This window comes from Thermobia domestica, chromosome 7 (assembly GCF_964235325.1).
Source record: "Thermobia domestica chromosome 7, izTheDome1.hap1.1, whole genome shotgun sequence".
NCBI lineage: Eukaryota > Metazoa > Arthropoda > Insecta > Zygentoma > Lepismatidae > Thermobia > Thermobia domestica.
Genome location: NC_137460.1, coordinates 267,417,873 through 267,489,961, shown reverse-complemented (window position 1 = coordinate 267,489,961; position 72,089 = coordinate 267,417,873). Strand labels below are relative to the sequence as shown.

Genomic DNA, 72,089 nt, shown 5'->3' with positions numbered 1-72,089 from the left:
TAATCAATAAATTGGCTATAATCAAATTCAAAATATCTGATCAGACATTCCATCAGGAGTTCCGAGTAATAAAAGATTTTCCGTATCAGATGCTAATAGGGAATGATTTCTTAAAAACACAAAATTGTCAGATAGACTATGGGAACAGTAAGATTTTAGTTCAAAGGCTCGGGAGACCGACAAGAAGTTGTGAAAATGATCAGGAACCAAGATCAGTTTCTGATAATATTGCGGTAAGTGTAAAAACTAGTTTAAAACCAAAGTGGGTTTTAGGACATAGAGTTAGACTGTTACCAAGGACTGGAACGACTGTAGAAGTCAATCTAGTAAATTCTTGGGCAAGTAACGAGTATCTTTTATAACCTGATAGGTTATTAGAGAAACAGTATAATGTATTTATACCAAGAGCGATATTATCGAAAGAAAATCAGAAATTAGAGATCATTAACCCATCAAACAAAACGGTAAAGTTAACAAGAAATTTGAAAATTGGCGATGCGGAGGAATGTGTAAGTGAGAAGGAGTTAAGACAGGAAGGTCTAACGGAAGACGAAATTGAGGAAGTTTTAGAAGCACGTAGAAATTTTGATAAAGCGAGATTAAAATTCGGCGACAAAACTAAACCTGAAATTAAGAAGAAATTAGAAAAACTTTGTTACGATTATGCGGACGTGTTCGCATGGAGAGACAATGATTTAGGCAGAGTAAAAGGTGTTGAGCACAAAATAGAATTGGAAACAGAAGTTCCTTTTAGGAGGCAACAATATCCAATTCCAATTGCGATGAAAGAGAAGGTTAAGGAGCAAATAAACATCCTGCTCGAACAGAACATTATTGAGGAGAGTAACAGCTCTTATAATTCCCCAATGCTGTTCGTTAAAAAGCCTTCTGGAGCAATCAGAGCAGTACTCGACTGTCGTACCCTTAATAAGCACGTAAAATTCCATTCCGTGGCGTTGCCGAACATACATCAAATCCTAACATGTATGGGAGGTCATAAATTCTTCAGTGTTCTAGACATTAAAAGTGCCTATCACACTGTGTCTATCTCAAAGGATTCTAGAAAGTACACGGCGTTCAACATTCCTGGCGTCGGTGCTTATCAATATTCTAAACTCCATATAGGTTATATCCAATCGCCTGCTGTATACACTAAGATCATGGCTATGACATTAGCTAACGTTAATCCGGAAGCGGTGTCATATTACATGGATGATGTGTTCGTTTACGTTAATAATCAAGAAAAATGGTGTCAGTTTTGCATTCTATCTTTCAAAGACTGCGGAAATATGTTTTGAAATTGTCAGTTGAAAAATGCCACTTTATGGAAGAAAAAGTTTTAGCGTTAGGTCACATTGTAAGTGAGGCCGGATACGAGATTAGTCCAAAAGTGATTCAAGCCATAAAAGCATGTAAACCACCAAAATCCGCAAAAGAACTCAAATCGTTCCTTGGTTTAACAAATTACGTACGAAAATTCTGCAAAGATTATGCAGAAATCTCAGCAATTTTTCAACTATTGCTAAGAAAAAATCATAAGTTCGTATGGACTGAGGAACATCAGAAAAGCTTTGAGAGATTAAAAGATGCATTGTTGAATGCACCGTTGCTAGCTCCGTTCCGTGAAAATCTGGACACAAGAGTATATACTGATGCGTCGACCAAATCCATAGGAGCAGTTCTCATGCAGAAACAAGTAAACGAAGAATGGACCCCAATCGCATATTACAGTAGGGTATTGCGACCTCAAGAAGCTAGAAGACACATAGTGGAGTTGGAAATTTTGGCAGTTGTAAGTGCGTTTAAAGCATTCAATTATTATCTGTACAACAAAGAGTTCGAACTGTATACGGATTGTAGATGTATTAAATACTTGCAAACAACTCCAAAATTGGCACCAAAGTTATTGAGATATAGTTTAGAGATAGCGCAATATCAGTATGCACCTGTTCATTGTCCGGGTGAGAAGAACCCGAGCGATGTGCTTTCGAGGAATACTGATATTCAAAATACGGCAGAGGATATTGATTTGGACGCATTACCAGTTAATACCGAAGATTTGGAAGTTAACATCACCTTTGATGATAACGTAGATGTAGCCGAACTGCAAAGAAAAGATTCTTTCTTTGGACCCATTATGAATGCGATTGAACATCCGGAAGTAGCTGATGAGAAGGCTGAGAGGCAAGCACGTTGGTATGTGGTGAAAGATGGAAAACTTTTTAGGACACAGAGGATGGCAAGTGGAAAGAAGTTTCTCTTGTGCATTTCTTTTTCGGTAAGGGAGCAAGTGTTTAAAAACTTGTACTGTTCAATTTATGGTGGAGGTCATTACTCCTACACCAAATGCTACAATCGGGCATTAAAATCGATTTATTTCCCTAACATGAAAAAGTTTTTTCAGGGGAAGGTCAGCCAATGTGCAAGCTGCCAGATTCAAAAACGTAAGGCAGGTAGGACACCATTGCATCCACAGACGTACCCAAGTTATATGCCATTTCAGCATGTAACAATGGACGAGAGTGGGCCTTTTAAACGCTCGAAGAACCATCGAAACAAATATGTAATTGTGTTTGTGGATAGTGCTACAAGATATGTAATTGCTAAGGCAGTTCCAGGCAATAACATCTGAGATTATAGCGGAAGTGATTTTCGAAGAACTAATCACTAAACACGGCATTTCCGAGATTCTAGCGATGGATAGGCATAGCACCCACCGAAGCAAAGTGATGGAGGAAATGGCAGAACGTTTTGGAATGAAGTTAAACTTCGCCAACACTGATGCGCATTATAATATAGAAACATCGGAAAGGGCCACAGGATCCACACAGCAAGTCATGAAACACTACATAGACCGAGAATTTACAAATTGGGATGAAATTCTACCTTGTATACTATTCACCATGAATACTCAAGTACATGATGGAACAAAACATTCGCCGTATTATTTGCTGACAGGACGTGAACCCAGAACGTTCTTGGAACAAGATCTGGACATTCGTTGTGAGTATGTGGAGAATGATGAGCGAATCAGAGCCGTCAAAGAAGCAAGGAAGGTGGCATACCAAAATTTGCAAAAGCGTTTTAAGTCACAGAAGAAGCAGATTGAGAAGAAGTTTTCTCAACCTAACTTTGACATCGGTCAAAAGGTATGGATAAGAGAGATGCCAAGAGCAGGTATTCCCGCTTGTTTTGGGAAAAGATTTAATACCCCTGGTGTTATAGTGGAAAAAATGAATAAAAATTCCTATAAAGTAAAGTACGAGACAAAGAAAGGTTAAGAAAAAGTGGACACGATTGACATTCGGCGTTTAAAACCGTTTATTGGAGCAAATGAGGAAGAGTCTGATAAACAAGAGGAAGATTCGGATTTAGACAGTGATGTTTAAGAAAAAACGAAACAACGCGTGGAAATAAACCAAGAGGTTTAGTGACTCAAATACCACATCATAAAAAGTTAAAGATTCTTGCGACGAAAACAAAAATAAATTAAGTTTATAAGTTTGATTTTTTTAATAGGGGATCTGTAAGCAAAATGTGTTTGGCAGTGGACGGCGAGTTGGACCGCCGTTTATCAACCAAAGTCCGAGTCCGAAGCCGAAGGAAATTTCGGTTTCCATCTGAAAAACCCTGAACTGGTAAACATGTTTTGTTTACAGAATTTAGAGTTATTAGGAAAATAGAGGTTTTTTTAAATTAGAGATATTTCGTAATTTTGTTCGTATATTAAACTATCCAAGGTACGCATACAACGTAAGTAAATGAAAACATGATAAAATAAAATAAATAAATAAACATAAGTATTAACTAAATAAAAGAATTAAAATTTATTAAAATAAATTCAATAAGTAATTTTAAGTTTCAATTATTTACAGTCAACACCATGTTGAAGATTATAATTTTGGAATTGCTAATGATGAGCATGGCATAGCAGATGAACAGCAGCAGATTACGTTACCGGAGATTGGGTTAGCTTTAATGCAGAACGCATATGCCGTGCATGCAACAAACATGGTGTGTACAACTGTAAAGTTACACTTAAATTTTCAAGAATCTGTGCCAGTACATGACAAGTGTACTGATGCATATGACATTCTTAATGATTATGGTATGAAAGAAAAAGAATTTAGACGAAATATTGTGAATTTGTTACCCTGCCATTTCGTTTATGAAAATGGCAAGATTAGCTGTAGTAATAATCATAAGAATAAAAGGTTTATGTTTTCATGATTATTGGGATTATCTTCTATTGGTATATCGACATATAATTTAGTACATAATCAGCAATTGTCTCATTCAATTGATAAATTATCTAAACACGAGAACTTGTTAACAAATGAAATTAAAAGTCTAAAGGCATCATTTAATAATGAAATTTCTTTAGTCCATGGAATTGTAGTTAAAGTGCAACACGTATTGCAAGGTTTTAAAAGTAAAATTCAAGAACTATATTGTTTTTTACACCAATCGCAACGCAAGATAATTGCAAATTTGTTTGCTCATCTTGTGCATGAAAGGGTAAATAAAATAATAAACAGTATATTAAATAATCAATTAACATATTATATATTGTCTAATGCAGATGTAAAAAGATTAATAAGTCTTCATGATGTTTTGAAGAATACTATTTATAGGTCAGATATTGGGATGTTTTACCAAATGTCTAGCGTATATTTAGTAAAATATCATTATGAGGAAAATAACGTTGATTTAATATTAAAAACTCCAATCATATATGACACTAGTATCTCAATCATGTATGATATAATATCTATGGGCTACTTAATAAATAATACCAGAATATTTTACGATTTACCGGAAGCAGTTTACTTGGCGGAAGGTAAATATCATTCATTAGATAAAAATAAATGTGAATTTAAAAGTTTCTTGTACTTTTGTGAAAGTATAAAAATGGATAATGAATCTAAATGCTTAAATAATATTGTTTTAAATAATTCTTTAGAAGGATGCCAGCAAAATTCTGAGAAATTTTTGGGGAATGTAATATTCAGATATACACACGCAGGAGTTATGTACTCTTCTGTTGAAAAGGAGGCGTACATGACGAAAATGGCTGTATATCAAGAGTTTACTTCCACAAAATTGGATCAAACTGAATGTAAATCATGTTTCATAAATTATGATAAATTTGACAATATAATAATAAGAGAACTGGTAATTCCAACTAAGCAAATAGTGCAAGTTCAGAATAAACATATTAAATTAATTGGTAATTGGACGGAGAGACAAGTTAATTTTTCTTTACATTCGCAGGAGTTAAATGGATTAGCAGAAAAGTTGTTGAAATTAAAAGTCGATACATCAATCCCTGAGTTGCATTTAAAAACAGATTATATTATGTATGTAATACTTGGAATCATCATAGCGTTAATATCAACAACGTCATTGCTATTAGTATTGTATTGTAGGCTTTATAAATCAATTCGGCAGTATAAAATTCAAAATCAAGAATAATAATAATAATAATAATAATAATAATAATAACAATAATAATAACAATAATCATAATAATCATCAATAAGTATTAATGAGGTAAAGCGTATTATGAAAATCCATGTTGTATGTGCCTTGGGTTGAAAAAAAAAGTTTTACATTTTGGGATATGAAGAAGAATATTATTTTTGAAAAAAAGAAATTCTATGTCGGAACGAAAACCTGAAAAGAATTATTTTATTAGTATATTAAACAATTGGTAAACATGTAGAAATACTTACCAAGAGCATGTGGTAGTCACGAGTCGAGAAGCCTAGGTAATGTTGTCCTAGACAAACTAGGAGTAGACTATTCAATTGGTGAAACCGGATAAGGTTTTTGAACGAGAATGATTACGCGGTAATAGTACAGCAAAACTCAGTATTTTGGTAAAGTAAGAAAACCAGTAAACAATAAGCATAGTAATAGGATATCATAGATAAAAATAGATAAGAGCATGCAAATAGATAATGACTAAGTTATATAACATTCTAATAACAGTGAGCTCAATAGATCAAAGCTATGTAAAACATCGAAAATTAGAAAGGAATGTCTATTAATAGAAGCTAGATAAATAGATAAATAGAGAATATTATAGATACTAGTAACATAAAACTAGAAAAGTAAGCTTACGAATGAAGTATATAAGTCGCAAAAAGTATGCAAAAAGTTTTTAAAAGAAATGAACATCGAGAAGAGAAAAGTAAAAATTTTAGATAAAATAATAGATAATAGATGTAAAATAGTCAAAAAAGAATACAGTCGTAGTGCATTATGTCTAAAAATTGTCGTAAGTAGTATGTAAACAAGTTATTCTGAGCTAAATTCATTTTCTAAATTCAAGTTTATTTTAAAAGAGAGAGTGAAAATAATTGATACATAATATTTATATAAAAATCAATTGGCATATCGATAATTATTATAATGATTGAAGTATTCAGTTCATTAGTTATTGGAATATACATGTGTAGAGAATTAACCAAGTTACGGCAATTCCGTTTTGCTGTACTATTCACGAGAATGGATGCGTTTGAAAGCATCTCGCTTTCTGTGGCGAGAGGAATTCGTATCTAAAAGGCGGAGTCAGTCAGTCAACATGGCCGCTCCGTAGCAACAAGCCACTCCTACACATGAGTAGTAACTCTGTTTTACGAGAATTTGATGCAATACGAATGGATTCACAATAAATAAAGCTTTGTAATGCTAGAGAAAGGTGGAATAAACATTAATAAAATTATTAGTGCCTACATATAGCAGTAAAAGCAGTAGTAAAGTATATTTAAACACGTAAATATGCGTGAAAATGTAGGATTGTTACGACTTTGAAAAAAAGTAAGAATACGACGAAAAACGAATTAAAATGTAACAAGAGTAGGATTTTAGTACTCAAATGGTTACATAAGTGTTAGAACATTATTCATTGTTAAGGGATATGCATTTTATAGGGAACAATGGACAAATAAAGAACATTAAAAGTAGGCCTATGGTAAGAGAACGTAATATTTTAGTAACCATAAAAAAGATGTAGTAATATAAGACCCTAAAATAGACAAAAACTGAATCTCACAACTAGTCATTTATATTTGCAGGAGCTATGGAACAGAAGACTATGATTTTTAGTATAGTGTTAACGAGTTTAGTCGTATTTGTATTAGGGACGTTGATAATTATATTATATTTAGTGTGTAAATTACGTAAATTTAATGAGCAGAGAGAACAGATAGGTAAAGTTGAAAATAAAAATAGGATATATGAAGATGTTACACACACAAAACACTACTCTTGCACGTCAATATATTCACTTGTGAATAAAAATAACACTAGAAAACACATTAATAACACCGAAAATAACTCAGATCACTGTCGTGAGCAGATAGAATTATCACAAAATAACTCAAGCATAGAGGATACACAAAAAGCACTGCAAGACACCAAAATCCAGAGTGATGCACACGAAATCACGGATTTGCCGAATTCCGAGATCGGAAAAACGGACGAATATTTTTCTACGAACTTGAAAAGTGAAAAAGTATATTTCCATCCATGTGAAGTTGAAGTTTTGTGAACACTTTCCAAATTTTTAACGAAAATGGTACAGACACGATTTTGACGGTCAATTGCAATTAGTGACGCGACGCAACTAAAGTATACGACGTGGAAGATTTTCAATATCATTATCAAAAATCTGCTGAATAATCAGTCTATGGCATGGATGCTACGCATAGTTGCTAACTGTAGGAACAAAAATGATACTAGCAGTGAAGTGATTTTATATTTTTCAAATTATTAATCGTTTGTTAAAATCAGACAACGAAATGGGACGTTGTGACCAAGTATATAAATATATTATTAGGAGGTGAAGAGTGTCTAATAAAGTGTATATCTGTTTAAAATAAATCAGTGGTGAAAACACTGACATTTGTGATACAAGTACAGTGGTAAGAAACATTGTGTCGAACTTTGATACCGAATGCAATGGAAAATTACAGGAACGAGGGATTAAAAAGTACATATATGTGCGTTTGAGAGCGCAGGAAGTAACATATAGTTACATGTAAAATATAACAGATGGCAGGAGCCGACATTTTTTACAAAGACTCTTGTCAAGATTTTTTTTAAAGATGAAATAAAAAGAATTGATGTAAATAAATAATATTTGACAGAATTTGTATTTATGATAAATGGTTGTAGGAAAATATTAACGTGATATGCATATATATAGAGGTGTTGGAAGAATATGTTCAATTATTTTTGTTTGTATTTTTATACTAAATGTTTGTCAATTTCTATCCCGAAATTTAAACGTAAACGCAGTTCTCTCGTTTTGAAGGGGGGGGGGCATGTAGAGATATAAGGTTTTGGTCATATTATTTTGGTGATAGAAAATCACAGTTATTCAAAGTTGTATTAAAATACTGAATTATAGTAATGAAATGTTGTTATGTTGTATAAAAACGTGCGTGTGTTCATTTGTTGACTTATGTCAATAATTTGTAAATGTGTTTAATGTAATTGTTGTGTTATGGCTAGACGCTAAGTCGTCAGTTTATGTGTTTATTATGATTTGCAATGTTGTATATAAAAATATTGAAATGTCATCAATGTGAAATCCTGTACGTAACAGTGACACACTTTGACTGTGGCATAACCTTCAGACTTGCAGAAAATTGTTGGTCTGGGAATTTGGTCACGATGTAATTCGGGTGAAACCAATGTTTTACCAATAGCTGAGATAGACAAAAGATCAACGAAGGGGATTTCAGGATATCTAGAAAGGAGAATAAAAACCTCTGGTCAGAGAGGATTTAGATCAGAAGTGGAGGATCGTTAGAGAGAACCACTTGAGAGCTCATCGCAGTTGAGTAGTCAACTGCAAGTCCAATTCAGCGGAATAGATCAAGGAAGATCTATTATTTCCATTTTAACCATTAACTTCGAGTATGGTTGGGTTATAGTCGGACTCTACAGTTCGCCGACTATCTGCAGTAAGAGAGATCCTGTATCGTAGAAACATCAACATCCAGTCCAGGCAGTCATCAGACATTAAGGTATGTGTATCTCAGCTATGTACGAATTATTCGTGACGGAATTCTTAGATGCTGTCGATATGTGATCTGACGTGTTATACTCACTCACTGACTTGTTATACATTCACACTTGATATTTTGAATAATACAGTTATTTAAATGAAAGCTCAATTTGTGTGGTTTTTCTCTGCTCCCACTTCAATCCTACTCATTTCAGATGGTGAGTAGTAGCAATCTCCAAGCGTCAATAATAACGTCATCCCCATGCAAATTAGGCACGACGTGAGGAGGTTGTTAATATGTAAACACAGTAAGAGCAGACAATTTTGCCAAAAGTGCTGTAAGTGGATTTGCCTAAGGATTTGCCCATAAAATAGTCACATTGTTATCGAGCTTATTATAGCAAGAAATATATTGCTTCAATGAAATAAATGTACAGTTTCGCTTAAAGTGTATCCACTGTCTGGTGTTTGTATTTAATATTGCAAATATAATAAAAATTTAAATTATAGTACACATCTTATCTTCACATCAGGCAAAACTGTTTCTGGGTCCAGGAGGCAAAATGTTACCATTCATGAAATTTTTCTTCACATTACCACTGTAGGGTTAAGAACGATGAATCTCACGAGGGTAAAGTGTACTGACAGAGCGTAAACATTAGGGACAAGGGGTATGCTGATAGCGATTTGGTTTGGGGTCTAAAGTGAGATACTAAATACTGCATGAATAAAGGATGCTGAGTTTGGAAGCTTTTTTTGATATAGGTGAGATTTAGTTTTTCGATATAGTACTGTAAATTGGGGAAAGTTATGCGTTGGTATAGCTCCAGAGTGATACTAGGTAATCGGACAAGGAAACCTATGTGGAAAACTTATGGTTAGAGGATCAAAAGTTTTTGATATATTTTGGATGATGAGGTTATCCACACCGTAAATCAGTATGTTAAGTTTGGAACTAAGAAAACTTTGAATTTATTTAGGATCGTCTATGAATAAAGTTCATAAAGATGGCATCAAACTGTAGAAAAGTTCAAGTTCGTGCTCCTGTTTCGGGAAAAATATTTTTGGCTTCTCTGTGCTTTATCATTTCCTTTGTGAACCCAGTAGTAAGCTTACGGCTAGAGTCTGCGTTTGACAGTATCTGCAGCTGGAAATGGAGTGAAATACCGTTATCTCTTATTGCTACATAACACTCAAGTAATATAATTTACAATGTTCTACACATATGGCAAGAAAAGAGTGAGAGTGACTTGGACAACGTGATTCTACGCTAGAGAAGTGTGTCAGATCAGGTGCTCCATATTCTCTGTTTAATGTGGTGATGTACAGAAGAAAGCTGATCAATAATGCAGTGAACAGAAAAAACACATTTAAGGTATAGTACCAAAATACACAAAGCATTAAAAACAATTTTACGGACTGTGCTATGAATATTCGTTTGTTGCCGGAATATGACTGTTTAGTGGTGAGTGAAACATGTTTGAAAGAATCGGTAATGAACAGCGGAATGCCGTTTCTGAACCAATTCTCTACATAGATAAACGACCGCAAAACCATAGGGTCGGATTGTTTGTAGTATTAAAATAAATGAGGCAGCAGAACACAGAATCATCTCGTACGTGAGTGTGAAATTATTTGAGATGAGGTAAGTCTGTCCAAAAACAAACTTCGTCGGGTGTTTCTGCAGACCATATGGAAGCAGTCCTCAAAGTTTACTTGAAGCATGCCACGAATCACTTCCAGTTGCCATTGCAAGGTGACAATCGTAAAAACTGAACGTCTCATCTCGATTCTCGAAAGAGTATATGCCACTCTTTAGGTAACAATTGCTCTGTAGACTGAATCTTATATATTATTTTTTTACTTTGTATTTCAGAGCCCACTGAATTATGGTCTGTGTATATATTTTTGTCACAAAGCTTATATAATTACATCTGCAAACTTCACATGTTAGTTTATTATATCCTTTAGTGTTAAATTATATTCAGTTGTTTTTATTACAGTTCTTTTCCTGAAAACGTACAATTGAATATTTTCTACAGGAAACTTTAGCGGAAAGCTTTCGATTAAATTTGAGTAGCTGCAGAAATATCTCAGGGAGGTACAGAACCCCTACCCCGAAACCCCTACGTTTAACTAAGTTTTGCCAAATTTTAAGGCAACTTTAAAACTTTTAATACCATTATTATTATTTCTATTATTATTATTATTATTATTATTATTATTATTATTATTATTACTGAAGTGTTGTAAATTTTATGGTTCAACCTGTTTCACCCACCTCCCGCCTTGTGAGTATTGTGCTGAACAAATAACGTGTGTATAGATTTGCTCCGTGTTCCGCTTCCTCCCACTTTCTTTATTCGAATATTTCTTACATTCTCAGCTTAGCCGCCAGTAGCTTAGCCGGAATAACCATTACTTAGAAACAAATTTTCCTACGGCTCTTGTGTATTCAGAGTACCTACTTTCTACACGAAATTTGTCTCGAAACTTTCCGTTATAACATTTAGCTAGTTGTATGGACGTATGGAGAGGGTATGTCTTGTTGGTCCTGACACTTCTCTCCAATCCCGACTATTTTGTAACTTCTGGCTAACGCTACGAACGATTTTACAGGCTTTAATACAATGTGTCCTCGTACGGAATTTCTTATCTATATTATTATTATTATTATTTACTGAATATTTGATACCTCAATATTACGTCCTACTGCAATGCAAATAAGCATACTGAAATTACGAAAATGAAAATAAATTCTTTGGACCCTCTATAAGGAGGAATTGAGCTATAAGAGATATTTTGCAAAGAGAGGAAAAATGTGTCAGCTACTGGACAATATGAAATTCGAGACTTAGGAAGCCTTAACAGGATTTAAGTACGATTTGTCTTCATGACGATACCCTTTCTAAGTAACATCCTTTATTTGGGTAAAAGACGTTGGATTATGGATGCGTTATATTGAAATATCAGCAAAATATACAAATGAAATTGTTACAATTTATCGATTTTTCTTGAACGAATATATGGTACGTGTTGAAAATGGAGAAGGAAAACATTAATATTGTTTCTAGTAAGAGTAGAACAGTTATTAACAATTCAGGCAATTTTATGACTCATAGGCATGAAGGATGACCCATTTGTATTCATGAATTGTTTCTAGAACAAGCGAAGTTTTCAGACAGTAGGAATCGAGATTGTGACGTCATGTAATTAGTTTTCCCTGTGAAAGAAGTCGTTTCAACTCTAACTTGTAAGAACAAGAGAAATTGACAATTCTTCATTTTATTATACATCAGAAATATTAACATTCTAAATTATAATTTTTTTCTCAATATCCTCGGAGAGAATCGAACCGCGGACTCCTAACACACAAAGCCAATGCTCAAGCCTCTACCCTAAGACCGCTCTTTTAAGTAAGAGTTGCGAATTGCTCTTTTATGTAAGAGTTGCTATGTAAAGAATTGCAGGCATTTACGATTCCAATATTTTATTAACAATGAATCACTGATTTTGGTCAAGATAACATAGTGTAGTCCAGAGAATTCAAGATTAAATTTAAGAAAAACCCAAAGTATCTCGGTAATTTATCTCTATTATATTCGGTTATTCTTGTTTTAGAGGCGTTTCCAATAACCTTGAACGACAGGGACACGAACACAGACACATCAATATTTAAAAGGCTTTCCCATCGAGAATCGAAAGTGAGACCCCGCCTAATAATCAATCTGATGTGTGGGGTGCCTGGTTTGTTCCCAACGCAAGTAAGGTTTACACGGACATCGTGTTCGTGGGTTTTCACGGGATACTCCCACTTTCTCATTCCACCAATTCGTCCATCATTATTCACTTGCTTTAATCATAGTCTTCCTTAACCTAACAGGCATAATCGTTGGAAATTAAAGGATTTCATTTTCAAGCTGTTAACCCAAACCAATCCGAATCGAAAAAGTTATATTCTCTATTGGTCATTAACGTTTTATCACGAAAAAATATGTAGAAAAAGTCACGGCGAATCGTAATTCTATTCAAAAATAAAACTGCAGACTAGTAATACCTTAACCTAAAATGTAGCCATTACATATCCTTTGCAACTTTTCCAAAAATCTGTACGGATATTCCGGAAAGTGCCACAGTTCGAGTTGTTCATTGAATCGGTGGGTCAGTCGGTCGTGGGTCAACAGCATATGATCCACTGCGACCCACCACCACCATGACACACTACGACCCACCACTCACCATGAACCACTGCGATCATGACACAGAAGTATAATTCTTCTGCACACGAAACTATAGATATGAAAGATTTAATTCTTATAAGCTGCATTTGTTTCAAAGCAGTCGCCATTACCTGGTCAAAGACTTAAGTCCGTCGCGATATATACCATATCAGAGTTATCCTCGTACATAACAAAATACTTACTTTTTGCTATGTGGAATAAGCATTACATTATTATAAGTGAAAATAGAGACCCGTTCTCCCTAACATTAATTATATATCATTAATTAATGTATCAGAAAATTTAAAAATCGGAAGAACTTTTTGCAATTGCAGCTACAAAAAACTGTGACTATGATTACAGAGAAACAAAGGGACGATATAACAACTTTTAAGATTTTGCACAAGATACGTGATTTCCTTAAGTATACCAATTTCTAACTGCGATTTTATATAGTTTGATACCTTGAGATAGTAAAATTTTGCGTATATTGATATGTAGCTACGTAGTTACATCTGATACATTTTTATTAAATAAATACTTTTGAGAAGCATAGAGTTTTCAATTGTAATTTTTATCCACTTATTTCAAATGCATGATACAGCCATTCCAGAATTCCACTTTAACGTAATGTGGACAACCATTAAAACCTTCGTTACTCTTAGATTATTCTAGTGCTTTTATGTTTGTGCTCTAAATATAGAATTTAAATTGATCATAACCCGGTGTAATGTCATTCGCAGAAATCGAAATATATACTGGGTTTGGAATTCTGCTATTACAAGGCTTTTGCAAACAATGCCCCTCGTGTGTTATTAGCATCGTGAAACACTCTAGCCGTTATTGTTTTTCACGTTGAAAGTAAATAGGGCGTGCGAAGATAAATGCTACACTCTGAATACCTAAAAATTGAAGAAATATCTTATGCATCACATTATAAAATACAGTGAGCTGAACTATTTGAAATAAATAATTGAATATGTTAAGCGTCTACATTTAAGTGGCATTTTATTACCTTACGTTCATTCAAATGGGTATCAAAAAGACGAGAAAAGGATTAAATTCGTACGTCAACTGTTATAATCTAAGTGCTCTTTCCTGTTAGAGAAAGGACAGTTGGCACAATAGCTTTTTTACTTTTAAAAAGGTGTCGCGTGCAGCAGTGTTTTCGGTATTATAACATTCAAGAGTGAGAAGACGAACAATCTGCATATTATACCTCAGTACAAAAAAATTTACATCAACCTAATCTGGTATTAACTAGAGAAATGGCTGAATCGATTGAAATTATATTTTACATGTCTGCAATAAGCCAGACATGTATGATGTATCTCATTTTGAAAACTTTTTTTTTATTTTACGTTACTGTCTCTAGTATCAACATCCTACGAGTAAGAGAAAAACTATAAATCTTACTCTAAAAGCAGAGTACCTGATAAGTGGATTATGCTTGGGAGGTGAAATTTGTCATGAAACATCTTTACTCTATACCAGCGAGCACGTTATCTACGACTTACGAGATAAAAACGGGCAATTTTGCCCAGATTTCGTAATACATAAATTTACCATATGATATAAAATGAATATGCAATGTACAGAAATTCATCACGCATTGTCTGATGCACTCAAGTGATCAGAATGTTGCTAGCATAGAAAATGTAGAAAAACTACGTTTTCAGACGTTCTTGTGACATTAACCTGTAAACTTCAAATCAACTTATAGACTTCTTTAGATGTTTTAACAAGAGCAACCTCAAAAACAGCAAAAGGGCTTGTAGTATACGACTTTAAAAAAAAATACTGCGAAACAAAGTATTTTTATCATTTCTCTTTCAAACAACGCCTTTATCATTTCCGAACGTTCTTCTTTACTTATTTGGAGCAATTTACTTATATGGAGAAGTATATCTACGTACTTCTTGGGAAAAATATCGAAGAATCACTATTTCTTCCTCGATAATTCACATTAATATTTCCTGTTTCATTCCCGCGTTACTACATTACAATACTCAGGGAAGAACATTTACGGACACTCTTCACTAAGTATATCTACGTACCTTTAACGACAACATACATAATATACCTTCTTTAAACACACACTTGGAGGAATAGAAATACGTAATACTCTATAACTAATGTTGTAACGAACACTGAACATTTAGAAACACTTACAACGTAAAAACTACAAAATAATAATAATAATAATTAACATTTAAAATATATTTGCAAGAAAATCTTTTCCCGACTTTACCATCGCATTTCGAAGAAAGTGTACATTTTATTTATACTATTTCAGTCAAAATATGTTTTTTTCGCATAAATGCGTCTTGAAACTACACCACGCCTCATTAAAGTACGAGGTAAGATCAAGTTCCTGCACAAATCCTGAAGCAGGGACAATAAGCATAAGCTTGGTACCGGTTGTATTTACTGTACTATCTGTGAAATTTCAAAGTTTAAGATAAGCATTGGTTTCCTGCACACTTTGTTGCAGAGGTAGCACCCTCGTGATCAGATTTTTGTTTTGCTGGTTACAAGAAAGTACAACATACTGAATATACGTTCGCGATATTGTGAATGAAGGCCGAAAGAGTAACTTAATTGCGAGAAACGTGACCTTCATTTGAAATTTTCATAGTAATTTTCAATGTGTAATTTTAGCAGTAATAGCTTAAAAAATAAAATATATGTTTCACTTTAAATTTTGGTATACATTCAAGAATATACGAAACTCATTCACCCAGTGATTAACCAAATCTCAAGTCCCACACCTCATACATTTAATTTCTCGACTGGGTATCATCCTACACTAAACCATGCCAACTTGGATTATTATAGCCCATTCTTAGAATATCGTATTGTATCATATTATCTTACTGTTTTTGACACACCAACCTTTCACAAAAGTTTTGCAGTTCACAAGCATACTAGTAACGCCAGCGACGTGACACGCCTATCGTACACATATCGATTTCATTATTTGTGTAAAAATGTGATGTCTTCTTACTGTAAATGGTAAATGAATATATAGCACGTAAAATTTCTTTTCGTTCATATCACGCTAAGTAAGTTTTTCAAAATTAAATGTCTTTTTCCTGATTGTTAAAAACCATGTTTAACCCTTTCAGCCCTGACCTACACAATTGTGCAGGTAGGTACAATCACCAACATATAGAATGCCGGCCGAACATTATGTTTACACTAAGGTAACTATAATGAACAAGTTCAAAAAGTTACAAAATTCGTAAAATATCTGCGTTTATGAACAACTGATACGGTGTTAGCGGAAACTGTGAAATAACCAACGTAAATGTCGGAACGGTAAAATCTAATAGTTTTTAAAACATACATCATTTGCTCGGAAACGAACAAATAACAGCATTCCTAGTACTAAAATAATATTTCAACTCATGATAAAGTTTAAAATTTATGGCAGTAAAAAAGAAAGTGTGAAGGCGGCACATTTTTATTAACCATTCACATAACTTCTGCCAAATATCTGTTCCATAGCTACAACTTTTTTATGCATCGCTAAAACTATCAACCTGGTGGGGTTTATTAAACATTTTATACAAAACCCAAATTAAACAAGTGAATATAGTTTTTCAGTCGACTTCCAAACTATGCAAATTCAATACTCAAACATGAGGTAGTACATCTGTAACAATACGTTCCCATATAGTAAGAAGATCAAAGAAGGAATCTGTTCCTTGGACGCTGGATCTATCTCAAATATCTGTCACTAGTTACACGTTACTCTTTCACTTCTATAAAGATAAATGTTGAAAAAACTTGTTAATTTGAAACACTTCTAATTTGAATAGAAAGTTAAGGAAAAAGACAGAACGTATTGTTCGGACGCTGACCCGATCGCAGAAGAGCTGGTCGACAGCTTATACAGTTTTTCTCTATGAAAATCAGATAACAGGATTACTAATCACTTACAAAACAACAGCTGGTACATACCTGTTACCATTTTCGTTTTATAGCGATAAATGTTGAAACCGTAGACAGATAATTATAATTTTAACCACGTCCAGTTTGAATTGAATTTCAACGGAAAAAATGAACATAGTATTTGAATGCAGAATCGATTAAAAGAAACTGCAACGTGATAGATTTTAGCACTCTTCCTCTAAGAAAATAAGGAATGAAATTGAATGTAATAGTGAATTTGAACTACTTCCGTATTTGAGATGTATACAGGTAAAAAAAAAAATAGTCGTGGTATTACGCCAGATTCGACACCAGTTTTGGAATGCCTGTTCTAGAATAGTGTTAAAATGTGTTCGTGTCTAAATAAAACGGTTTGTCCGTTTAACTTACTGTGCAGAGAGGCGAAATTGAATCAAGATATACAAAAATTCCGTACTTTACATAGCATAACATCATAAAAACAACGTTTCGGCTACCACTACTTGAGGCTCATTTTTTGGATTTTAAGAGAAATAGGACAATGTTAATTTTAAAATTTATTAACCAATTCTCGTATTTGAAGGAGCAATCTTGAACCACTTTTCATCAGTTTCGTATTTTGTACATTTGTGTTAGTAAGCCTAACTCCGATTTTATGGCCATATATGCTCAAGAAGCAGGGACAGTGATCACGTGAGTACTGCATTTCTGTTGACTGTTTCCTAATATCTCACTTTCGGGACAATCACTTTCCACCTACGCACTGTTATAACTTAAAGCTAATAGGACGATTATTCCGGTTCCGATGCTAGGAGTGAAAATCGGGTTTTTACCGGCTGACATTATACAAGCTTTGGTTTGCTAAAAGAAGCTTCAGTGCTTTGCACGAAAGCCTGGCCGTCGCTCGGAAGGTTACCCACGAAGGCGAGTGGGTGCATTGTTCTAAAGTAAGCACACGTTATGCTCTTATGAGTGCTCCCCTTGTACGGATTGAGCTTCGCAAGGCAAATCCGCCGTTTGCATGCGCGGGAGCCAATTTTTTTACTTTATCATCAGTGATTGTACGATATTTTCATACGCCTTCGTGTAAAATATTTTTTCTAATATTGTGCAGAAATCAGCAGTGAAGTGACTAGTACAAATGTGTTAGCATCTTAACATTCGTTTGTAATTTTAGTTTTGTGTGACAAACTCTGGCTCCAAATGATTGAAAAGGAAGGAATAATTGTTCCGCCGTGGACGATCGCTTATTATTATCAGCAGAGGACTCCAGATGACCCTTGGGATTATTAGACGTGGAACGTCTGAGATCGTTATAACTGCAATGCCCGTGAAGGAGTTGAGCGGTCGAAGATAATTGTAAGTGAAATATTAATTTATCAATTGTGCCAAACGGCTACCTGTATTCAAAGAAAATAAAATAAGATAAAGAGGGAAATAAAAGAAGTTAAAACGGTCGTAAACATATACAGTAAAAGCTATAGCAAAAGTAACCTTTTGATGTTCTTTTAATTTGTATGAATTACATTCAGTATTATTAGATTTTCTATACAGTTTAACCAGTTTTGTGATTTGCACCGCAAGATAATTTTAGTTTTTTAATATCTGAGCTTAATTTCATCAATGGCTCACTTTTCCATTTTTACGATATCTACGCTTTGTCTACCGTTCTCCCCAGCTTCAATTTATGATAAAACGTAGGTACGGAAGAAATCTTCATTTGCCGTAGCAAAGCTGGGATAAACGCAATAAACAAGTGACAGAGAGAAGAGGGATATGTAAACTTTTGGGAAAAAGGTGAAAATCAATGTAAACGTTACGATTATATTTACAAGAATCTAACATCGACAAAAAACACGGTCTCAAGGCCACAGGAATAACCCATGCAGTCAAAAGAAAGAAATAGAAGTATAAAAGCATTTGACCAAATCTTGCCTCCACTAATCACTGGCCAATAAAATTTAAGATATCTACAAGATATGCAGAAAACAAATTATTAATAACAAAACAATGTGTTTTGAGAGTAAAATATAGCTTGTATCAAGCGATATTTGAACGCAGATTATTTCAGAAAATAACACGACATAGTTCCGATGTATTTCTGCGAGAGCTTGCACATATGATTTTGCAAGTTTTATTTACACTGCACGAACATTATCTTACAAAGCTACGAAATGTCATTCTCGCATGGATTATTGGTGAGGACACCCCCTTCAAGAGGTAGAACTGGCTTCGTAGATTTATGAAATCAACTTTCTAATCATTCTCAAGGAAGTAGTGTAAATATCGTAAATTTGGAAGATCACTATTTAAATCATCGGTTCCTTCCTGTTCCCCCCAATCATAGGTAGGTGGGCAACATGGAAATTATGAAATTTTTCTCTACCATGGAAGATCAGTTTTAAAACTTGATAACTTCTCTTCATTTTAACTGTCAACATACTATATTCTTAGTCTTCGTTTTCCTGGTATTCCTTTTGCATTTCCCGCCATCAGGATGGTGATAAAATCGGAGTGCGGAATAAGATGGCCAAGCATGCTTTTTTGTCCCCTATTATTTTCATAATTGTTGTTTTTCACTAGCGTCCCTTAGTTCTTGTTTATTTTTTTTCGGTCCATGTTATACGCAACATTGTAAGCCAATACCAAATTTGAAGTGCTTCTATCTTGGATATTTTAGCTTTTCTCAATGCAGATCCTCGATTAATCCTACATATATATAGACGGAACAGTAATTTCTGAAGATTGTGGATTAACTTTTGCCTGACCTTGATTTACAGATCCAAGGATTTTTTCTGAAGCCACATGTTTAGCCATAGACATCTAAAAACCATAAATAAAATAAAAAATTGAAATGGAACCGCGGGCAATTATATGGCAGTTTGCTGTTATATGGCTGTTTTGAGCATACACCTTAGATTGTGCCCGTATTTGGATAGCGTGTGAGACTCATTCTAAATATTCTCCGTTTGATTCGCCTACAGTTTGTTTTTCAATGAATTAAGCACTATAGATTATGTTCGCTATTGATACTAAAAGCGATTTATTCCATAAGGGAAGAGAAAAACCCAAGCAGAAAGTTGGGGCAGGAGGGAAATCCAGACTGTCCATGCTTAAGGGTTAAAACTTCGTTGTTCTGTCCATCTTCCTCTGTCTCAGCATAATGCACATTATTATATTCATTTTGTTCGCAATAATTTTCATCTCTTAGAACTCAACGTGAATCAAATTTATCCTATCTATCTAGTGCTTCTCTAAGTGATGCCGAAATATGCATTCTTTCTTGCTCCAATTGGAGAAATATCCTGGCGTGTCATGTTCGGTGTCCAGCTATAAGACATACACTGAAACAATTAACCTGGATGAAGGAGCTACTATATCTTAGAACGCCAACCTATTTAAATGTTAGTGGTTAGCTGACTAGGACAAGTAATAAAAAAAGATTAAAAAGAAATAAGTGAACATTTAAGAAATCATTGTAAAAATTCCGACTAGTAATGTAGCTAAACGCAATCATCAAAAGAAAATGCATAACATGTTGAAAATTAACCACAAAAGGAAAAATTGGAATAATACATTCCGACTATTAAAATTAGGAATGGGGAAAGAGACTATAGAAATTGTTACAGGTCATGGTTCCTGTAATTTTTATACTAGAAGATTAAATATCAAATATGATTAAACATATTACTGCATGGTAGACCAAACGCCGGACTAACCTATCGGCCATGGATTTACGCTCCCTACAAACAACGGTTTTGGGTCAAATATAGTGAAATGCCACATGATCGTTTCAGATATAAAACAATCAATCTATGTGATTACCCTATCTTTGAATTATACTATATTCAACTTTTCAATTTGGAATTTATGCTAAAATTTGTACATGTTTAAATATTTGATTCTGTAGCTACCCCATTAGCAAGGCGCCGGCGGATAGCTGGCGGACCTCAAGCGACATCAAGCCACGAAATGGCGGACCGCTGGCGGCTACCGTTAGCGGATCGTCAACGAAATTACAGTTATACCGCCAGCGAATCGCTGGCGGTTTTAGGGCTGACCTCGTCATAGTTCCGCTTTGAGTTCGCGCTTATCCCGCCAATGCTCTCTCTCTCTCCATATATATATATATATATATATATATATATATATATATATAGGGACGGTGGAAAAAAAAGGAGGCTCCGGATCTGGTGAAGGTTCCCTTTTACCCTTTCCTTTATATATATATATATATATATATATATATATATATATATATAGAGAGAGAGAGAGAGAGAGAGAGAGAGAGAGAGAGCCCACACAGCAATGAAATATTTTCAAAACGTTTCTAAAACGTGCCATCATTTTCCTTCAGAAAATGTATCTTACTTCCCTTAAGGAAATATATTCCATATGTTGTTGAAAACATTTTCCACATAATACTGAAAATATTCTCTAAATACACTCAAAAACGTTGTAGAAATATTTTATACGCCGTTAGAAAAGTTTTCCTAAAAATGTTTCCTGTACGATTTCCAAACATTACTGAAAAAGTATTTGAAACGTTTTATACAGTGTTAACGGAATGGTTTTTAAAATGTTTCTCATGGAATATTTTAAAATTATTTACCAATAACGCAGACAATATTTTCCTACATATGCCAAAATATTTTCTTTACATGACAAAATATATTTAGTGAATATTTTTTGTACATCACAGAAAGTATTTAAAGAATAGTTTCTGTGCATGACAAAATATTTAGGGAATATTTTCTGTACATGACAAAATATTTACAGAATATTTTCTGTACATGATAGAACCCAAAGCCCAGAGGCCAATTCGGTTACTACTGCAGATACGAAAACAAGGTAAGATACAGAAAGAAATTTTTAAAATGCAGCAAGTTTTTTTTTTATATTAGTATACCGCCCAATAGTAACGAAAAGTACAACGCTGCCACTGTTGGACAACAACGAATGAAAGAAAGTGTGGTTTGAAATTATTTGGACCAAAGGGAACGGAAAGACACAATGAAAAATATAGTGCAAGACCCAATTTCGCGTCATTCGTATCTGCCACCCCCCCCCCCCAACACCGTGGTTGCTACGCCTCTGGCGTGGATGTTGCATTTGCATGTTTATCCTTCACTGTGTCTCCTTTCAATTCTTCTCGGTGTAGCTAATTTCAAACCACACATTCTTTCATTCGTGTAGCCCGACATGATGTATGGTAACGCATTTTCTTTATTGAGCGGTACACTAGTACAAAAAAAAAGTGTTGCTGGAATTTAAAGGAGTCCTTACATATCTTACCGTGTTTCCATACCTGCAATAGTAACCGAGTTGGCCTATGGGCTCCGGACTTTTGCGTCACTCTGCATATACGGTATAACGGCTTCTTGCTGGGAACAAATAGTGGGTTGAAAACAAGGCGGCCAGGCTGTGACATAGCAGCTGGAAGAAAACATAAGATTCTTCTGTACAATTTTACCTGCTTAGTCGTCTTTGCCTCACTCTGTCTTCATGACGAGGAACCATTGCGGCCCACAGACTCAGACCAAAAAAATAAATAAATAGATAAATAACTAAAAACACAATAAAAATAAAATACCACTACTACTACTACTAATAATAATAATAATAATTATAATAATAAACAGTGTAAATTATAACTACATAATGTTAACTTGCTCTCATAATTTTAAGCATTTTTTTTAAAACTCAAAATCTTATTTACACACAAAATGTTTCTGGGTGTTTCACTGGTACTACTGGTATGTGGGCACGCCGTGCATATATGTTGGGGTGTCTTATGTGACTTACGACATTCAAACTGCACATCAGTGTGTTCACAATCGTCGCCTGCCAGTTTTGAAAGCGGCTGTATTGGATTTTTTTTTTTAATACGAAAAGGATTGAAGTTTAGACATCAATTTCAAGAAACAATTGTTGGCAATCCTTTTCCTATCTTAAAAATAATAAATCCAATATAGCCGCTTTGTAAATTGGCACGCGATGATTGTGAAGGCTCTAATTTGCAGTCTGAACCTCGCAACAACACATATGACACCCCAACATACATAGACGGCGTGGCCACATACCAGTAGTAGAAGTGGAACATCCTGAAGCATTCTGTGTGTAAATAAGATTTTGAGTTAATAATAATAATAATAATAATAATAAAAGCAGCTTAAAATTATGAGAGCAAGCTAACATTATGTAGTTATAATTTACACTGTACACTATAATAAATATACATCTATATAAGTTTATATCGGTTAGTAGTTAAATAAAAATATAAATGTACACTATTCTGGCATTATTTATTTAAATACTCTTCAGCAGCATCTTCATACTGCTCGTATTATTTGTTTCTATACATTAAGAACAATCTTCTCAAATATCAGAAATTCACATTTCAACTTGTAAACACTTGTTCTAGAAAATTATGTCACTGACACTAATTAAAAAAAAATCAACAGCAATATTTATGTATCTTGCTGAAAATATGTTCTACGAATCTACGGCGCATGGGGAATAGATCTTTTCACGAAATGTCACTTTTTTGCAACTTTCAAGAAATATCACATTGTTGAATAACCAGAAAACGTATTTGCTTCTTTATAATGTCACTTTTGATTACCACAACTAACTATAAATTCGACGCTGCGAATTGTCAGTTAAAGTTCTGTGGAACTGCAGCTGAATTCTTAACTGATCTTCTTGTTCGTCTCTGTATGACATGTTGAAGCCAAATCCCAATAATCCACGCGATCTCATCGTTAGTTACGTTTCTCTTGTGTTACACAGTTTCTGAAAATAAAAATAATAGGCAGCGTTTAATAACATAATAACAGCAGGGAATGATTAAAGATCAATTATTACATCTTAAACTTACAAAAATATTTAAAATGTTTGTGTAGGACCTACAGCAGCTTGTGAAGACAATATTGTGTTACAAAAGTAACATCCTGAAGAAAATGTAAATGGCAAGGAAGACAACAGCTACAGCTGAAAGTGACATACCTTAGACTGTAGCTTAATTACGGACGTTGTAACATGTTGAAGCGGTCACACATTTATTTTTAAAAAGTATAGCATCTTATAAATATTAAACCTAATATTAAAAAAAAAATAATAATAATTTGAAAACATGTGGCAGCATTTGAGTTGATGAAGAACTAGCGTCTCATTCCGAATACTCTGATCTCAAATCTGGACCCGATCATCCTTTTTCTCTCAGTCGTACCAGGTGAATGCCGAGGTGGTTACTAAGGCCTTGATGACCGCTACCTTGCTTGATTTCTTTCCCCACGGAGCAGGCCATGCATATTATTTTGCCTTATAGAAATGAATAATTTTGATAACGTTGCATTGCAAAGAATACAAAAAATCGCGAATATAGGAATGAATCATGAAATGCTCAAGAAAACTACCAACATGACAGAACAATTCAGTAAAAGGATGAAATGAAAGGTAAGGGGAAAAAACAAGGAATGTTCATGTGTGTGCTTTATTGGGTACTTTGTCCTATGTGATGGTGACTTTTGGTACTATTTGCCTGTATATATATATGCATCCGTAGATGTACAAATATCTATGTAAAAACACGCAAAAGATTTAAGCCTATGCCTTTTTACGAGGTTTTCAATATTAAAACACCGTTTTCTCAAAAATACAATTTTGTGACATTCCTTCTATTTTCCCCTTACCCTTCAAATATACTCTATACATGTTCAACTCTCTCTTCCACGGACACTTAAATGGAACGTGTCACTTGAAGATGGGAAAATTGCGCATTTTGCTAAAATAAGGATTTTCAAAGTGTTTTAAATGTTATAACAGCGCTTGTAGTACATGCTTTTGGGAAATAAAGTTTACAGGAAGATGATTCTGAGAAGTATTCATGGCACAATAGTATGTATTTAAAGCGAAGAAAAAATAAAAAGGGCGCCAGAAAGGTTTTTTTTTTTTTTACAAGAATTTAAACATAGTGTATCCCTCTTCAAATGACAACTTCTATGATTCTTTCCACTCTGAATCTAAGGTACGGCTTTTTTAATGCATTCAGTGCATTCAGAACTTTATAAAGTCTTACGTTGAAAAAAATGGAATCTTTAAGTTTAACGTCCCACGGTTATGCGGTTAGGCTAAAGGAGATGGTGATAATGAGAAATGAGTGAAATGGTGGAATGAAGAAAGTGGGAGGAAACGGGAGAACCCCGAGAAAACCCACGAGCACGGTATTTGCCACCACAAAGTCACACGGCGCGAGCTGGGATCGAACCAGGGACCCCAAGCACTGGAGGTGAACGCTCTACCACTGAGCCACCGCGCCCCCGGGTCTTACGTTGAATGTTGTATATCTTAGCGCGAAAGCAACTAATTCGCCCAAGGAAAGTCCAAAATCTAATAAGAACCACTTCCAATCACTTGATCACCTTCAATAATATACCAACGAAAAGCTCAAAAACCCAGGTGGGTTTTTCCGGGCTGGGCCCAATTGGGCAAACCTTGAACACAATACAATACACACACACACACACACACACATATATATATATATATATATATATATATATATATATATATATATATATACGCAAATCGCAAAAGAATAATTGTAATCTTTCGGCAAATCTAGTCTGATGGCCCCATTTAATTTTATATATGCCAGGTGAAATATTTACATGTCGCCTGCCGCAAACCATTTAAGAGAAAATAAGAAAATTAGCGAAAGAATTATAATTTTTCAACAATTATTTCGAGCGGCACGCCAATAGTAAACCTGCAGGCAGAATTAGGTAATACTCAAGCAGACTGTTTTACCAAATTTTGACGCATTTCTTGCATCTTCCGGTTTCTTTTTGCAAAACATGCACTAAACGAAAAGAAATCCTTAAGTTTAATATCCCACGGTCATGTCGGTTAGGCTAAAGGAGACGGTGATAATGAGAAATGAAGAAAGTGGGAGGAAACGGGAGAACCCCGAGAAAAACCACGAGAAAGTCCACACGGCAAGAGCTGGGATCGAACCAGGGACCCCAAGCACCGGAGGTGAACGCTCTATCACTGAGCAACCGCGCCCCCTTATGTACTAAATGAGGAGCTCTAAAAGAAAAAGCGAAACAACTTCTCTTAGGTGGCCAGTAAAAAAGCACGCATGCTATCTGAGTCAGGGCAGAAGCACAGCAGGGGGGCCCGAGCGACAGCGTAGCGAGCAGGCACGTCAGCGACAAGGCAGGCATAAACGAGGATGGTGCAAAAACATTTACAACAGGGTGTCTACTGGAATACCAGAAAGTAAATTCATGACTTTTTCATGACTTTTCATGACCTTTTTGTTCAAATTTTCATGACCATGGCGATAAAAATTTACCATTAGTAATAATAAACCCCTACCATCAGTGGTGCATCAGAACTATGCGGGTTGCTAGTCGTAAATATCACTTATTGTGAATCTTAAAGAAAGAATCTAAAATTCTGCCGCCTTGTGCTCGAGCACAGAATAGCACTTACCTAAATACGGGCCTGCTCTTACCAGTTAATCACTCTATACTGTATTTGAAGTTTTAATTCTGAGTATAATTATCCATCTAGCAGAATTTGTCTAAAATTAAGCACTCAGAGAACTGCCCAAAGACAAAACCAATTATAAAGGAAATTCGTTTTAAAAAAATAGATCATCAAATTTAAAATCTGCAAACTCAAACGAATAATATTATTTGCATAAGTCTAAAGGCCCGAAAATAGACAATTTACATGTCTTAGAAGTAAAGAAATAGCAGATCACAAAGTTGGACAGTAAAAAGTTGTTACTATATTACAGAGACTAGAAGATGAAATGGGAGCAGCTAGGAAGACAATAAAGTATCAGTTAGCCAGCACTAACTGGTGGGGGAAATTCTCACAATTACTGACCTGATACAACTGTTTCAGTACATGCAGTATGAGGTATAAAAGTATGAAGTATAAAAATATACTCTGAGATTTCAGATTTTCATGACCAGTTGGGTAAATAAAGGACTTTTTCATGACTTTCATGACCACTAAGCAAAATATATGACTTTTTCATGACTTTCATGACCAGTAGACACCCTGTACAATATTTGTAATTATTCTTATCTTCAAAAACACTTAATTTCGATCCTAAAAAAAAAAATACTCTTCACAGCTAATACACGAGTGTTACACCGCCTTTCTTTCTTACCTTTACGACAGATAATAGTGTTTGTAGGGCTATTGCCTCTGTTCTGAATTTTTCTTCTTGAATAAATCTTTTCCACACTTTGCGCAGTTGATTTTGCGCGCTTCACCATACCATGACTCTGTCCTTCTCTCTTTATTACACAATTCTTAAAAAAAAAAAAAAAAGTTTACATTACGGCCATTGCAGATGTTCACAACTGACGTATGAACCGGAAATTCCCGCCGCTTACTTCTACCCTATTTGCATTCAAAATCCATTTCAATAAGCTGTGCAATGATAGAAATAACTTACATTAACACTCTCATTCCTTCACGAAAAATATTTCACATCATATTTTATCTATAAATTTTGTTCTCGGCGTAAACGTCTGCTCGAGAGAACCCAAGAATTATTATAACCCACTGGTGTATTTAAGAGGGGCTTCCGGGCTTAAGCCCCTTGAAATTGTACTTACTATATTAAAGTAAATGAATTATCTTGGAGAACAAAGTTAGCCAAGCCCTTCTCCCGTGAAAAAAAATCGTAAATACGTCATTAAAATGGTAATATACGCGCAATAATCCCGTCACCAAAATAGAAATGTACGTGCCTACTCCCTTCGGAAGCATCCCCTCGGCCCCCCCCCCCCCGCCTTCACCCTCCCTGACTCGGTTAGATGGCATTCGGGCTTTTTAGTAGCCCCGTAACACAGATTGGTTTGTATTTTTTGGGCTTCTTATCCACACATCAGGAATCAGTATAAATACGCAAATCGTAAAAGAATTGTAATTTTTCGACAATTAATTCTGACGGTCGCCTTGAATTTATAAGTGAAAAACTTAAAAATTTATACGTCGCTTAGCGAAAATCATTAAATAGACAACAAGAAGGAAAATAGCGAAAGAATTATATTTCACTAAGTATTTCGAGCAGTGCTTCTTCCAGACTTGTCGTTGGGAGGGCAGTGGCTCCCCGGAGCAGACCAAAATAATACGTTTATAATAATAACTAGAATAGCACGAGCAATGCCCCCAGAACATTACTTTTGAAAGAAACACTGCTTTCGAGTGGCACACCAGAAGTAAAACTGCACGCAGAATTATTATAACCTGTCATAAAAATGGTAATGTACGCATCTTTTTAAACTCTTTACTTTGAACAAGGCAGTGATATTATGTCAGTACATAGTATTGCCGAATGAGCATTAGCGAGTGAAGGCGGGTTAGAGCCCCGCAGGGCACGTTGTTTTCTCTTTCCTTCTTGGGAACTGTAACTGCAGAAACCGGTTCAGATCAATTGGTCATTGTCACTGCCTTGACTAAAGTAAAGACTTGCCCGCATATTTTCCTTTTGGAAGCATCCCCTTGCTCCTGCTGACCTCCAACTTCGCAATGCTCTGACTCAGACAGTATTGGTGCGTGAAGCTTCTAAAACACAGGTCCCCATATAGGTTAATAGATGTTTCTTTTCTGTATCAAAGTAAAATATTTAATTCACATAGTATTGCCGAGCGAGCGTTAGCAAGTGAAGTCTGGTTAGAGCCCCGCAGGGCACGGTGATTTCTGTCTTTATTACAGATAAATGGGAAGAGGAACCTGTGTTCTACATCCCTGCCTATTGGTGCTTTTTAGTGGCCACGTAGTACAGGCTGATTTATATTTTTTGCACTGTAGTTTTTACGTCATACATCCGGCAACGTATATATATACGCCAATCATAAAAGAATAACTATACTTTTTCGACAATTACTTCTGACGCTCCTTTTGAATTTTATCTATTCCATGTGACGTATTTCAAATCGCCTAGCGCAAATCTTTAGGAGACAATAAGGCTTGTGTATAGCCCGCTCCCCCCAGTTCTTTGTCACCGGAACTGGAAGAGTCAGTACTACTACTACTTATATCGAGAACAGAACAAAACCAACCCCTGCGGGGCTTGTAACCCGTTCCTACTACTATTGCTACTAACTACCACCACTACTACTACTATTGCTACTAACTACTACTACTACTGCTACTATTACTACTACCGCTACTAAAGCTACTACTACTACTTATACTAAACCTTCCTTACCGCAAGATTTACATCTTAAATCTTTATAACATGCGATTCCGATTCATTATGAACTAGTATGAATCGTTAGAATTACTATGATTCGTTAAAAATCACTGGGGGGAGCGGGCTATACTCAATCCGACAATAAAAAGAAAATTATTAAAAGAATCTATTTTTCAGCAATTATTTCGACTGGTGAGCCAAAAGTAAACCTTCACGGTATATTATGTATAGAGATGAAAAATAGAAATCTAGCATCCCATACCTTTATTAATTTGTAAACATAAATTTCTCGATAATACATAGTATACATGAGAACCCCCTGATCTGCGTTTCTTCTGTGTTCTATTACCATTTCTACATGAAATACCATAAATTTTCTACGTAGTGCAATATAAGAAGTACCCATGTGCACAAGACATGCGATATGCGTTAAATCCCCCCCTCCACACAGTCATAGATAAAGTACAAGGGCACTACACATGCAGATATAAAGTACAGGTACGTTCTTTTTTCATTTTCGTATCAGTCGATAAGTAAATAAAAGTCGCTTTGTTACCCCCTTTGTAAGTTCGTACATACTCAGTGAATAATTCCTAAAAGTATGAGCGTCCTGCTTATTCGGGAACTGATGCAGCTTCATGTATACTATACAGACACTCACTCACTTATAAAGACAATAAAACTAAATTATTTTATGTAATCGTTATACTTACCGACTTTTCTTGTCTTTCTTTCTTTCTTCTTCACTATTAACAGTGTTGAGGTGTGCCTCCGACTTCGGAAAAGTCTTCTTTAATTTCAAATCACTCATTAACTAATTAAAATTGGGTATATTACCAACTTTTTAAGTAGGTAGATATTCAATGAATAATTCCTGGCTCTTTAACTATAACCCTTTTTCTATATAAAGATATCTTCTTCAACATGACTGAATATAGTGAGATTTATTTTATTTTATTTATTTATTTTTTAAATATTCCATCTTCTCTTGACTTGTGAATTCAACATAGCGCGCAAGGAATGCTGGTACCTTTGATAAACAAATGACGGTTGATGTAGCGATGCTAATTAGCAATCTCACACACTGGATATCATAAATTTCAAATTTTTAACAAATATATTTCTTTGGTGCTGCTATAATTAGTATAATGATTGGTAATAATGCTACTACGATACTCTCGTGAGAGAATTTATTCAACATTCGATAAAATATTCTGCAAATAATTCTAAAATATTAGATGAAAATATTTCATTTAAGTTACAGGACAAGATAACAAACACATTTCCATACAAAATTAATAGGAGTTTTAAAAATATTTCTTATATTACGAACGAATTTATTTTTAAAATATTCGAAATACTTTAAAAATTATATTTCATATGTTTTCTTGTAACAATAGAAAAGAATGTAAATGACATGTTGGAAAACATTTTATTCTGTTTATAGGCCTATTCTGTTTCCTTTATCATGTATGTAAAACATTTTTGTGTTACTTAGAAAACATTTTCTCTCTCAACTAGGGGTAAAAGTACGGGGGGACGCCGCCCCCACCACGAGAAAATATATACGGCGTCTACCCAGTTCCTAAAAAAAAAAATTACAATGGGCAAAGATAGGCAGGGTGAACGGCGTGACGTCATCCGCTACCTACCGTCCCCCAACCTTTTCAGATCCACTTTTACCCCTGCTCTCAACATTGAAAACATATTACATTACATTCAACACAATATTTCTATTACAATTTGTAAAAATTTTCCATACATTATTTTCCTACTAACGTTCTAAAAATGCACATCCTGTTCAGTGGCATATTTACGATTTTGTTTTGTGGAGGGAATCTTTGCTAACTTTATTCCTGAAAATGTGAAAATTGTGCAGGATATTACATTTACTTTAATATAGTAAAACAATTTCGGGAGAGGATTAAGCCCGGAAAGCTTATTTAACGCCACTGCTTCCCGTAGTTAATTAAATGTTCTCCAAACACATTTTAAAAAATAGTTCCGGCATATATTTGGGATACTTCTCAGATATAACAAGGAATATGTTTTCTCCAGTAACGGAAGAGTATATTCTGAAAACATGTAAAAATGTTTCTATAATAGACCTATCAGAAAATGTTGTTCACTAAAGACACAAAATATCTTCCAAAACACAACGGAAAACATTTTCTATTCATTTTTAATGTTTTCTTTTACCTCTTTTAAAGTTTTATATTCAAAATTCCATAAAATATTCTGGAAATAATACTAAAATATCATACGAAAATATTTAATTTAAGTTATAGGAGAAGATTACCAAAATACTTTTGTAAAAATTAAGTAAACCTTTTTAAAACATTTCTGAAAAATATTTCTTATATTACGAAATAATTTATTTTTAAAATATTCTAAATGTTTTTAAAAATATATATTTAATACGTTTTCTAGTAAAAATAGAAAATATTACAAATAACGAATTAGAAAACATTTTTTAAATATGTGGAATATATTTCGTTTGATTGCTTTCCGTATCATATATGGAAAACATTTTTAGTATCATTTCGAAAATATTTCCCTTCTCAACAGTGAAAACATATTAAATTAGATCCAAAACAATATTTCTAATATATTTTGTGAATATTTTCCTGGTTTTACTTTCCGGCAAGCATTCTCAAAATGTACTCCAGGTAATTTCTAAAATGTTTTACAAACATTTTTGGGAAAATATTTTCGGGAAATATTCGGAATACATTGGGGAAACCAGCATGGAAATCTTCAGAGAAGGAAAACCTTTTGGAAACCAAGGAAAATATTTTCTTTTGATTGAGGAAATATTCCTTGCTGTGTGGGAGAGAGGCGTTCGCTAAGCTGCATGGTTAGCGCGTCATTCCGGATTCGACTCAATTTCAGCTGGAGTTCGAGAGTTCCAGATTTGTAAGATCGGACTAGCATAGTGAGGCAATTGGGGAGTTACCTTAAGTAGGATATACAAAAAGAAATCCAATTAGGCAAGACAGAAATAACGGCGCCTGGAAGCGAAGCTGATACGCAGATAGGAATCACAAAGTTCAACATGCGCCACTTACTTAACTGAATGTACACATACAAAGTTTCGAAATGTAGGCGCGGTGGCTCAGTGGTAGAGCGTTCACCTCCGGCGCTTGGGGTCCCGGGTTCAAACCCTCCTCCCACCGTGTGGACTTTGTGGTGGACAAACACCGTACTCGTGGGTTTTCTAGGGGTTCTCCCGTTTCCTCCCACTTTCTTTATTCCGCCATTTCATTCATCTCTCATCATCACCGTCTCCTTTAGCCTAAATGGCATAAGAGTGGGACGTAAAACTCAAAGATTTCATTTTATTTCAGTTTCGAAATGTAAAGGATTTCCAAAAACACTTACTTTACAGTGATAGGTTGTAGTCTCCTTAAGATATAATCGATGTACTGAATTCTTCAGAATACATGGTCTTTCCCTACACTACGTAGTTACCTCTTTCCTGTGGCCCAAATTAGAAGAACAGAGAGGGTTAAAATTTATTGAATTTCTTCCGAGTTTATCCACCAGTAACGAAAGTAAATATAATTCGAAACCAAGATTCATGCAGATGATAATGATGCACGAACCACGAAGGTAAGGTAATTAGGGACGGGCTAGCTTTCTTTGAAAAACACCTTACATTTTGATTACATAGCAACGTTAAAATTTAAATGGGTTAACCAGAAAAAGTTTTCAGCAACTCCTTTTACAAATCGTGGCACAAATATTAGAATCAAACTTTCTAAAAATATATTAAACGAGACTTAAAACCCATTTTGTGTAGGGAGTACAAAAACATTTATAACAAAGTAGTTTACTCACGATGTTCGAATCACAGTACTCACACAAAAGCACGGAACCCGTGGAACACTAGTAAGCAAGGGTAAGTCGTATCCTAATAATATATGTGATTAAATGTCCGGAGTGATTCACCAAAATCTTCATCCAAGAAAAGAATACATTAAAAAAAATCAACAATGCATATTCCATTCTCGTAAGTAGAAAATCAACATTACAAAAATGGCAATCTCAATCCTTTGAAACTGCACGTTGGTGTACAGGATTTGTCAGTCATTAATTCTGTGACCCTACAATCATATCTTTGGTGATTTAAGTAACATCATTTTTTTTTTAATTTTACTTTTGAGAGTTTATTTAAATTTTCTCCTCGCCCGATTGCTCTATATACATCCAGAGATTATCCTACTAGTCACGACCCCCATTTTGAGAAACACTGTTTTCTACAATCACTGCAATGGGAGTCCTTAGGGAACTAGCATACAGTTTTAGGGGGTTATGAAAATATAAAATAGTTTTTCTTCTACTATATATTTATTAAATGGCATTATTTTATATAACAGCTTTTATTTCGTATTACAAATTTTACTGTTATTCTTAGAAAAGGAAAATTACATACATAGTTTACAATACTAAATAATTGAGACGTCTGCAAGAGATGAACATTAGCTTCGCAAATATTCCGAAGAGATGACTTGCACAGCTTATGTTCACCTAACGCAAAAACACTATCATCAAGGTTGACCTCACACCAAATGAAACTTTTCGTTTCGCAACACTTTCAAATAAGGTCCGATTTTATTTTGATCTTATAGTAGACAGAAACACCTGCGTATGTTGCAGCATTATTTCTTTGAAAATGTTGCGAAATAAAATGTGTAATTTTGGTGTTTGGGTGACCTAAGGAAAAATATAAACAAAATTCTTTCAAACGAAAACAATTTTAAATCTTTCTTCGTTGTGCTGTTTACAGTATGTGATATTAATTGTAAGGAAAGGTGTTGAGTTCTAAAGACAGATACTAAGCAAAAATATTCAGACAGTAGCTTAAAATAATTTATGCCTAAAGAAAGACCACAAGGGACACAATCCATAGTGATGCAAAAAAATTTGTGACAACTTAAGGAAAAGGAGAGGTAATTTTGTGGATTATGTATTGAGACTCAAGTATAACCTTAATATTAAATAAGCGTGAGACGACTAACAGTATAAGTGTGTAAAACACCAATTTTCGCTCTCGACGAGTATTTAATTCTTTGGGACGCTTCGAGCTCTTCAATGGAGCTCTTTCTCAATCCAAAATAAGTCATATGTCCGCTATTACGAGTTTATGTTTTTAGTTTCGGTTATGGTTTAGGTCTCACTTAGTTTGGGTTGAAAAAAGAGCTCCATTGATGAACTCGAAGCGTCCTAAGGTATTAAATACTTGTTGAGGACAAAAACTAGTGTTTCTCTTACGTAATTAGTAATTGTTGTGTATACTCTATTCTCTGTACTTCTGGGAAATGGAAAAATAGTGTTTAAAGATTGAAGAAAATACCTAGAAGTTCTTCATTTGAAAAGACTGTTGTGGAAACCTTTAAAAGTCAGTGTCCTTTTTTGATGTCTTTAGTAGCTTCGATATTTCATTTATTAGTTATGTTACTGAATGGTCATGTAATTGCTTTAACATTAAATTTGAAGAAACTACGTGTCAGTCATTGCTTTACCGTTTTGAAAGGTTTATATCTGCGCGCTCAACGTGAACTTTAACAATTTCACAGGTATGTTTTCTCACGCAAAGATTGTTAAATAACTAGGTTAATACGAACTGTGTGCCATGGGAACGCAAACGAATTTTTCTCTCTCTATACGTGCATTCTCTGTGGCCTTACCCAGAGGAAAGAGAACGCACGTCCGTGCACCTGTGAGTTTAAAAGTTGATAATTCCAAAATTCCATGGAGCCTAAATATCCCTAACTCAGAAGACCTACATGGACTACAAAATAGTTCTTTGTAACTCGCAAATTCCTGTCCAATGGTTAAATTTTCATTTCCTGTTTTCATGAAATTTTTCACAACCACCACCTGTTTTGTGGGAAGGATAACCACACTGTCTTTCAAACTGGATATACAAACTGTGAATTCTTTGAATCTAAACCTCTTATATTGCTCGACGTCAACAGGCAATCCATCGGCTATGGTCCAGAGGAATGTCTCAGTTCTAATATTACATCATCTGTGATTTGTGCTGATTCACTTGGAAGTGATTTAAATTCGTTTAGTCTATTCAACAATTGTTCTAGGGGCCGATTCGGAGATCTTACGCACTTTTTTATTACTTGAAGATAATTTTCAAACAGGAATGAACTAAACTTATCTAATGGCCCATATCGCCTAGCGTCATTTGCAATATGGATCAATGAATGTGTATTATACACCAGCATATCTGTACCATAATATTTAATACATTTCTTGACAAATCTCTTCATCAAAACATCCGCATAATCGCACATTTCATTGGTCAGATGATGCTGCACCAATATGTAAGTAGCAACAGACAAGTTTAAGAAATGCTCATACAGCTCTGGCGTTAGTACAAGTGATAACACGACTGGACCTACGTATAATAAGAACTGCCGCAACTCCGTTGCTTTCCATCTATCTAGATATTTTAATCCTCAGACGCGTCTTGCGAATTCTTTGGGAATGTACGTGGACGAAAATTCGATTAAGCACGATAACAACTTAATCTTAACTGCAGGCAAACGAACTAGCAAAGATCCTCTCAACCAAGTTCTAATTAATCTACGGGAAACTCCCAACAAAATCAAATGCATATAGTCCAATGGGAATTGTGATATGATATCAAATGGTAACTCTGTTAGGGGAGATATTCCACTATGATGGTCCTCTTGCAACTGAGTTCTAAAGCTTTCATTAGTACGAAGAGGAGCATCAATGTTTTTAAATGTCATATGCGTTCCGTATTCTCCTTCTACAATGCACTTTTCACACGCAAATCTGGAGTTATGAGATTTAATACATTTTAGAAAAGCCCGCGCAGGAGCATCACATACGAAAAGACACTTTCCCACATCAATTGTGAATACTGCCTCACTGATTAAAATTCCATCACGGATAAGAAGTTTCAATTCTTGAATTAGATCTGAAAGAAAATCATTTGCATTGGATGGTTTTCCTTCACCAAAAATCGCAGCCACTAAGAAAGGTATTGGGTGTAAAGCCTCATTTATGACACACAGAATTGGCCAAAATTGTTTCGAAGAACTTTTACCTAGTGGAAGCCCATCAACATTGATTTTCAGTGATACACACGAAGTCGCGCTTCGTAAACCAGAAGTAATGGATCTTTGTATTCCTCTAGAGAGACCCAAATAAAAGAAATTACCACCACAAATTTGTTTGACATCTACTGAGTTTATTACTCCCCTTGTGAACACTGTTCTGGCGTCTCTAGGTAAATCTTCATGTCCATGTTTCCTCAATATTAATAATAATTGATTAACACACCCATACGTTAAGTTATTTTTAATAGCCCAGCCTCTCAAATCTTTTTCTATTACACTAGTATGAACTGTAGACGATCGACCACAGTAATCAACAAAATTACCTCTTCTCACATTATTGATCAGATCGTCAGGAATGTTACGATCATTACTTGAACTACCAGCACTAAGATCTTGACAGAATTCTAGATCACTATAATCCGAACTCAGATGTGAAATGTCAATGGTTGCATTATTAAAAGTTTCAGTACCAGTTGATGTAGAAGGGGCTTCTACATTAATACCTGAGTTTGTATTACTAACACACTTGCTCATCACTACCTGATGGTTAATTTCTGCTTCCTTTTCTACTGAAGACATATGTGAGTTTACTGATTTCCTTATATGATAATATTCTTTGTTTTTTATTGTACTTAATTTGCACTTAGGCATTTTAATTTAGAACAAAATCTTGTTTTACTTACTGCCAAATATTTTTCTATTAACAAAAAAGATTGTTTAAACGTATTCACTATTGTTATTCACAAATATTCCGGCACTTCACTAATAGGTGATTTTTTCTTCTCGCTCTGCCACCGAGTCTGTCGACAGCATTTTTAAAACATCGTGCCGTTATTTTGCCTGTCAAAATCTGAAAGGCTCTTCAGTGTTTTGTTAGATACTTCTGAAAAATAAAAAACAAATAAGTAGAAGGAGTGAAAGAAAATGGTTTTTGGTAACTAGACAACATGAATTAATTAGCATGCAAATTTTTTAAACACTCAACATTTTAAATTAATGAATATATGTAGAATTTATACTATGAAAGACTGTAAACTGCACTTAGTTGTTTGTACTTTGTCCAGCTTCTGTGACATTTTTTTAGATACAGTAAAAGTTCCCTTAACGAACACTTCTCTATACCGGACACGTCCATTATACGGACAAATGTATTTTGTTCCGGCAAAGATATAGTTTATTCTTATGGCAGAGAGCCTTCCCTTTTACGGAAACACTCAGATGCAGACAGGACAGTCTTGCTGTACCCACACCATTACAGTAACCTCTTCATAACTGACAAGAATTTTTTCAGCCTGTACGTATTTAGGAAGAAAATACTTTATTTAATTTTATAATATTCTATTCCGTTTCAATAGATCCAACAGTTAGAAGCAAATTTTGATCAGAAGCTAGTGCAAATGACTACACGACAGACAACTATTGAAGTATTCTTTTCCTAAGAAATTCACAAACCGCCATGGGTGGTTGGTTCTCTCTTAGTAAACTCTTATTCGGTTACTTCTACTTTTACTTTCTTCATTAATCACATTAAGAGACTTCTATAGAAGTGACTTGCACTTGAAAGAAAAATGACCCTATAAGCATTATGTTTTGTAGTACACGCCCATATAAACAAATCCCCCAGCGATTCTAACACTGAGTACAGTATTTCGATATTAGCCTCTGTTAGAATCACACAGTGGGGCTTATAAGATTGTAATGTTGATACGTCCGTCCGTTATTCCGCTCGGTAACTCTTAAACAATGCGAATTTTTAAATTCTGCTTTATGTAATCACCAGTAGAGTAATTATTTAGGAGGAATTCGTTAATGAATATCTCTTATTTGCAGACAAATAATCATATCCATCGCGATCAGTTATTCAGACGTTTCATTATATATTAAAGAATTAACTGTAAATAATATCTGCATAGTCTCGAATTAGCACTTTTGTCTGACAGTTAACATAATGACAAGTTTCCTAGTTTTCATCTGAGTCCTTCTTCCCATAGCTTTAACTCTTCACATCCAGTGAATCCCAAGCTAATAAACGAAATCAGTTTTGAAAAAAGAAATCACTGCGTAGCAGTGGTTTTGAGGGCCCTCATAATCAGGGTTACCAAATTCCACGAAGTAAAGGAAGAGGATATTAACAAATTCGAGAAGTTTCAAAATGAAAACAATTTATGAAACTTAAATTTTTGTTTGATGCTAACGGAGTGTGTATTATGATACAAGAAATCGCTGGATGAAGAAACTGGGAGTCAACTCTAGCACACGGTGTTCGCCATACAATTACGAAACTCACTTGGTGCGAGCGAGATCGAACATGGGGCCTCAAGCAGCAAAATCATACTTTGAACAGAAGCGCTACGTCTTACATAGCTATTGCTGAAGAGGGACATCGCACTCTAAAAGCAGTGTTTAAACAAACGGCGCTCCATGATATTAAAAATATTACAAAGTGTGGATGGATCCGATAATTAATCATTTTCAGTATCATTTGTATTGTTCATGGTTTTAAAGTTAATCTGATTTGAAATCTTAATATAATAAAGTCATGTTGTGTTTAATCAACAATCAGAGAAATAGTAAACATTATCATGCAGTAAGAAATTACGCATGATGTTGTTATTGTTTATATGTCGTCTAGACATAATGTGTACATTATGATGAAAAGACAGAAATTAAGAAAAGAGCTTGTAAGCTCTATGATGATGTAAAATATCTGTGTATTCAGCTTTGTTCACAGAATACATAATATCGGATATGACATAATATGCAGACTAGCAGAAATAAGCTGTCTGAGAATTTTGGACATGGCACAACAATGGAGAAACGAAAGTTTCTAACAGCTATGACATTTTGACGTCACTCCAAAGTTGAGGGGACACATTCCATCGTCTGGAAGATGGAATAAAAAGCTATTCTTTGTTGCATTGAGAAGGAAGTTTGGATAGAGCGATTCAAGCGTGAACATCCTAAGAAGAAGTTTACGAGGTGCGTGAAACCTCGGTCTCAGGTTCGAGACCAGACGACCTCCAGTCGTCGGTTGACAGCTGGACACCAGACAACGAGTATCCAGTTCTAAATCTTCACCCATGGTTCAGACAACAGGAGTATCCAGGTATGTCATCGGCTGTGGTGGGGCCTATGTTTAAATTCTCAGAAGTTTGTAGGTTCTGAGTCTGAGAGTGTCATGTCATATCCAAAACGCTAAACATCACACATCGCACTTATTAAATCAGAATATAGTTGTTATTTAAAGTTATTTGATGTCAGTCATTTATTATAACCTCTCGCTAAATTATGGTTTATTCCTGTCCTTTCCGGATAGTAGACAGAAGCGATCTAACTGCATCTCATTATACATTTTTCATCCCCATTAATTCAAGCACGATGCAGGGAGGTTGTCATAGTGGAGTGCTGGTGTTCGATTCCAGTGTTCGGCCTCAGTAGGGAAATCTAAGTTAAAATTTAAAGGCATGGCGGAGATACTGGTTCGGTTTCAGTTAAACCATAGTTAATTGATTTCCTATCGCATGCCAAGTGCAAAGTCTCCGATAATGAGTTGATTACTCACCATTAGTATGGTGGAAAGCGACCGTTGGTTCGGTTCCCGGGTGACATGGTAAAAGGGACTGTTGTTTCGACAGTAAATAATAGTATAGTCACTAGGCTATAAGGATAAATTAACTCACACCGCCCGCCCTTACTGGGTGATAGAATTAGTTTTACTACTATTAGAAATGTTATCACTAACGCAGCAGTGCTGTCACCATTGTGGTTCATCCAGCGAAATGCTTGGATGTTATGATAAATATTCACCGCACTTAGATATGTAAATTGGATAGAACGAAGTCATCAAATGTATATAGATTTTAGTAGTAATAAGTTTAAATATTCATTGAATGGGATTGGTAAATTTCAAATATTAATATAGTTATAGATTAAGTAATTAAGTAGTATATTAGAAATAAGTATTATTATTTATTGCTATGGGAATTTTCGGTTAATATTATTATATTTAAATATAGTTGGAAATACAGTAAGATTTAAGTTAGACATAGGTTAATGTTAGTATTAGTATTGGTATTAGGTTATTATTATAGAATTAAGTAGGCTAGAATAAAAATAGGATTAAGTGATATAGTTAAATATAGTAATTAAATAAAGCTAAAGATTTAAATACTGAGAAATCAATTAATAAATGAAGATAAAAATTTAAATGATAAAGAGATTAGGTAAACATAAAGAGTACGAAGAAGTGATTATTTTAATTATAAATAGAGAAGAAATAAGAAATATGATTTATGACGTTAAAGAAGAACTGTGAGATTAGTAAGCTATCGATAAAAAGAAATACAGGAGATAAGAATATCTAGAATGTAAGAGGCAAAGAGTAGACATATTAAAAAAAAGAAAAAGAAAATGTATGATGATAATTTGTGAATAATGACTATAGTTGTATAAGATTAAAAGTAATACAGTAATTGGGATAAAACAGTAAAGAATTATTCAAATTTTCTTAGAGGAAAATACTAGGTAGACGGGAAGTCACATTCTCGTCGAGTTAAAAGTGGGTCTTACCAAAACGTCGATGAGAATATTTTTATGTAGAGACTCACATAAGACTTCAATGATAAAGTAAGAAGAGACACAGAGGATGCCTCGTTTACCATTTGTAAAGCGGTGAGAAATTTTTTGGGGGGTGAGTCCAGTTTATCTAGAATAATCCGAAGAGTACTAAATTAATAGTTAAATTTCTAGTATTTAATTGAAAAAAATAAGTACGTAGTATGAGAAGAAGCATGAAGTAGCAAGAATAGTAATGTAAAGTAATAATAGAAGAAAGGCTGGCAAATCTAGTAGTAAACTAGGTTTGTTTCAGGCCTAGAAGTAGAGAGTAAAAAGTAAGCAACGAGTCATTTTACTTATTGTCATTAGGATTGAGAGGAAAGTGAGAAGGAAAGTAAGATCTGGAGAGAATAAGAAATAGTGAAGTAGACGAATAGAGAAATATACTATGATAGCATAAAAGATAGAAAATATAGTGACACTTTAGAAATAATTATGGATTTGACGTAAAAACATACCTGAGTTAGACAAGTAATATATATATAAAGAAATATGGATATAGAGAAGATTATACAAAAAGAATATGAGATATATTATAGAAATAGATGAAGTATATAGATATAAGAATATAAATGAATAAAGACTAGTAATATAATGTAATTTTAATAGATAGTTTTTTTTAATAATAATAAGGTAACTAGAAACAAATCATGTTTATAGATGGACGGCGAGGTGGACCGCCGTTTATCATCCAAAGTCCGAATCCGAAGGAAATTTCGGTTTCCATCGATCAAAACCCCGAATCTGTAAACAGGTTTTGGTTTCAGTTATCGTTAGTCAGGGTAATTAAATAAATTGTGAATTAAATAAATAGAGTAATTTAAATAACATAACGCGGAGAATAATAATAATAATAATTTAAATGTAAATATAATTAATTAATATTTGTACTTACCAAATAGTAATAATATCCATCTTGACGTAATTCATGTAACCATAGTTCAGTAAAAATAACGGAAATACACTACACGAAAACACATAGCACTAATAAACTAAAAATATGACATTCTCGGATTGCAGTACTGATAATAGATGAGTTTTTATATTAGGTCAATGAGTGGATCGATGACGGATCAATTGTTCGAAAATTGATCAACATTTCGAATATTGTTCACGAGTTGTGAAATAGAAAGAACTTGTGGCAGACCGACATGGTGTTGGTTGATTGAAAAGTGGGACACGTAGACGAGGATTGGTGGTCAAGGTTGACAAGGAAAAACACTGATTCAGCAGTGAGTTGAAGTGAAGCAAGTGTTGCCAATTACGCAGAAACAGATTGTGGTAATTGGTGTAGTTTTTGGCAAAGTGAAGTTTTTGTTTTTGGCATTGGTAATGATAATTAAGTGAAAAAAATTCGTAAAAAAGTGTGAAGTAAATATGATAGTGTTTTCGTATATTGAATTACAGCTTTAGTAGTGACAAAAGAAAAAGATATCAGGTAAGATCAAATTCCTGATGAGCAAAGGAAAAACATTAGAGTTGGAAAGTATGATAAAGAGTTATGCATGGACATCCGGAAGGATATTCCATCCTTCGGAGGTGCGAAACGAATTGCTAGTTCAAGTAAGCATACATGTATCATCGTTTGTGAGTTGAGCTTCAAGAAGTTCAAGATTTAGATAACAGATGGCGTAAGAATACGTTCTAGAAACTATATGGATATGATGAACGTTATGGAAAAAAAACGTAAATAAACAAAGATACCGAATAAATGAATTAAATAGTACTATTGTGATTAAATAAAGAAGATTTATTTTTAAGAATGAATAAGATAAAGAGTTAAGAGAAATACCATTTATATGTTTAAAATGGTTAATAGCATTTGTTTGAAAAAGATATACTATGTTAATAATTATTGTTTTTAATAGGTAAATAAAAGCCGATCTCTCGGAGATCTAATCGGTATCGATGCTACCTTAGTTTTGAAGAGGGGGCATTTGGATGGATCCGATAATTAATCATTTTCAGTATCATTTTATTGTTCATTGTTTTAAAGTTAATCTGATTTGAAATCTTAATATAATAAAGTCATGTTGTGTTTAATCAACAATCAGAGAAAAACTAAACATTATCATGCAGTAAGAAATTACGCATGATGTTGTTATTGTTTATATGTCGTCTAGACATAATGTGTTCATTATGATGAAAAGACAGAAATTAAGAAAAGAGCTTGTAAGCTCTATGATGATGTAAAATATCTGTGTATTCAGCTTTGTTCACAGAATACGTAATTTCGGATATGACATAATATGCAGACTAGCAGAAATAAGCTGTCTGAGAATTTTGGACATGGCACAACAATGGAGAAACGAAAGTTTCTAACAGCTATGACATTTTGACGTCACTCCAAAGTTGAGGGGACACATTCCATCGTCTGGAAGATGGAATAAAAAGCTATTCTTTGTTGCATTGAGAAGGAAGTTTGGATAGAGCGATTCAAGCGTGAACATCCTAAGAAGAAGTTTACGAGGTGCGTGAAACCTCGGTCTCAGGTTCGAGACCAGACGACCTCCAGTCGTCGGTTGACATCTGGACACCAGACAACGAGTATCCAGTTCCAAATCATCACCCATGGTTCATACAACAGGAGTATCCAGGTATGTCATCGGCTGTGTTGTGGCCTATGTTTAAATTCTCAGAAGTTTGTAGGTTCTGAGTCTGAGAGTGTCATGTCATATCCAAAACGCTAAACATCACACATCGCACTTAACCTATTAAATCAGAATATAGTTGGTATTTAAAGTTGTTTGATGTCAGTCATTTATTATAACCTCTCGCTAAATTATGGTTTATTCCTGTCCTTTCCGGATAGTAGACAGAAGCGACCTAACTGCATCTCATTATACATTTTTCATCCCCATTAATTCAGGCACGATGCAGGGAGGTTGTCATTTTTATACTTATGGCCTATAGCTATGCTTATAGCCTAGTGTCTATACTATTATTTACTATCGAAATAACAGTCGCTTTATGTCATATCATTAGTAGCTTTTACCATGTCACCCGGGAACCAAACCAACGGTCGCTTTCCACCATACTAATGGTGAGTAAGCAACTCTTTGTCGGAGACTTTGCACTTGGCATGCGATAGGAAATCAATTAACTGTGGTTTAACTGAAACCGAACCAGTATCTCCGCCATGCCTTTAAATTTTAACCTAGATTTCCCTACCCGGCGCCTCCACCATTTCAACCTCGCTGCATCGGTGCCTGAGATTTGGGAATGAAAATGCTTAAATGTGATGCAGTTAGGTCGCTTCTGTCCACTATCCGGAATGGACAGGAATAAACCATAATTTAGCGAGAGGTTATAATAAATGACTGACATCAAATAACTTTAAATAACAACTATATTCTGATTTCATAAATTAAGTGTGATGTGTGATGTTTAGCGTTTTGGATATGACATGACACTCTCAGACTCAGAACCTACAAACTTCTGAGAATTTAAACATAGGCCCCACCACAGCCAATGACATACCTGGATACGCCTGTTTTCTGAACCATGGGTGATGAATTGGAACTGGATACTCGTTGTCTGGTGTCCAGCTGTCAACCGACGACTGAAGGTCGTCTGGTCTCGAACCTGAGACCGAGGTTTCACGCACCTCGTTCGCCTTCTTCCTAGGATGTTCATGCTTGAATCGCTCTATCCAAATTTCCTCCTTAATGCAACAAAGAATAGCTTTTTATTCCATCTTCCAGAAGATGGAATGTGTCCCCTCAACTTTGGAGTGACGTCTAAATGTCATAGCTGTTAGAAACTTTCGTTTCTCCATTGTTGTGCCATGTCCAAAATTCTCAGACAGCTTATTTCTGCTAGTCTGCATATTATGTCATATCCGAAATTATGTATTCTGTGAACAAAGCTGAATACACAGATATTTTACATCATCATAGAGCTTACAAGCTCTTTTCTTAATTTCTGTCTTTTCATCATAATGTACACATTATGTCTAGACGACATATAAACAATAACAACATCATGCGTAATTTCTTACTGCATGATAATGTTTACTTTTTCTCTGATTGATGATTAAACACAACATGACTTTATTATATTAAGATTTCAAATCAGATTAACTTTAAAACAGTGAACAATAAAATGATACTGAAAATGATTAATTATCGGATCCATCCACAAAAGTAAAAAATTGGAACTGGACCCAGAATCAAACACGGGTCTCTAGTGTACCATCCGTTGCGTAAACACTGCGCCAGCGAGTCCTCTTTTCGGAACAATCACAACTTTTCACTCTTAATGTTTGGTGTTGTTTTCGCAGTAATTCAATGTCCGTCTTGAACACCTAAAACGGATTTGCACATTTCTATTAACAGTCGGATATGAATGAAGCGGGGGGGGGGGGAGGGTCAGAGACTGATCCCACGCAATATTTTTGTCAATATCTCTGTTAATTTTTCCATTAAAATTTTGAGCATTTGAGACATTTATTTTGAAAACATATTTCTCCCGACGGCAAATATACCAGTTTGGAATGGTCAAATTAATGTTTTCAAAAACAAATTCAACTCATAAAATCTACTGCTCACATCTTTTTAAAAATGAATGACGAGATACGAATCGACTACATGGAGATATTTTATCGTAGGTTATACGTACTGTAGTTTTCGTGTATTGGTAGAAGTGTTTATATGCGCGTATGTACAGAAACAATAGCTCACGTACATGTATCGTAATTTCATGTAAATATTTGAAGAGCTAGCAAACACATTTACTTTCGTTTCTGTACTCAGATGTATAGAAATATAATGGGGTCAGTAACTGAACCTTCCCCCTTCATTAGTATATATTAAAGTAATAATAAAATTGATATGCGACTGTTAAAGATGGAAGGAGAAGTCGGTTGTGAAATTTTGTAGACTAGTAGTACATCTAGCAAAAACATGGTAAGTATGTGAAAAATTACAAAAATAGGTTCTTCTTCCATATTTAATACGAAAACAATAATAATAATACGTTCTAGAAGCGTGAGGAAAATAACTACCTTTAATAACAAGTAGCAGATTAGATTTCCCAAAAGAAAACTTTCCATTAGCCCCAGAAAGATTTGTAGATACGGCTACATCATTCGTCATTAAGGCAAATAACATTCTTGCAATTGCATGCTTAACATCAGCACCTCCAAGTCGTGACAGGTACAGTTCCTGAAAAGGAGAAAACTGGTTACCAAGGAATTTAGTACACTCCGTTAGTAAAACGTCTCCATATATTATTTTTAAATAAAATATATTTTTAAAATGTTTTAAAAAAACCTCTTATCCATATGTATAAGGGTGTATTTGCGTTTTCCGAAACTAATTTATTGGTAATCCAATGACACTGTCCAAATCCAAGGAGTAATTCCTTCGGCACATTACAGCAAGAACACGCGGATCATGCGACAACAAGTAGTTTGAATATGTTCTTTGTCAACGGTACCTTTCATCCTATCAAGTAGACACAAAATTTGTACTAAATGAAATCAAAGCGTTAGCCTCAAAACGCATTTGTAATGTAATGAAATTAAATCTTTGAGTTTGACGTTACACGGTTATGCCGGGTAGGCCAAAGGAACGGTGTACGAAGCGTTGGAAAAGATTTACTAAACAAAAGCACTGAAGCTGACAAAACTAACAATTACGGATAACAAAAGCATAGTAACACCAAATACATAGCAACTCACTACCTTTTTTAAATTTCCAGGAAAAGCAGTTACAAGCAACTTTGACTTAATTGTTGCAATCTGCATTTTCATTTTATTGCAGCAACTGCTTAAACTGAAATATACGTAGTTAAAAACCATTCCACTTATTGCAGCTTAGAAAATAATCATTTTTAGACAACGTGCTTTATTTTGATCAATTATATCTTTAAAATGAGCTCTTTCTAAGTCTCCTACCCCTCTAATATCTATAAAGGTGCAAACCACATTTTATGCTACATGACCGTCCAAAAAGAGCTAGTATCTACATAAAAAAGTTTTTAGTGACTCATTGACTGACATCAACGCCTAGACCACACCGCTTAATGTAGAAAGTTGAAATTTGAACAGTGTGTTAATTTGTGATGTAAGGAGCCAGTAAGGCAGGATTTTTGGATACTCACAGGAAAGACGATAAATGGGGTGGCAGTTATTTTAATAAGATGGCTACATGGCCACGGTTCAGAATCTCTTTCGGTTAGAGATCCAAACTGACAATTAGAGTTTATATTTAAAATAATGTAATACGACGTGTTTCAGTTTTTTTATTTATTTTTAATTGACCTAGAAGAGAAGGAAAAGGAGAGGGGTTGTTTACTAAACTGCGTTACGAGATGAGGCAAGAGAGAAAACGCATATGCTTTTTTTTTTTTAAGCCTTTTCTGTTTGAAATACCTTGAAGCTTTCAATTTAAACATATAGGACCTTATGCAGAGTCGTTTTGAAGTATAATTAGCGTCATACTAAAGGCCTGACTACTGCAGGAAACATGTGTTAGTCGAATTCTTTACTATGGCAATAATCACGCGTGAGAACGTCTCTCCATAAGACCCATAGTGTAATATGTATTTTGTGCTATGCCATACCGTATGCAAATCTCTTTCGAAACACCACATGTCCGTCACATAGCAATATATGTATGAATGAACAAGTAGCATTCTTATTGCACGTCACATGGAGTTTGGTCAATGTTAAAACCGAAAATGGTTAATTTCTGTCACTTCCGATTTTAATAGAAGATTTAGAGTAGGTATATTCTGCACGCTTAATTGTTAGCAGGAAACAGCTTCTCGCTATCTAGTAGTGTTTAATCGAAAACGATTAACGTTAAAACCACAATAACCTATTTCTGTCACTTTCGGTAGAGAAATCACCTCCAGCAAAACTTTATTTCTAACTTTAAATCCTTTACAACGTAGCCAAAACTCAGTGATACAACCAGCAGTTCTTGAGATGTTTCTCTCTCAAATGGACGGACGGACACATGGACAAAGTAGGTATATAAATTAAGGGTTTTGTAAATGCAAACTTCTTAAAAACAATTTCGCAATGTATTTTAAATAAAACGGATTTTAAGAACTGGAAACTATATTTTTCAATAGCAAGGAGTAGCACAGGACTAACATGTGAATTCACACTAATATTATTTGAGGAGCGAGCAACATTTGGGATTGCAAGGTAAGAACGTTGTCGCACTGTATGCAGTTGCACTAAATACTCTGACTACTACTACTAAAGTACAACAAAAAGTACATTTTACTTTCTGCAATATGTCCACAAGATTTCAAGGGAAAGCAACATAACAGTTGGGTTTTGCTTCCCGTCTCCTTGATACTTTGATTTAGTACTTCTAGCTGCTGTCTTGTAGTTACAGGTAAAGTCGGCAGTTTATCGAATGTTGTAGTATCATCAGTGCAACGGTTCTTTTCCAATAGCGATGAAACCCCGTTCAGTAATTCTGAGTTTCTCTCAACCTGTCTCTTTATTATTTCCAAATTGTGAAGAATTTTCCTGAAAATAGCTGAAATAAAGAACAGCTGAAATAATTGAAATAAGAAGAAACCCAGACATAACTCAGTTTTATACGCAAATCAAAATATTGAGTTTCACAATGGAGTTTACATTTAAAATCATGCAATACGACGTGCTTCAGGCTTTTTTCTTTCTTATTTCTATTTTTAATACCTAACCTAGAAGAAAAGGAAAAGGAGAGAGGTTGTTTACTACACTGTGTTACGAGATGTTGGAGTTTTGTGCGAGACTACCAGTCCAGATGATTCTTAAATGAAAGACAAGAGGGAAAAACGTCGTGCTGTTTTAGTTGAATTTCTTTTTAGTCTTTTCCGTTTGAAACACCTTGAAGTTCTGCATTTAAACATATAGTGTTACATGTATTTTGTGCCACTCTCATCCACAGAGCTAATCATTTTCATGTCACCAAGCCAACTGAAAACAATTTGTATCCCTTTGCTACAAAATAAACTATTAAAAAAAAAAAAAACTCCTGTTATATTCTGCTACCCTAATTTCAAGACACCATTCACGCTGTTCTCCTTGCTACTACAGGCGCCTTTCATGCGTGGGTTCTCAGGTCCGATTCCCGATGGGAGAACACAGCAATTTGATCGCGCTATAGTGTTTCCGATTCCGCTTTAAATCATGTCTCACATATCACTACTGAAAAGCAATGCTGAGGAACAAACTTAATTTCTAAACATGTGTACTATTCCCATTTTTCACAAAACATAAAATGAAGCTACATTGAGGATAATGTTTTTTCTGATAATTTAACTCTGTTGTAAAGAATAAGCTTTACTATTTCACGGAAGAGAATTCCTTTTCTCGAATTTAGAACTTAGTGAAGAAAAGTAGTGCTCATTTTTACATCAATTTAATCAATGTTATTAAAATCTTATCTAATTTTATGAAGCCAAGCATATTCAATACACAATGTGATTTCTTATTATTTATTCATCTACCTCTTTGTGTATGGAAATTTTCTAACCAAGATTTAATAATTAAGCTAAAGGAGACTTTTACACCTTCACTTACACAAATTAGCCACAAAAACCTTTACCTGTTCAATACTAAAGGAAAATTGTCAACTTTAATGACTTAAGGAGAAAGTTTATACGTAAACAAAAGAAAATAACACCTTTATTTTCACTATGGACCTCTTCAATATTGTGATTGTCATTTATATCTGAGATTGGACTACATTTCTCAACTAATTGTACAACAGCTTTAGAGGTTGATGCTGCATCTTCTAGACAACTATTATCCTCTGCTTCAGCGGATAACTTGACATTTTCTGTGCTACCTGGAAAAGAAAGTAGTATTCAATATTCGTAGTTTGAATATATAAATTTGACATTCAATGAGTTTCATATTGCACAGCAATAAAAGGTAATCCCGGTTTTGAGGGATTTTCCTTCTTCAAATTTAACCATACTTCATAGCAAAGAAGTGAAATGAGAGAGACGTCGGCGAGGGGAGGGAGGGAGACGGGTGATGAGAAATTAATGAAATGGTAGATTAAGAAAATGGAAGAAAAGGGAGAATAACGAGAAAACCCACGCACGCGGTGTTTGTCCACCCCAAAGCCCACTTGACGCGACCTGGAATCGAACCGGGGACCCCAAGTGCCAAAGGTGAACGCTCTACCACTGAGCCACCGCGCCCCCCAAATGGAGAATCGGGATACAAAGAATTTTATACAATTCGTCGCAAAATATTTTACACTAAAGGCATTTGTATTCTAGTTTTGCAGTGCGATAAATATTCCCAGAATTCAAGCATCATACTTGAAGTAGCAGTAGCTATCTCAGGTTAGTGTATATTTTACTATGATATTTGAAACAAGTGATCCCACATTACATTACATAATTATTAAAACACAGTGTAAACAACAAGTATATTATATATGCCCTTAAAGTGCAGTCGAGAATAAAATGTGAAATAAAGTGATTGAGAACATACTTATGGATGATGGTTGAAACAGACCAACTGGAGAATCCTGAATGCCGTTATTTTTGCCAAATAACGGATGGCTCGCTAAGTCTTCATCTGAACTTATGTTCTCCTCACTGTCAGTCTCGTGAAAATAACGACGAGTTTTCCTACGTTTTCGTGCCTTGCGCTTTCTTTCGTTTTCTGTGTCGGCGGTAGTTGCTAAATCTGAGGTTTCGACTGCAAGTACCTCTTTCTCTCTTGCCTTTCTGTAATTGTCTGAAATTGAAAAAAAAATCAGAGGAAATAAGTTCGTTATTATTTATCTCCAATTAACAGTAAAGTTTTTTTTTATATTCCATTAATATGAAATACCACAAATTCATTACTTGAACATCTATGTAACGGAAGGTTATACAGAATTTGGACAGAATAACGTGAACAGTAGTCGGAAACAACACTTAAAATTTCAAGCGTTATTCCACAGCATGTATTGCGATTGGCGAGCATGCTTTTTTGTTATTCGTGTAGACCTCGTTTACCTGTTCTCACTACCAATTATGAACGGTATGATTCTGTGACACTGTGGGAGATTATGATTTTCTCCAAGGAGCATTGTACTCTTGCCTAGAACGATGACTATTCCTTTGAGATCATTTTATAGAGCAACGTCCTTCCTATGGTTCAACCCGATCTATCTGCCTGTCACATGGTTACTATTTTCACAACATGGTATACACAACATCACGATTAACTTTCGCGCCTCCCTAGGGTTCCACAATCGCCAGATTTCAACGTCATCGAGGCATTAAGGTCTGTTTTAGAAAACTTTATTCCGTCTAGTTTTCGTCCACCCTCATCTCTGAAAGAAATGGAGCATACTATTCCAGAGTGCTATTACATATTATTAACCACGAAGCAGGATTTGTGTGAATCAATTCTTTGTTTAAACCAGGCTATTTTGGCCGCAAAGAGGTGTTTGTCATATACGGTATTTATACTTTTCAGTCTTTCGAGTTGTTTACATTATTCTGTTTCACTATTTACAAAGATGACACAAAGCGGAGATGAAAAACCAACTAAGATGACAACGAGAACAATGTAAATACACAAATTTAAGGGGAAACTACCCCTCCCAAGTTTTGTTCGGTAGGAATTTCGAGTCACTTGATTATGATTCCTGATTTCTAACTGTGACGAACGGAAATGATTAGTACGTTGTTGGCTATGTCCACATGAAGTAAGTAATGCTGCTAATCTGGTGTTTATATTTTTGGCATTTGTTCCGAATCGCCCAGCCAGTTGCACAAACACTTTACTGACAAACAGTTAGGTTACAAGATATAGCTGAGCGAGTAAAGGGCGTGACAGGCCCCGCAGGGCTTTTTTTTTTTTTTTTTTACCTTTATTACAATCCGCACAATCACAGACGTGACGCTGCCATGATAAAACCTTTCTATACATTTTTTTTTGGTTTATTGCATTTTCCCACGGTCACGATAGAGCCATGATTGTTTCCGAATCGCTACTGCATCCCACTGAATCGTTTCAAACGATTACGTCGAATTAAAGTTAACAGTTTCGAATGCACTGAATGATGAATACGGACCATTAATTTCTTTATATGAATCTATGTTCCGTATTTGTCATTTACAGCAGTTTTGGAATTGTTAGTTTTGTTTTCGACTGATCGTGTGGAACGGTACACTGAGTAGCAGTACCGGATCCGAAGGCATGGAGGGAGTTGGGTGAGATTCTTTCATTCTCATGTTAGAAAAATACAATTAATAATAATAATGTAAATGAAATAGATAATGCCCTACGGATCTCACAATACGCTTCAATTATATGCTCTATGAGTTGAAAGGGTGGTTATTGATATATCCCTTTTTATTAGTGAGGTTTTGAGAAACGTGGACCTACAGTTTAAAGTGAAATCTGAACGACCATAGCGCGTACTACTACTACTCCCACCAGGATCCTCCGCTCCAAAGACGCGTGCTTCCAGGTTTTCTTTTGGCTCCCCAGTCGAAATAATTGATGAAAAATTATAGTTCTTTCACTACTTTTCTTTTTATTGTTTCCTAAATGATTTGCGTTGGGCGACATGAAAATATGTTACTTGACATAGATAAAATTCAAGGAGGCCCATGAGAAGTAATTCTTGAAAATTACTTTTTTTTTTTTAGAATTTGCGTACAAATACAGTTGTGAACGTATGGCATAAAAAAATACAATGCGAAACACACATATCAACTTCTGCTAGGTGGCCATTAAAAAGCACGAATGCTAACTAACTGAAACTGTCTCAAAGCGAAGCTGGGGGGCCCACGCTATATCTCAGCTCGGGAGTGCATCCGAAGGCCACAGGCACGTCAACGATGGCAAGTATACGCATAAGCGAGCGTAGTAAAAAGAAGTGGGTTTTGGCAATGATAGAAATCTCAATGGCACTTGACATGGTTTCATACTAGTAACGCGGGAAGGCTCTAGAACACAAGTCCCCCAATATAGGTTAGTAGCTAGAATAGTTCCTTTCAGAACCGAAGCTTAATATTGCCGAGCGAGGCACGTCGTTTTCTGTCTTTATTACAGTTGAATGAGAAGGGGGACGTGTTCTAGAACCTTACCTAGCAAAGGTCCACTTGTAAACATAAAATGAAGATTAACTGTATACTGTGCAAAAATCCGTTTTCCGTGCAAAACAGCATCCAATTGAGCCATCTTTCATATGCACTCATTTATTTCATACGTCGTAAACCATTTGTAATTATTTTACACTAGTACCGGTAATTCAACATCTGTACAGCTAAAATACTGGTATATTGCTCTATATTTAATTCTATCGCCTGCAGAAATGAGATATCTTATAATGCAAAGTATGTACATTTTACCTGTAAACCTTCAAAAATGTGGTTCGCCATAAGTAAACCAGTACCAACACATGTACTAGCCATTATGAATTGGAAGACTTGACACAGAAATTATGTAAGTCATACGTGAATTAAACACTCCACTCGATTTAACATTGGCTTGGGGGCGCAGTGGCTCAGTGGTAGAGCGTTCACCTCCGGTGCTTGGGGTCGGTTCGATCCCAGCTCGAGCCGTGTGGACTTTGTGGTGGACAAACACCGTGCTCGTGGATTTCCTCGGGGTTCTCCTGTTTCCTTCCACTTTCTTCACTGCACCATTTCACTCATTTCATTATCACCGTCTGTCTCCTTTAGCCTAACTGACATAACTATGGGACGTTAAACTTCAAGATTGCATTTCATTTTTTTAACATTGGCTTTTGGATTCCAAAAATTCAGATTTTGTTTTTACTCGAAGGTACTAGACCTGTTAACATGTCATGAATACAATGTGGCTACCCCAAAATGAAATAGTATTGAGTCGGATATGTCCTTGTACACTCAATACAGTAGCAACAACATAGGTAAACACAATTCGATTTGTTCGGAGTAGTGCATTGGAACACTGAATAGTGTTCATTCTACACTAGAATTATTCCTTATGTACAAGGGCATATGTATTACCTTAATAATGCAATACATACCGATTCATCCAGAAATTTGATAAAACAAGACGTCTGCCATATACATGGAACATTACGAGATAACTAGAAGTGAAATTACCGCCGGTATCGTTACTGCCTCTTTATATTAAACAGTCTGTGCTTCCGTTTTGTATTGTAAATTTCATCGGAATAAGGACAATAACTATGAATCTATCATAATATATAAAATGAAATATACTTACCGCAGGTGTAAAGCTTCTTTATCTTGTACTGTTTCCAGGATTGCTCAGGATTGAAATGAAAAATCACATATCGATGAAATATATTCGAATTTTTACCAGTTCTTAGCCATGCACATTTGTACTCTGTGCCTTGTTCTACAATCCAACAATCTGGTACTGTAGCTAAACTATCATCATCAAAGCAAACAACTGAAAATAGAACGCGCATGATGTAATACAGTACATACACGAATGTAATACTCTACATACAAATACAATGTCTTGGAAAATCCCACACGCGGACAGTTATAGACTATTGACAAACGCAAAGCGAATACATCGAACCGAAGTTTTCGGAACAAGGCGGCACACCAGACGGCGGTCCGTTGTCCATATATCGCCTCTTAGTCAGAAAAGACCAATCGCTGGGTATCCGCCTTCGGTCCGAATACGAAATCTAGCCACCAAACGCACTAGCGACAGCAGCCCGAATACCGAAACTGATCCGCATTTGCTTACACATTCGAGCGGCCGTGCCGCCGTTGTAGATGGAGGACCGAAAGCGCGTGGCGGCATTTGCTAATGGGGTAATTTTGCACATTTCAAGTTGGTAGCATTGTTATCCTGGATGTGAAGGCCTGAATCAGAAATATTCGATTAAACTTTTCTATGCAAACGTTATAGAATTGCCTTCTGCCAATTTTGATGACTCACTACGGTACTTGTGTTTTGAGCAGGTGTGTTTCCAAGCCTAGTAACTTATTGTGAAATAGCTATCATTTCACTGAGTTTTTTTTCTTGTTTTGAAAAAAGAAGATAAGATGAATATTGTGTAGAACCTGTACCGTATACTGTATGAATAGTGTATAGAAGCTGTACCATATAAAAGATGTAAAGAGTAGTTACCAACCTTATCTCTCAAGATTTTTGTGTTTTTAAGATTCCTGAAGGCAGTGGTTTCATGGTAAATTCAAGATCGAAACATAATAGCGTCTGGAGGAAGGTAAGATCATTATGTCGTTTCATTAAGTTTCTGGTTTCAAGTTTGTTAAAGTTCAGTTCTGCGCTTAAATACAACTACTATTAATGCGAATACAGTTACTATTTCTCTGGACATTCCTGACTGGGTATGTGCTGTCATCTCATGATATTATTGCCACTTTGCATACTGTCAAATGGGCTGAATAGAAACATGGGAGTCAATAGAAACAAAACTCCCAGATTAGTTTTGGATATATCTGAACGATAAATTAATCAACAAAACTGAAATTTCCTAACATAGTCTTATATGGCTAAAGTGTTCACAGCAAACACAAAATGTTTTAGCGAGTTGGGAACACTGAGGTAACGGCAGCAGCGTTAATATGTTACTGAAATCCTACACGGTATTTTGGCGTTCCACAAACTTTCTTGGCAAGTATGACATTTTCATATTTGTTGCATTTAAACATAAGCCAATTTTGTAGTTTGTTGTTTCATTTAACCCTCGAGAACTCGCAGCGCAGTCTTTTCGACCACACCTATAAATATTCTTTGATTTTGTTTAGTGACTTTGAGAAAACTTCCCCTCTAATCCTTCCCCAGACTGTATTGTTGAAACACACCACCGCTTTTGGCAAGTATACAATTCATTTAAAAATATGTAATTCATTCCTGAACGTCAAATTTACAGCGCGGTCTGTGCGCGAGTGCTGAAGGGTTAAAGAGGTTCATAGTAAACGTTTTCCTTTCGTAAATTATTTGTAATCAAAATTTAACTTTACTAGGTTATTGTTACGATTTTTAATTAATGGTGTGAATAGAAACACTTCTTGAGGAGTGGAAAATTTTTGGGGAGCGGAAAAAAGGACCTGATAGGAATGAATCAACCATCTCTAAGAACAAATTTCCAAGGCTTCCCAAAAAAAATGTGTGACAAACTGAAGGAGGTAAATATCAGGGCTGGATTTGAAAAGTGTGGAATTTTTCCCTTTTGTCGAAACCAAGTACTGAGGAAGCTGCCGAAAAGAGACACTGAACGAGAAGAAACAGAACAGCAAAGAGACATCTCAGACTGTAGACCGTTCCCTTATGGGTCTTCTCAAGAACATGCGAGATGAAAAAATTAAACAACGGAAGAAGAGGGAACGAATAGATGTTTCTGGTAAGAATTTTGGTTTGTATTCTGGAAATGATACACTTTCATCAAATCACAACTGAGCTCTCTTACTCCGACAGCAACGAAACGAATTTCTCACGAACAAGAAAGTTGATGCATGTGGAACAATCGTCATCAGAGAGCTCAGACTATTATTGTCTTCCCGACAGTGACAAACATAAGAAAATGTGAACATGGTGGGTATGTGGGAGTGTTTTATAACCCGTGTATTGTCGGAAAAGGAGTGAGACAACACTCCAGAAGACAACATTCCAAACGATCATGAACTAGATCATTGTTTTCTAAAGCTGGTGATTTTGCTGTGGTAAAGGTTTAAGGGAGCTAAAATACTCGCTGAGGCTATTCGCTACCCAAGTGCGAAAATGTGAACATGGTTGATATGTGGGAGTGTTTTATAAGAGGAACAAAAACAATGAAATTTTTAGAAATTTCTGAAGAATCGTTCTTACTATATGAGGATATTCTGACGAAACTGTCGGGTCTTATTAGGAGTTCGTCAGCACGCTTTAAGTATCCGATAAGTTTCACTAGTGATTTCAGTGGTTAAGTCTTTTTTCAAAGGTCATCAAAATTATACGGTTGTTTGTACCTACTTTGTATTTACATTGTATTGTTTTATAAGTTTGTAACTTATGTAATACTGGTCTTACTGGACTTATATCTTGCAGGTATCAAATAAATAGTTCGTATCAACAAATACGCTGTTTCTTTTTACCTTCCCAATATTACAAAAAAACAACAATGAAAATAAAGTCATTGTTCCTATTCACCCCTACCCATGGGGTGAATTGAAACATTAAAAAAAATCAAGGTGAAGAAAAGTGGAGATGATAAATTAATATGACGTTTACTTAACTTCATTAGCATATTAAGACCGTTTTCTTGGAATAATCTGATAAGCGAAATCTTTAACATCACCAAACTTATATACTCATATAGCCAAAAATGTGTTTCTATTCACCCCATTTGACGGTTACAGTTTTGATATTTCGTGACTTTTCACGTCACACTCAGTTAAAATATAAAATAGTTGTTTAACAAATTGTTCATTACCATAAACAATTAATAAAATTTCATTTAAATTACCTTGAAGATTCTCATACTACTTGGATACATAATAGAAAATATCTATGTTGCAAGTTCTATGTTGCTACCTGCTAGTATCCTACGAGTTTTGAGCTCTCTCCAAGAGCTAGACGAACAAATGTCAAGAATGGAATATTTTGCTGGTAAATTATCAGTATTTTTAGAACCTGTAATTTCAAAACTGACTTCGAAAAAATCTCAGCCTTCCACTTTTTTTCGTCAACTGGTTTTTCGTCTACTTGAAATGTAAAATTTAAGTCTAGTTTTTGAGGCTTCATACGTAAACTTCCTGATTTTATACGGAATAGCTCAGCGTTTACATCTTGAAGTGCAAAAATAAGGAACTGTCCAAAAAGGCAGTATGAAGTATGATAAAGGCTATTAATACACACAAGTACTGAGTACCACCAATCTCTGAACTAAGACGTCACACCAAAGGCATGAACAGTTCAAACAAGTGACTCACAAACAGTTCCAGGAAGTGACTAAACCTGTAAAAACCGATTAAAGTCACTGCTTTTGAGTCTAATCACAGACTTGCCGTTAAAAAAAAAAAAAAAAAAAAAAAATCATGTGATTTTGAATGGGTTTCAGCCTGAAAGTTACAAACCCCGTAAATCTTGAACTGATTAGTGTTCGGATCATATTCTTGGACAAAGGGAATAACCAAATCAAATAAGTTTACAAAAATGATTTTTTCTTTTCGTCAGCTGGCACTTTTGTGGGACATATGTTAAACTATTAGAATGTGGTTCCAGAGTCGGTACCAGAAAATACATAATTATCTTTACAAATATCGATAATTGCAAAGTAACGACCAATGTGCAAAGTAACCCCGTATTACGGTATCTAGTAACCACTGAAAACGAAATGGAGTATCAAAATTTAATGTGTAAAATGATGACACGGAACCAGAAAAATGTTAGGGAATGAAGGAATCCATATAATTAAGAAATTACGTCCCTAATGTATTGTGGTATTTCGGAACACAAATAAGCAAGCAAAGAAAACATTTCAGAATGTTACCTATAAAATACTTGGGAACGTTCAAGTACACATTCAACACGCAAGACATGTAAGTTTTTCCTAAATAAATTATTTTGCGCTATCCTCGTTTACAAACATTCTGCGTAATGCCCTAATCTGCATAGCAATCTTCTTTTTACTGGTCATCTAGCGCATGCTCGTTAGACTTGCTTTAACAATAATTCATATATGATGTACGTTTACTAATCTCTTAAAGGGATCCTGTATTGAGAAATCGAGGTCCATACCCTAGAAACAATTGCTGGGAATATAAAAGGTTGACTTCCTTGAAAGAAATGAATGCAAATATGAAATGGATTTGTGTATGGACCTCTACAATTAATGAACATCCATTGTTGGTAAACATATTCTTTATGTTGTATTTTGCTAATGTCTTTCTAAACCCTCCGGAGAATTGAGGCTATACTCATTTGAGCTAAATCCTGAATAAAATTACAAACGTACATTTTTTTTTTTTTAATATAATACGTTCCAAGTTTAATTTGGAAAATTTTAGGATGAATATCATTCTAGCGATTTGTTATTTTACAGAAGTCTCTATATAAATAAAACAATATCGTCGAGCACCTATATTTTAAATATGTGCAACAATTAGTGGGTAATGTGTAATCAATAATAAAAGAATCAATTTTTTATCAAGATATAAACTACGTAAGATTTGTATGAGTAGTAGTATATATCTTGAAAAAAAAATATTACTTTATATCTTAAAAAAAAAGATTCCTTTATATTATTTGATATACAGCTAGTGTATGTGTGCCATGCCATTTCCAAATTGTAGATTACCAACTTACGTTCGAGACATCTCCGATATCTAAATACGGGGTATGTTTAGTACAAGGGGTCCAGAAGCACGTAAAAAACACAAAATTTACAGGAGAAATGAGTGATACAAGTACTTAGACGTAACATAACGTAACCAAATCTAACATAAACTAAGGCAAGGTTCTAGATTACTGGTCCCCCTTCCCATTGAGCAATAATAAAGACAGAAAACAACGTGCCCTGCGGGGCTCTAAACCGCCTTCACTCCCTAACGCTCGCTCGGCAATACTGTGTAGATTAAATGTATAAACTTTAGTAGAGAAAGAAACCCACCCAGCTACTAACCTACATGCGGGGGACCAGTAATCTAGAACCTTCCCATAAACTAACGTAAGCGAACCTGAACTAACCTAAATTAGCGTAATATTAATAGAAATAAGGGAAATTCTATCATTTTTTTGGAAAATTATGCGGGACTTCTACAATAATATAACATATTCTAAACTAACCTAACGTAACCTAAACTAGCCTAACCTAACTTAAACTAATCAACCCTACCCTAAATTAACCGAATGTGAAAAGAAATTACCAAAATTGTAACAGTTTTTAGAGAAAAGAGCTGGACCCCTTCTGCTAAACATAGGCCCTAAATACTTCTTGTGAAGCATTTCTTTTAACCAACAATTTTCCGAACCCTTGTAACCATATTGTCAATGTGAGCCAATTAGTATATGAAGATTGAACATTACCTTTCTGGCCGAACTCAATTTAAATGTTTTGTGGTTAATTGTTGGGTCATTAGAGTAACGGTACGACGCACAAGTCTCCTGAACCTCTATTTTTCTTAGCGTTTCTATAGTACTTTCTAATGTAGGATCTGATTTTGTAAATTCTGATTTCAGCATATCAACGGTCAGTTTCACATCCAAAGAATGCATAGCTGTACCCTTGTTCATTGTTTGTTCTCCTTCCGCTGTAGATAATGTTACCTCTTTGTTGTCAGTCATCAGTTCGTATTAGAGATGGGCAGTGGGAATATTCCCGGTGGGAAGGAATTTAAAAATGGGAATATTCCCGGGTTTTTTCCCTGGCCTATAAATTCCCGGGAAGGAATTTATTTCCATTTCTTTACTTTATCTTCCAAATTATAAGAACCATATGACTAATTATTTTTTTTTAATATATTATGATTTACTTCTAGGTTTTAAAGAATTTGGAGGTTAAAAAATTTTAAATTATTTGACGGTAATTGTTTAGAATTGCGGGGCCAAAGCTATCAAAAAGTAGGATAGTTTACGGAAGAAATGAGTTGATAGTGATCTTCAAGTAGTCAAGAAAGTATCGAAAACATTTTTTGGGGGAATAGGGTATTTACAAAACGGAAAGGTAAGTGGAAGTGATTTATGTGAGAAAAGAAAGTGAATTGTTGGCAACGAAGATAGAAAACAACGTGCCATGCGGGGCTCTAACCCGTCTTCTTTCGCTAACGCTCGCTCTCTAACGCTCTCTGAATTTAATGTTGGTAACGCAATTTAACTATGAAACCATAAAACAACCGCATCGGAATAGAATATCGCAAAAAGGTAGGTGCAAAAGCTGGCCCGCAATGCTAAAGAACAGCCAAAATTAGCAAAGTACTAATTTACAAATGAAGAAAAGAAACCATTTTGTAAACTAATTTAGAATTATGTAGAAATAGAGATGAAGTACTATTAATAAACCCTGAACCACCATTAGTAATAGACGTCGGTCTGTCTCCTCTCTCTGACTCGAATTTCTGAAGAAGTACTCGGACTTCATGCACATGTGAATTAACGTATGAAATTTCGACAAATAGGTAGAATGAAAGATCGTGTATGGCAACGTTACGTGCTAAAGTATAAAGATAAGTACCTTGAAAATTTTGTGAACATAAATATATAAGCGCAAATGTTGATAAATTGGTGAGACATGTATCTTCTAGCGGGAATAATTTGTTTCCGGAAGTGGGGTATAATCAGCAACGAAACATATACAATCTATATATCAATCGATTCAGCTTGACAAAACAAATCGATCGATACCAAACTTAATTACTTCCGGTTTACTGAGCCTAATTTGGGAGTTCTTAAGTTGACATAACCACAGCAACAGGACATGACGTCACTTAATGTCGTCACTACCCTGGAGCACTTAATGTGCAGTGTATCCATAAGCAAGGCAGCTCTGTTGACAGTATTACTGCTGAGATAATATGCCAAGGTGGATTATAATTTAAGACATACCTGGAATTTGTTCGTGTACTGGTGGGCAATAAAAAAACATTATGTTGCAGCGGTTGTGTGAGTTGCGTTTTACATTCAACAAACGAACAAGATTATACACAAACATTGCACTGAATAATGCGTAAATAATTGCGGCTTGTCCCATCAAAGGCGGGAAGAACGCCGAGATTTTTTTAAAAATCTCATTTCATGCTGCGCACTGATACGTGTATCAAGATTGAAATTTCAGGTTTCCTCAGTTATGTTCTATTTTATAAGTGTACTGACATTCATGATATATCAATTTATTTTAGCACCAAATGAACTCTTGTTGGTTTAGTAAGTGTTTTGGAGTGGCAGAAACGGGATTAAGAATACGTGGACATTTTTAAAATTACAATTTACAGGTAAAAGGTGTTAATTCAGAACAAAAGACAAATGTTTAGGGAATTTATTTATGAAGGCGCAGAATATGTAAGTCATCTGTGAACATAGATACAGAAATAAGATGTTGCTTTAATTCTATGAAACTCTCCATAAGGGCGTTATTCCAGGGCTGCAACATAATGTACAAGGGACTTGAAATATGACTATTTCGCTGCCTGAACCTACCCTAACCTAACCCGAACTACTGCTACTCTACTACTACTAGTATACTATTATTACTACTACTACTCAACTACTAGGCCTGCCATTACTGCCTTACTATACTACTACTACTACTGCTATTAGCCTATTATTATACTATCATTGCAACTACCAGGGTCGAAACCAGCTACAAAGGTTTGGGAGGACCGTGAATCTGTTACGGGGGGCCAAGTCTTTAAAATTATCTTATAAATATCTAAATTGTTTTTTGTATTAATAATAAAATTTTGTATTGAAGTCTGGAGGGGCCACAAAAAGTTTAGAGGGACCTGGCCCCCTCTGGTTGCGGGCCTGGCTACTAGTAAACTACTACTCTACTACTACTGCCTTATTACTACTATACTATCATTACTACTATGACTACTACTAAGTGTGCACCCATCATTTTTTTTTAAATGTAATTTTTGAACAATTATCTCTTGTGGTGCCCTTGAATTTTACCTCATCCTGGTGGATCACTGGTATGCGCCAACACATGTACAGTCTAGAAGGCGTGATGACACTTTTCATCGAGAAATGTGGGTTTCAAACTAATACGAATTTGTCCACGTATTATTGATCTGAACCGTCTCTAGCCTCACCGGCATAACCGTGGGACGAAAAACTCAAAGGTTTCATTTCATATTGATCTGAACTGCGGAAACTGCTCTATCCCAATTTAAGGATGCACATTAACACTGATGTAATAAAGTAATTATGCAGCCTATACCTAAGCTACAGGAGGTTTACGTTTACGTTTCAAGTTTTGAAGTATTTCGTTTTATTAGCTTATCGGCGTCGACCATACCCTAGACGCCGCATGGACAAAGTCGCATAGTACCATCTATTCGCAAAATCAAAGTAGGTGAATCACTTATCGACAATTTTCTCATTTATTACTGCCTTAAATGGGGAGGTCCTTAAGTGATAGGAATTCCCACCTATATATGTGTGCGTTGTGGATTACACACACAACATTTAATGGATTTATCAAGAAATACTGAACCCACAGGTTCAGCACCCACATAGTCTAACTGCATTGCTTGTGAACAAGAGCGCCCATCAAGGGGGGAAAGGTGGGGCGCTCGCCCCCTAAGAGGAAGTTGTACTTGAGAATACTGAAAACCCAATAGAATTTTTACATTACTTACAGCAAAATTTGAAACTATATTTGAAACGTCGCTTATACTTGCCCCCCTTGGAAACCACAACATGGGCGCCCTTCCTTATGAACTGCACACTAAGAAAAATCCGTTCTCCGGACAGCGGTATATTGTACAAATATACAAAATCCTCTTGCTTACTACAGAAATCAGTATGTAGCGTATGCTACATGCACACTGCCCTTAGATGTTACATCATGCCATTGCAGGATGTCTGACATCTAACAGTTTTCCGTATATCACCTATGTTACATTCTATTCTACTATGGACATTCTGCGTGGATTTGTATGTGAGATCCTGACCGCCTATATTGTTTCATACGGAAAGTACGTATAGATGGAACACTTATACGGAAAGTAAGTATTATAAAACATGCGTTTTCAGTTATACGTTTGCTGTACGTTAAGTCCAAAAACTACAGGAATTACGCATGTAACCTACCATTTGGAGTACGCTACCTACAATTTTTTTTCTCAGTATGTGCTTTGAAAACTAGCCATATGTTGGATTACTGGGAGAAAGCATTTTTTGTTGAAAATCATTGTTGTTTTCTTAAATGTTTTTGAGGTTAATCAACCTAAAGCCAAACATACCACTAACTAAAGAGTTTCAGACAGTATTGCTGAGCATGGGTAGTCGCTAATGCTCTCGCCTTTGGTCCTGGGCTCGATTTCCGGCAGGGTCCGTCGGTCGAAAAGCTGTAACAGCTTTTTCAGGCTAGCTATCCTAAATGAGGTTTTTCCAGGGATTTCCTCATTCACACCAGATAAATGCGGGGATGGTATCTAATTTACAGGCCTCAGGCCGCTTCTTTCCTTATCCGTTACTTATATCTCTCCCCCGTACCGTGATTGTGTGCTCGCAGAGGATATCATCCCTCCAACCTGACGTGCTTAAGGCCATAGATGCCGGTAATGGCCATGACTTGTATCAATAAATAAATAAATAAATATTGCCGAGCGAGCGCTAGCAAGCGAAGTCGGGTTAGAACGCCGCAATGCACGTTATATTTGTCCATTCTAATTAATAGCAAATAGTAATTGCAAAATTTTCCATTCAGCACACGACATTTCCAGTCTACTCAGTTCACAAATTACTCACATATCAATATCAATTATCTTTCCGCAACATGAACTCATTCCACCTATAAACATTGTGTTTTTACGCGGTTTTGGTCCCCCGTAATCCTAGAGAACCCGAGAAATATATTACATATTTCTTTCGTAAATTTTGCAAATTCCAACTCATAAAATAGGACACTACCATCGTTTCCTACATACAGTAAACGTTCTATAATTTTTAAAAATTAGTAATACAGTCCTCTTTCACACGCAGTCATTCATTTTAATCATAATTACTGTTTTTATGTTTATGTATTCTACACCTGCATCCATTTATCCAGCGCCATAACTTAGATTGTTTTCTTGGGAGGGGGGTAAGCATTAATACGCGTATTTGGTGCTCCTAGAAAAAAGTTGTTTCTCTAATTTTGGGGTCCCTCTTTCCATCTTTCTCTTACTCTTTATGGGCCCGGGTCGTTAGTTACACCTTTGATCCCGTTCTATACATGACAAATGAATTAAGGGGGCAATATTGACAAATATCAAAGCCATGCAAATAAACATTACTTCTAGGGCCTCTAATAGAAACTTTTTTTTATTGAAATGGGCCCACGACTCATTTTTGTTTTATTTACCTTTTATGTGTTGTTTTGTTTATATAATATAGTGGACATATTCGATGCATCATTTATAATTTCATGTTAGTATCGTATACGGAGTAAGAAAATGTTGTCTTAAAATGGGTCCCCTGGAACGGCGGGGAGCTTCCTTGGGGAAGCATTTGCCCTCTCCCTCCTCAAGTTACGGCCACTTATCACATACTAGGCTGGTAGCCACCCCAAAAATCTAGGGGTAGCCCCAAACTTCTACCGGGCTACCCCTAGATTTTTGGGAGGGAGTCCCGATCCAAACGTATTATAGTTAATCATCATGTTATAGCTCAGCGTACAAATTTTCGACTAGAATTTGGCGACTAGAAATTTAGAGCTGGCGACCAGTGTTCAGTAGGAATGGTTTCTGCCTGAACTCACAGGGCAGCGCATTTTCTATTTCGTAAGAAAATAATTGTCACTGAGTAAGAGAAAACACGGAATGTGAAGTCTTTCTTTGTCAAATCAAAGGCCGTTTAGGGGGGGACATCTCAATTTGTACGTGAGAGATACTGGCGACCATTATTTTTGGATTGGCGAGTGCGTCTGACTTTGAAATTTTGCACCCTGTTATAGTTCATTTGCAAGCATACTGTGAAAATTTTAGGGGACCAGTACCGTAAAAATTTAGAGGGGCCCGCCCCCCTAGACCCCATGGATTTAGGGCCTGTCATATATTAATATGATGTAGACCTATCATTAATTTTTATGTCAATTATATATTGTGGATCTCCAAATTTTTTGTGGCAACAAATCTTTCGCGGAGCACATCATCAAATATCGCGTGTGGAAATGCTATGTTTTCATACAAATATACAAATATCTCTTTAAGTATATTACTTCATTAACAGATAATCATTTTTAAACATATTTTCTTTACCGATCTGTTACTCTAGTATAAAATCAATAAGTTGACACCAAATCAGTTGCAAACACTGCTCAACTTACTATCACATTTAGTGACGTCATATTGTGTGGTGCTCTGGTTTTGTCAACTTAAGATCTCCCAGCCTAATTTAGTTTCCGCCCTAGTAGCACAAACCATAGGGCCGATGTACTTTTATGGTCGGCATCGTCCATTTATCGTCCGGTCTTTTTCAGGACAATGTAGCACGTAGGCCCTATGTTCGAAATTGTCGGGAAAAAAGCATCCTTTTTGGGACGATTAACCGATATCGGCCCGATAATCAAAGTCGTCCAGAAAAGGACTGTCAATATTTGTCGGCATTTTTCTCCTCCCCTACATCGGGAGTTTGTCGCCAATTCTGAAATTAAGAAATTGAACGGAGAGATCTAAAATTATATATTTCGTTTAAATATTGTCAATTCCATTTGTTGTGCATCCAGATAATGGACTTGTGTGATAATGAATTTGTGTCACTAACAGAGGTGTCTCGCGATTCGTTGCGTCGTTGTTAGCTGAAGGTTAGGAATGAGAATTCTGGGAGTAAGGCAAAGAAGTGGAATGTTGAAGTAGAGCGCGGGAAGGTGAGTTGTGTTTCTTTATTACTTATAAATTAAATCTATGTATTTTCAGTAAATAATTATTATGTAGAAGTGCATATATGTGTTCCCTAAAGTTGGTGAAGAAATATCAACTTTCATCCTTAATGTAATTTGTAGGTATCAAGCTGATTGTTTTGCTTACAGAACGAGGCCATCAGCTTATACAGTATTATGCATACTCAACAAAAGTACATGAGGACATGCCCCTGTCTTGTCCAAAATTAAAGCCGTGGTATTTGTTCATTATATGTATGGTGCATGGTTTGAGCCATAGATACTAAAGGGCTTTAAAATAACACTCAAATGTACGGTTCGCTTGAGAAGTGGTAGAAAAAGAGCAGACACAACAGCAGGCCTGCATATATGTATAAATTAACATTTTCAGGCATAATCCTTTTTGATAATTGTAAACCAAGGGTCACACATAAAAGAATGTCCCTATCAACACAAGTAACTTAAGGTAATGGGTTCACTCGAGCAGACGGTTCTGCCAAATAGAAAATTTATAGCTAAAATATACGGGTTAACTTTACAGCGTCCGCTCCAGCAGGTATACTCAGAAACGAGAAATTACACTGGAATAATTTTATGAAAATGGATCAAAACTTACCTAACCTTAACCTCTTCAGTCCCCTTGTCGAGCCCGCTGAACAAATTTCAAGGACACGTTGTATTATTGCGAACGGGGCAAATGCACTCAAGTTCCGTCATCGAGCTCGTTGAACATTGTACTTTATCTGTATACGTGAGTAGTGCGAGTGTCGCGTCTCTTTTGTTTGTTTTGTGTTCCGAAGTATGGCTGGACGTCCAGAGAAGCGGGAAGCTGCATCGTCCTTTCAGAAAGGTACGTCTATTCATTATAAAACCTATTTTAGGGAATACATTTCGCTTCTTGCTTATCAAGAAATGTCTGTTGTGTATTATTAGTAAGAAATTTCATTGATATGAACTAAAGTCTGGAAATATAAGACGCCATTGTTGGCATGTTCAGCCGGCTGAACAATCGTACGCAACTGATAAAATTCTGGCTAATCCTTGTACTACTGCATCGTATTTCATTTTTATTGTTACTTCCTAGAAACATTGAACAATTGTTTGTATAATTGTTTAGGCTTGTAGCCAGGGTTGGATGCTTAACTAGCTGGAATTGTTGCTGTATTTATTTAATGTTGTATGTATTATTTTAAATGTTAATTTGGCGTTTCTTTTTAACGAATTAACTCTAGAACTTGACAATTCTGGTTAATTAAAGAGAAAACTCGTTTCGATTTCCATTTCAGATCGAGGCCTTGACCAGGATGATGTACTCCAAATGATTGATGAAAGCGATATTGACGCTTATGAAAGTGATGGATCGAGAATGAAACAGTTAGTATTCAAGTACTAAGCTCTGAAGAGGAAGAAGTAAACATAATGTTGCTCCACATTTTTGTAATTTTTGAATTTAGGCTGCATTCATTGACGGGATGAGTGTATCCAGCTTATTAATATTTCTAATTACCAGTTTAGTAATCTATATGTATGACTGAGTTGGGGGGGGAGTGAATGGGGACCTCAGCATTGAGGCCATGTGTTCGTGTCACGACGGACACGGCTGCTCGCACAAGTACTGCATCAATAGAAGAGCAAGGAAAAGCTAAAACGAATATATAAAAACAAAACGTGCTGCAAAATTTAAAAAAATAATGATAAAAGAATAAATATATGGAATAAAAATAGATAAAAAGAACAATAAATATAGATAAAACAATAAAAAGATAGAACAATAGTTAAAAGCGTAGCAGCAATTAAAAGAATAAAGAGACTAGAAAGAACAGAGAATGTGATCAACCTCAGAAGCATGAAGAAACTGAAGTACCAAGCTAACAATACCATCATTATCCACCAAAGTGCGGGTAAAGGTACAAGGCAATCCGTGACGTTCTCTGAGATCTGAATATTCAGGACATTCCACAAGAATGCGCTGAATACTCAGAGGAACAATACACTCCTCACAATATGGACGGCCCAAACCACGCAGCAAATACTCATGTGTCACGCGAGAATTTCCGATACGAAAACGCGTCAGAAGATACTTCATCTCGATGACTAGAGCGAGAAGATGTATGTCACTTTCCTAGGAGCGGCTTAACTGCGTTCATTTTCATTAGGCTTGTCCCAAACTGCTTGCCAATGAGTGCGTATCAAGGAGGAAAACTGAGTAAAGATCGCAGTAAGGAAGAATATGCTCCAATGCAACTTCAGACAAGGCGGCATTCTTGGCGATTGTGGCAGCACGTTCGTTTCCCCGGATGCCAACATGACCCGGCATCCAACAGACAACGATGACACAGTCCTGGTGTTAGAGCTGATGGCTGGATCTCAGAAAAATGTTTTCAACGAAGCCGTGCGTAGTGAAGACTTCTGGAGGCCCCTAATTACGGTCTGAGAATCGATGCAAGCCAGCACACGACGGAACGGGAGCGTGAGAACATGTTCCAGGGCAAGCTTAATGGCAATAAATTAAGCAGTATATACGGATCACAGGCGATGTAAGCTATATTCTGAGTTGCTCTCATCAATGACAAAGGCACAGCCAACAGAATTTCCCTCTTTAAATCATCCGTAAGAGTGCGGCAAACTGTTGCTGGTACACCTGGGAATTAGTATGCTGCTTGGGGTGTGAAGACAAGCGTAATTCAAACCGTGGTGATCGAAGCAGCCTTGACGGGACAACAAAAAATTGAAGCAACGAAAGAGAGGGCCACACAAATTCGTCAGAAAGGAGACTCTTACACACATGGATGTACCATGGACGGACCATGTGTACAGCGATGACGTGCAGCATAGAGGTCGTAAATCCGGCCATGACACACAAAAATCTACACAGGTGATTAGAAATACAGAGTACGTGTGCAGAATAATTAAGGAGAAGCCTCCTACGACGATATATTAATGAATGTTCGTTGGCTTCAACATAAGGGCTGGCAACAGGACTAGTACTAAGCGTGCCAGTAGCTAGTCGAATGTCCAGGTAAAGAACTGTTTCTAATTGTTAATCCATATAAACAATAAACCAGGGTGTTCAAAATCAACAGGTTCCAAATGTGTCTAGTGCAGTATTATTCTGCATTCAGGAAAACAGGAACTGTTTCTATGATTTCTATGGAAAGTGAACCGGATAATGAAATGCAGAAAGGGAAATGAAATGGAAAGAACTAATAGTTCACAAATTATCGATATAAACACATTATAAATATTGTACACATCAAGGGCGGATCCAGGGGGCGATACCCCCCCCAGAAGACGAAACTTTCTTATTATATATATAACCCATCCCAAAGTTCGGAGCCCTTAAAAATTGCAGTATGACAACCCACCGCCCCCCCAGAAGTCGGTCCTGGATCCGCCCCTGGTACACATTCCATATTAGTTTAACATAGTCAACATACATAACTAAATGTACGATAAATATAGAAATAAATGTACTCAAAATTTAAGAAGGTGAATCTCCCTGTTCTTTCAGAGATAAGTATCCGATTATGGACAGAAATATAGTGCCTTGTTACAAATGTTCAGCCGGCTGAACAGGCCCCCCACCCCATCCCGTCAACCCCACCCCAACGAAACTGTCATTTATGTGTTTCGTAGCACCCCAATTTCATAATATATAAAACTCCTATCTCTGCGATTCCAACTAACAGCTTGGGACTGAAGAGGTTAAGCTAACCCGTTCCTAACCCCTACCCTGCTTATTTCTATCTTACTCTACTCTACCCTACCCTACCCTACTCTACTATACTTTTTAAAAGGGCTCTACATATCGATGCGCAGCTGGAGCGTGTCATGTAAAGTTTACCCAAATATACTATGTGAACCTTTTTTCGTGAAGGATGAGAGTCTGCATATGAGTAATAACTGTCAATGGACAGTCTTTGAAATGAATTTTGGGCTTTACTCGAGCAGAAGGTTCAACCAAATTTTCACACAATTAGTGTATTTTAAGGTTTCTTTTAAATGAGGAGCTAGTGCATAAACCATGAACCAACTTGTGCTAGGTGGCCACTAAAAAGCACGAATGCTATCTAACTGAGTCAGAAGGAGCGCAGCAAGGGGACCCGAGCGAGGGGGTGCGTCTATAGGGAGCAGGCGCGTCAGCGATAGAGGGCATACGCACCAGCGAGAACAGTGGAAAATACATAAAATATCCGCAATAATTTTTAGCTTCAAAAGGACTTAAATAATTGTAAATAATTCCTATCTTCAGAATGGCATCATTGCTTTCCCGGGTACAAATGGCCCGTTGCGAGGAGAAATTCATCTGTTCTTAATTTTTACTTTTTTTCCACACTTCGCATAGTAGATTTTACGTTTCAACATACGATGACGCTCCAAAAACTTTCTGACATAACGCGCTTTATCACAATTCTTTGTAATAAAATTGTGTATTTCCATTACTTCCATCGCAAACGTCCAATGTTAACACGAACAGAATGTTCCCGCCGTTTATTTCCACCTTTGCATTTTTGTATTCTTCCGCTCCAGTAAATAGTTACACTTAGAATACGTTGACTGCCATTCAAAATGTATTTCAATATGATATCCAATAACAGTAATTACTCATACTCACAATCTTCTACTTTTATGAAAAGTGTTTTACACCGTATTTTACTTATAAATTTTGTTTTCAGTAGAACCGTTTGCTCGAGTGAACCCGAATTTTGAGTAACGGTGAAAGTATTGTATGCGTGTCTTCTTCCATTTTACTCGTTCATGCGTATACTTCCCATCGTTGACGCGCCTGCTCTCTACGGACGCACCTCCTCGTTACCTCTGGTTCCCACTGCTGCACTCCTGCCCTAATTCGGTTAGATGGCATTCGTGCTTTCTAATGGCCACCTAGTACAAGTTGGTTCATATTTTATGCACTGTAGTTTTTATGCCATATGTCACACTATATTTACTCAGCCCTCCTGAATTCAATCTGCAAGTAGTAATGGAGCTTCTTATTTAGTGCATGCTCTGTTAAAAGAAATTCAAAGCTCTAATCTAACCCGAAAATGCAAGAGATGACTCAAAATTTGATAGAACCTTCTGCTCGAGTAATTCCAAGGTAATTTTCGTCATTCTTTATAACAATTTTAAATAATAATGACTTGGTGTTACTCCAGTTGCGTAATCCTTTACAGGAGTGACTTCGTGGATTCAATAGCGGAACCAACAAAATTGTAAATTGTGATCACTAGGAAATCTTCATTTATGGTCTTTGTATCTCGAACGAGAAAGGAAGCAGGTAGGCCTATGGTTGAATATGTACAAGGCTATTTTTATATCGGCATAGGATCCTTACTGCGTCCAACAGAATGAATACGATTTTGGGTTCGGATCAGTTTATCTACACCAAGTAAAGTCAAATTTATATCAGAAACGTGATGTTAAGGAAAGTGTGTTGGAGTGGGTAAACGCAAAGAGAATAACTTTCGGAGTCTCGAGCCATTGTTTTTAGGATGAAATACGTAGATATAC

The 72,089-nt window shown here is 35.6% G+C and overlaps 2 protein-coding genes across 6 annotated transcripts in view; one reads left to right on the top strand and one right to left on the bottom strand.

The window, feature by feature from the left end:
• Positions 1-33,601: 33,601 nt before the first annotated feature.
• On the bottom strand, positions 33,602-59,172 carry LOC145690901 (uncharacterized). 4 transcript variants are annotated; one of them, XM_081766322.1, is made up of 5 exons: positions 54,299-59,172; positions 50,570-50,818; positions 49,746-49,910; positions 46,115-48,611; positions 33,602-37,375 (listed from the first exon to the last, which is right to left on the bottom strand). In XM_081766322.1, the coding sequence occupies exons 1-4, from the start codon at positions 54,504-54,506 to the stop codon at positions 48,301-48,303; spliced, it is 933 nt and encodes a 310-aa protein (XP_081622448.1). In that variant the 5' UTR covers positions 54,507-59,172; the 3' UTR covers positions 33,602-37,375; positions 46,115-48,300. The 4 variants fall into 4 exon arrangements, with proteins under 4 accessions (XP_081622448.1, XP_081622449.1, XP_081622450.1 ...); XM_081766324.1 differs by having other exon boundaries at positions 33,613-37,375; positions 46,115-46,274; positions 54,299-59,168; XM_081766323.1 differs by lacking the exon at positions 49,746-49,910 and having other exon boundaries at positions 33,603-37,375; positions 54,299-59,170.
• Positions 59,173-64,837: 5,665 nt separating this feature from the next.
• LOC145690900 (uncharacterized) overlaps positions 64,838-72,089 on the top strand; it is a 14,871-nt gene continuing 7,619 nt past the window's right edge. The window contains exon 1 of one of the 2 annotated variants that reach the window (XM_081766320.1): positions 64,838-66,566. The gene's annotated coding sequence lies outside the window, so the exon portion shown is untranslated. Of the gene's footprint in view, positions 66,567-70,715 lie in introns of those variants that run through there. The other variant, XM_081766319.1, reaches the window with a different exon arrangement.

What these genes read in the sequence shown, in the direction of transcription:
- LOC145690901 (XM_081766321.1), bottom strand. Translation starts at nt 37,143, where the DNA reads ATGCCTAAGTGCAAATTAAGTACAATAAAAAACAAAGAATATTATCAT.